This window comes from Oncorhynchus clarkii, chromosome 3 (assembly GCF_045791955.1).
Source record: "Oncorhynchus clarkii lewisi isolate Uvic-CL-2024 chromosome 3, UVic_Ocla_1.0, whole genome shotgun sequence".
NCBI classification, from domain to species: Eukaryota; Metazoa; Chordata; class Actinopteri; order Salmoniformes; family Salmonidae; genus Oncorhynchus; species Oncorhynchus clarkii.
The window spans coordinates 71201240-71273328 of record NC_092149.1 but is presented as its reverse complement, the minus strand read 5'-3'; the positions used below and the strand labels follow the sequence as shown (position 1 = coordinate 71273328).

The following is a 72089-nucleotide window of genomic DNA, read 5'->3' as shown; positions in this document are numbered from 1 at the left end:
GCCCATTCCTCCTGACAGAACTGATGTAACGGAGTCAGGTTTGTAGGCCTCTTTGCTCGCACACACTTTTTCAGTTCAATAGGATTGAGGTCAGGGCTTTGTGATGGCCGCTCAAGCTTTAACTTCTTGACTGATGTCTTGAGATGTTGCTTCAATATATCCACATAATTTTCTTCCCTCATGATGCCATCTATTTTGTGAAGTGCACCAATCCCTCCTGCAGCAGAGCACCCCCACACCATGATGCTGCCACCCCCGTGCTTCATGGTTGGGATGGTGTTCTTCGGCTTTAAGCCTCCCTCTTTTTCCTCCAAACAAAGCAATGGTCATTATGGCCAAACAGTTCTATTTTTGTTTCATCAGAGCAGGGGACATTTCTCCAAAAAGTAAGACCTTTGTCCCCATGTGCAGTTGCAAACCGTAGTCTGGCTTTCTTATGGAGGTTTTGAAGCAGTTGCTTCTTCCTTGCTGAGCGGCCTTTCAGGTTATGTCGATATAGGACTCGTTTTGCTGTGGATATAGATATTTTTGTGCCTGTTTCCTCCAGCACCTTCACAAGGTCCTTTGCTGTTGTTCTGGGATTGATTTGCACTTTTCGAACCAAGTACGTTCATCTCTAGGAAACAGAACACGTCTCCTTCCTGAGCGGTATGACGGCTGCATGGTCCCATGGTGTTTATACTTGCGTACTATTGTTTGTACAGATGAACGTTGTACCTTCAGGCATTTGGAAATTGCTCCCAAGGATGAACCAGACTTGTGGAGGTCTACAATTTTTTTTCTGAGGTCTTGGCTGATTTCCTTTGATTTTCCCATGATGTCAAGCAAAGAGGCACTGAGTTTGAAGGTAGGCCTTGAAATACATCCACAGGTACACCTCCAGTTGACTCAAATGATGTCAATTAGCCTATCAGAAGCTTCTAAAGCCATAATATAATTTTCAGAAATTTTCCAAGCTGTTTAAAGGCACAGTCAACTTAGTGTATGTAAACTTCTGACCCACTGGAATTGTGATACAATTTGTGAAATAATCTGTCTGTAAACAATTTTGGGAAAAATTACTTGTGTCATGCACAAAGTAGATGTCCTTTCCGACTTGCCAAAACTATAGTTTGTTAACAAGAAATTTGTGGAGTGGTTGAAAGATGAGTTTTAATGACTCCAACCTAAGTGTATGTAAACTTCCAACTTCAACTGTAATTTCTAGCTGCAGTCCAGTAATTAGTATGTGAGTCTAGTAATTCATAGTGATAGTCTCAGATTTGTACCCTTTCCAGTCATGTAGCCAATGCTCCACGTGGTTTTCTAGTCTTGGTACTCAAACCTGTGCCACCTCAGCTTACACCGAGATATGCATGGTCTGACGAGAATTTCCTCAGGAGGGGTTTTTATTCGTAACAATAGAAAAGGGTGGTTCCATGATGCCAGATCATGTCTGCGCTCATGGGGGAGTGGCCGCTGACTAGTTAAACTTCACAGGGAATACATTTCTCTCAAAATTAAAGGTTAACATCAAATTACATCATTTCACAAATAATTGAATCTTTACTCATTCATTTTATACAAGAATTAGATGCTTACACCATCATTGAGAAATGTACACATTTAGAGATATAGTTATGTGAGTGTCCTGTCCCTCGTGAGGTCACCAAATGAAACACACTCAACATAACTGTCCCTTAAGTGTCCACGGACCCTTCCCACATTCTCACAAGTGGGCATATAGTTTAATTTTCCCATTTTGGGGATTTAGGAGTTCGGCCACGTGAAATCCTTTGTTCACTCTGTGGTCTCTCGACCACAGAGAGAGGGGGAAGTCACGATCTACACCCAGAAAGCCCAAGTCATGACATGTCTCAAGGGTTAAAAATAATTTTTTAACCTGTCGACCCCTTCTTCATTGACACTGATTGAATTGGATTTAATAAGTGACATCAATAAGGGTTAAAAGCTTTCACCTGGTCAGTCTATGTCATGTAAAGAGCAGGTGTTCTTAATGTTTTATACACTCAGTGACTCAGTGAAAAAACTAAAACATCACTTAGCACCAATCCTATGTAATTCATGTAAAATACTGCAAAACACAAACCCCACCTCCCCTCAAGGAATGTAATTCAATAATTAATTCATCAATTTCATCTTTACAATATAATTGCAGTAGCATTCACTTTTTTACAGTATGATACAATACATTTTTACAGAAATGTACTGTGTGTCATTGGTCTGATGTACAGTAACTTACTAGCAGCCAGTTAATTACAGGAAGAGTATTATTCACAGTAAAATTACTACAGTAGCATTATTGGTATCGTAAATAAATTACAGTCACCATATTGGATAGCAGGAATTATGCTATGGGAACATATTGTAACTGTTTCTAAGGTAACACTACAGGCAAATGGCTGCCAGTAAGTTACAGTACAAACAACAGGACATTCTTACAGGAAATAGCTAGTAACATACAGTAAATAGCTAGTAAGTGAACATCAAGTTTCCACCTAATTAAAAACAAAGACTTTAATTGTCAGTTGAATACATTCAGTTGGACAACTGACTAGGTATCCCCCTTTCCCTTTGAAATGATCAAATATAACAGTTTTCCAAATTATTAAGATCACTGCATCCACTCTGTATTTTGTCTCCTACTGTCATTTTACCTTGTGTCATCCATGTTCAGGTAGGCCTAAACCATGATACAAATTTGACAAAACGTGCTTAGCCTCGGGAAGTAGGGGTGCGGAAGTTGCCGTCTATAACGCGGGCAAATCTCCCTCCCCTCACCTAACATAAGATTCTCAGCACGCCCACTTCCGCGGCTATGAAAATGTATCAAACTTTTCAGATTTCTAATTTCTTGAAGACATTCTGAGCATTCTTCCTCTGTTCAGCATCTTTACACTGTTGCATTTTTCATTTGACAGACACCTCCTTTCCCCCCTGAGAAATGTGTGTTATGTTGCCTCCACTTTTCCCACAGTTCTAATTGAGACATAACTCACTGATGGGATTGTGTGGAATCTGTTGAGGCGTGATTAGTGAGAGCAGGGGAAGAGAGGTGGCTTTTACACAATCAGTCACTCGTCTGAGATGTCTCACAGTGATGACATCCTCTTTGTTCTGAGAGAGAGAGCCGCTGACAAACACGTCAATCAATCTTCACTCTGAAAGAGGGAGTGGAAAGAGGGGAGAAATGGGTGAGGGGAGAAACAGGTAAAGGGGTGAAAAAGGGGGAGATGAGCAAAGGTATAGAAAATGAGGTTAGGTGAAGAAGTTAAAACGATACGTGTGAGAGAGGGTTGACGAAAATAGAAACATGGAGAGGAAGAGAGAGGAGAGAGGTTAGGTAAAGAGGTGGTGAGGTCAAGGTAGGGGTGAGATGAGGGCTCACAGATAGGTACAAGTAGAAGGAGATATGGGTTTAAGCATATTTTAAGAAAATTGTGAGAGTAGGAATAGAAGAGGGAAGATTGATTTATATATAGAAGATTGATTTGATGCTAGGAGGGAAATACATGAGTTGTAGAAGAGACTTGTAAAGTACATCATTTTTTATTTAACCTTTTTTAACTTGGCAAGTCAGTTAAGAACAAATTCTTATTTACAATGACGGCCTAAGAAACAGTGGGTTAACTGCCTTGTTCAGGGACAGAATGACAGATTTGTACCTTGTCAGCTCGGGGATTCGATCTAGCAACCTTTCGGTTACTGGCCCAATGCTCTAACCACTACGCTAATAAAGAAATTTGGTTGCCAATCCGAGAACAGAATAATCCTTTACATCATTGATTGGTCTGTACAATGTAACAAACAACTCTGTTTAGTCGCAATACTGTACTGTACACCCCTGTACATCCCTCACCATCCTGAACTGAGGAATCCTGAGTGCAGATTCCTCTCTCAGTCAAAAGTAAAGGGTTATTAGAGGCAGAACTGTTATAATGATATTGTACTGTAGCTACGTGGAGGCCTTGACACAGATGTACAGGTAGCACAGAACCTTGTGTAACTGAAGAGTTCCATCTGAGTTATGTGTCAAAGGTTATTATAATTATAGCCACCCACCGTCAGGTAATTAGAGGGTGCCCACACTCCTGTGGAGTCTAGACACACTCTCACCTCCATCACATGTCTCACACACACACACACACACACACACACACACACACACACACACACACACACACACACACACACACACACACACACACACATATACACACACACACACACACACCTCTGTTCCATCTCCACCCATCTCCCCCCATCCCTCCCTCGCACAGCCCATTGCCTGCATTTAGCGGTCACAGGGTTCACGGTTCTTGAAGTTGCTTAAGTGTGCACATGCTCATTCACACAAGTTTAGGTCGCAAGGGGGTCAGTGGGTAATTTGAATAACTGTCGATTCTGAGTTGTAAATCACACACACAGGCGATAACAGGATGAGGGTGGAGACAGTGTCAGGAGTTAGGGTCATCTTCTGCTTTTGGAACAGCTAACCGTAAATACATTGTTACATCAGGAGTCAAACAGCACCTAAACCTTGTGGTCAGTGCAGGGGCTTTTTAGTGGAGAAACATGTGTTGGACATTATCTCTATTAGAGACTTCTAATCTAGGAAGAAATTGAGTTTAGGCTTCACCAACATAGATATAAGCGCACATGTATGGAAGCAGGGCAGCACAGACACACACACACATACACTATTAAGTGTGCTGTAGGGACATAGGGGAACATTTTGTTTTCCAAACATTTATAAGAATGACATTTGTAGCGCTGACTCATACTCATACATGTTGTGTAAAAACAGAGGTATTTCTAGATGAAACGTCCCAAGCCAGGGGGATGTTGGGGGGTCAGATTACAGCATGTGAGGTATGCTATGGGGCAGAGAAGTGGTGGTGGTGGGTGGGAATAGGCCATTGGATGAAGGTTAGCCTAATCCTTTTATTTTAATGCCAGCGAAGGTCAGTCCCCTGCCCTCCTCACCCCCTCTGACATGCACATGAAAGGGAGTAGGGACCCATGCACATGGGCCAGGAAAAAGGGCAGCTTTAAAGCCGGGGAATGCATCCGGAGGTTTCCGCACACTGATCCTCAAAGCATCCAGAGAATTCTTGATAAAAGAGAGACTGGTGGCTGATAAGGCAGAGTTGTGTGTGTGTGTGTGTGTGTGTGTGTGTGTGTGTGTGTGTGTGTGTGTGCGTGCGTGCGTGCGTGCGTGCGTGCGTGCTTGCGTGCGTGCGTGCGTGTTAGGACAGTCGGGCAGGGTATGCTGGGGGCGTTCGTTCATGTGAGGACACACGTCTTTGAAGATCAGACAGAGGTTTCCGGGGATCTGTTTAGAACACAGCCGAGGCCAGGTGCTTGGAATACACCCCACTGAGTACAGAGACATCACTGTCATTGAGCATTCAAGCAACGTTGGATCAACATGAATTTCCATCACTGCTTGGCTGCTCTTCTGAGACTTTGGCCAGTCCCTGTCTTCCTCTATCGCATTTTCTTTCCCTTCCTATCCCTATCCCTCTACCTCTCTCTGACAGGTGTCTTCCACTCTCATCAGCCTGCATCCATCTTTCCCTCTCAAAGCCTAGTGTCCACCTCAGAATCAACTCCTCAACCCGACCAGTCTGATGTTATGTCTTATGCAAACTGGGCTTGGGATTTGGTGTCCAGACACATTTTTCCAAGGCCTGTAATTTTGCAGTATTTGGACTACAGTATTTGGAAAGAAAGATCTCAAAACACCTTCAGTAAATTACATGTTTATCCCTTAAAGGAATAGTCCAATCAAGATTGTTGGGGGGTACTTCTTCATTAGTCCAGTGTTTATGAAGTCCCAAAATGTTTTTCATGTCAGCAATCAAGTTTTCAAGTTATGACTTTCAAAAGGCAAATTGTCACTTGCCACATCGTCATTGTGATGCATTTTGCAACATATGATGCATTTTGCATATGATGCATTTTGCATTATGTGCAAGTGACAATTAGCTTTTTGAAAGATAGCTTTTGAGTGGATGTTTTTAATAATATAGTCCTAAACTTTCGTTTTAGGACCTGAAGTGTCCAGGCTTGTAAGAATTGCCTCTGTTGCGTTGAACTTTTCTGAAAACTATGAGAAATATTAGTTGTATCTCCTTATTTTGACAACGGTATGATTGCCAGAAAGATAACTAATCCAGATTGTAATCAACATTTGCAATAATAAATATAATTTGTCTAACATATTTGTAAAGACATAATATGACACATATTGTGATATTATTATCTCTGCCCTAAAGTAACATCATATGCTGGGTCCCACAGCACATTAGGTAGGGGGGACTCACGCCTGCTTCTCATTGTAACAGTGTAACAACACCAGTATGTGTGTTAGACAAGTGATAGCTGAGAGATCAGGATTTCTATGTAGGGAGGTAACATGTTATATCACCCAGGTCAAGAGTGCAAAACGAGAAAAAAATACAGTTAATGGCTGTTTTGACTGGGATTGGTAAGAGAGCCAGATATTATCAACTGTGACCTCATCAGAGAGGGCCTGCCAAACTATCTCATCCAGCACCCCCCACCTCCACCCTCCCCCCTCTCAACTGGTCCCAATCAAAACAAAAGCAAATGCACCATCGCCAAGGAAACCAGAGAGGATCCGGGCATGTTGGCTGCACCTGTGCTATGGGCAACGTGCCCCATTAGAAATAACAATCCCAGAGTGGAAAGAGTGTAGACAGGCAAGAGTGGCTGTCAAAATACAAGCGGACAGATGCTCAGTGTCTCAGTCTATCACTACATGGTCATGAGTTCAACAGGTGATTCTACTGCCTTGGAATTCAACAATGCTGCCAATCAGAGGATGTTCTGAATAAGTGTGTATGTTTGGATGGGGTAACCAATCTCGAATGACGAGAAACATTTCATTTGCTCCCCAGTCCCCAAGCTAATGCCTAGGCTTTAGCTTAGCTGGCAAATACAGTCTTTTGACATGCAAGAGACTGGGGTTTGGGCCCAGGCGGTCACATAAACCTGCACTGGGACCTTGTCAGAAGTCCTGTCATCTCTTGCAAATTCTGTCCTCTCAAATGGCTCAAAGTGTCAGGGACAGCAGATCACTCATGTGTATTGCAGGTTGTTAGAGCCTAGGAATGCTCGCCTCTTCAAAAATGTGACTTCTGAGGCCAGTTTAACTTCACCGACTCCAAGGCATCCACAACATTTTCAAGAGTCAAACTTTCGAGTTTGCGTTTCCAAAAGAACACGCTGTTTTACAAGCAGTTGTAATACCCTGTTAAACCATAAATGTTTTACTACAGCCTCTGCTGTCTAGCCTATGTTGTTTTGCATTGCATAAACTAATTGTGTTGCTTTCATTCAAACTTCTAAGAAACAACATGTCAATCATTTAAGAGGCACTGTTGGTTTGAATTATTTCATGTGCTGTCCACTTAATTATTAATTATTATTATTAATTTGAATTGATGTAAACTAGAATGGCCTGATTTGGTTTAGTCAATTAGAAGTTTTTGCACCAATCACGTCTACTCAGTGGCTTTGCGGTTGCACAGGACTTTTGTGAGCAAAGACGGACACTATTTTATTGAAGTAAAAAATGTGACAGATGAAGAGATTACAAATTGCATTTAGCAAAGAGACTGTTGCTTCATTTTACTTACCTATTGCAAGTCTAGAGAAAGTCTAGTTAAAGTGGCAGTGCAGTTCAAACATGATTTTCTAGTTTTCCAGCAGAAGAGAACCTCCCCCGACAGTTTTTTCTTCTTCTTCAAGACCAGTATGTAGAGATTGTAGTTTCAGGCATTTCTTTTACGCCTGCTACTTTAGGTTATGTGGGATGGAACAATTGGCCCACATATTGACGTCACAATTTGATCTGATTATAACAGACCAATGACTGTTCATCTGGGTAAGGGGGTGGGCTCTAGACCATCCTACAATCAGACTAAGCATTTCAAGGAACAAAGGATGTTCAGGGAAATACATGATTAAAAACATTTGGAGTTATTTTCCTTAATAATTAAATTAACAGACACAGTATTTCTTAGACATACACTACAGTGATGATTTAAAAATATAACTACAAAGACTGCTGCGGGCTTTAAACATCTATCTATCGAATTTTCTTGATTTCGCCTGCTGTTGTTTGGAGAATTTAGCCATTGTAGCCTAGGTTGTCAGATCAGGAGCTGCTTGGTTTCGAGCAAGCTCAGGACTTTTTTTTGTGACACTGGATTTCTCTTATGTTGCATGCAGGGCATTTTCCGCCATGAATTATAGATCGGTATCGGCCTTGGAATTATTGTTTCAGGAAGTTTGCTACATGAGTAACATTGGGTTTCCCATTCATTTGCTGAATAATTCGTCATACCTTCAATGAGCCCCAATGTGCACCAACATTAGCTTGCAAGCTTGCTAGGTCGACCATTGTCATCAACATCGTTTTAAGAGTGCACGCAAATACCCGGGGGTTTTGTTAAATTTCTACAATGACCACAACTATAAATCAATATATAACAATTTCAAGAGTAACAGTTCATATAAGGAAATCAGTCAATTGAAATAAATTCATTAGGCCCTAATCTGTGGATTTCACATGACTGGGAATACAGATATGCATCTGTTGGTCACAGATACCTTTTTAAAAAAGGTAGGAGAATGGATCAGAAAACCAGTCAGTATTTGGTGTGACCACCAATTGTCTCATGCAGCGCAGCACATATTCTTCGCATGGACTTGATCAGGCCGTTTTTTGTGGCCTGTGGAATGTTGTCCTACTCTTCTTCAATGGCTGTGAGAAGTTTCTGGATATCGGCGAGAACTGGAACTCGCTGTCGTAAACACCACCATGGGGCACTCTGTTCACAACATTGACATCAGCAAAAAGCTCGCCCACATGACCCCATAAACACTGTCTGCCATCTTTTTCTTAATCTAATAATACATTCTAGTCAAATCGAATGTACAGTGAAAGTATTCAAACCCTTTGACTTTTCCACATTTTGTTACATTACAGCCTTTTCTAAAACTGAGTAAATAATTGTTTTCCCTTAATCTACACAATACCCTATAATGACAAAGTGAAAACAGGTTTTAGAAATTTTAGCAAATGTATTAAAAATAGAAACAGAAATACCTTATTTACATAAGAATTCAAACCCCGACCGTGGGACAGACAATGTTTGTTCCCACACTAGCGACTCTGACTCTCTATCGGTTACACTGTGTATAAAATATAACATTTTCCAGAATGTTCTCCAATGAAAAAATAATAAATGCAGTATGATTCAATGAAATAACCACTCTTGGCCTCCCATCCTATTCTAACCCCCTCTCGTCGGCTTTCTATTAATGTTACCTGATGAAATTGCTGTACAATATGACCTTGTTGCCATCTGATGCACATTCAAATGTCATAAAAAAACACACTGCAAAGCTCTCCTTGTCCTCTGCAGTTCCCTGATTGTATTACTGGTGATCATACTGTATCTGGAAATGTGAATGTACACCCTGGTCAGTCTACTGTTGCTAGCCCATATTCTGACTTGTGCTCTGATTTCTGCTTCACAAAATCAAATCAAGAGTCGGCTTTCTATTCCGCAACAAAGCCTCCTTCACTCACGCCGCCAAACTTACCCTAGTAAAACTGACTATCCTACCGATCCTTGACTTCGGCGATGTCATCTACAAAATTGCTTCCAACACTCTACTCAGCAAACTGGATGCAGTTTATCACAGTGCCATCCGTTTTGTCACTAAAGCACCTTATACCACCCACCACTGCGACTTGTATGCTCTAGTCGGCTGGCCCTCGCTACATATTCGTCGCCAGACCCACTGGCTCCAGGTCATCTACAAGTCCATGCTAGGTAAAGCTCCGCCTTATCTCAGTTCACTGGTTACGATGGCAACACCCATCCGTAGCACGCGCTCCAGCAGGTGTATCTCACTGATCATCCCTAAAGCCAACACCTCATTTGGCCGCCTTTCGTTCCAGTTCTCTGCTGCCTGTGACTGGAACGAATTGCAAAAATCGCTGAAGTTGGAGACTTTTATCTCCCTCACCAACTTCAAACATCTGCTATCTGAGCAGCTAACCGATCGCTGCAGCTGTACATAGTCTATTGGTAAATAGCCCACCCATTTTCACCTACCTCATCCCCATACTGTTTTTATTTATTTATTTTTCTGCTCTTTTGCACACCAATATCTCTACCTGTACATAACCATCTGATCATTTATCACTCCAGTGTTAATCTGCATAATTGTAATTATTTGCCTACCTTCTCATGCCTTTTGCACACAATGTATATATAGACTCCCCTTTTTTCTACTGTGTTATTGACTTGTTAATTGTTTACTCCATGTGTAACTCTGTGTTGTCTGTTCACACTGCTATGCCTTATCTTGGCCAGGTCGCAGTTGCAAATGAGAACTTGTTCTCAACTAGCCTACCTGGTTAAATAAAGGTGAAATAAAAAAATAAAAAAATAAAAAAACTGATTTCTGCTCTCGTGAAAACCTGTGTTTTCTGAACATTAACACCAGAAGTTTATTACCTAAAGTTTATCAATTAAAAGTGTGGGTTCACAGCTCCATTCCAGATTTGTTAGTCTTTACTGAGATATGGTTAAGAAAGAGTGTTCTACACACTGATGTTAACCTGTCTGGTTTAACCTTTTTCGACAAGACATGTCTTTCAAGTGTGGTGGAGTGGCAATCTTTACCAAGGAACACTTTCAGTTGCTCGGTTGTCTACACCAACTCTGTCCCAAACTATTTGATTTGCTGGTTTTAAGCATTAAGCTTTCAAATAGCTCTTTGTTGACTGTTGCTGGGTGTTATCGTCCATCATCAGCACCGGCCTGTACCCTACCTGCCCTAAACTCTCTCTTGACCCCTTACACTTTACTTACACAATGTAAGTAACCTCATTTATGTCTCTCTAACTGCCCTGAATGCTTCTGCTGATCCCAAAGCTATTGTATCCAGTAATCATGTGCCTATGAAACATAATAATCTCTGAAACTCACTGAGATAATACCTTTGATGATACAGTGGTAGCAATGCATAGTTATAACATCTACAGAAAATACAGAAATGCCAATGGGAGCAGTGTTGCGGTCTATATTAAGAACTACATTCCTGTAAAGCTTAGAGAGGATCTCATGTTAAACACTGTTGAAGTATTATGGCTGCAGGTTCGTCTGCCTCACCAAAAGCCCATTCTTGTGGGAAGCTGCTATAGACCACCAAGTGCTAACAGTCAGTATCTGGATAATATGCGTGAAATGCTTGATAATGTATGTAATATCAACAGAGAGGTATATTTTCTGGGTGATTTCAATATTAACTGGCTTTGCTCAAGCTGCCCACTCAAGAAAAAGCGTCAAACTGTAACCAGTGCCTGCAACTGGGTTCAGGTTATCAGTCAACCTAAAAGGGTAGATACAAACAACACATTAATGAAATCATCAACATGTATTGATCACTTCTTTACTAATGCTGCAGATATTTACTTTAAAGCAATATCCAAATCCAGCGGATGTGGTGATCGCAATATAGTAGCCATATCTAGAAAAAACTAAGTTCCAAAGGCTGGGCCTAATATAGTTCAAACTGGTGCCATTAATACAGGTAACGAGAGGAGGACATAGGAGCCTCTTAAAGAAGAAGTTACAGGTCTGTGAGAGCCAGAAATCGTGCTTGTTTGTAGGTGACCAAATACTTATTTTCCATCATAATTTGCAAATAAATTCATAAAAAACGTACAATGTGATTTTCTGGATTTTTTTTCTCATTTTGTCTGTCATAGTTGAAGTGTAGCTATGATGAAAATTACAGGCCTCTCTCATCTTTTTAAGTGGGAGAACTTGCACAATTGGTGGCTGACTAAATACTTTTTTGCCCCACTGTAGAGAAAGACATTCAACAAGCACAGCACTTACAAAAATGTGATGACTGATGATTGGCTGAGAGAAATGTATGATAAAACGATTGTAGGGGCTGTTTTGTAAGACTTCAGTGTGGCTTTTGACATTATCGATCATAGTTTGCTGCTGGAAAAACATATGTGTTATGGCTTTGCACCCCCTGCTATATTGTAGATAAAGAGTTACCTTTCTAACAGAACACAGAGGGTGTTCCTTAATGGAAGCCTCTCCAACATAATCCAGGTAGAATCAGGAATTCCCCAGGGCAGCTCTCTAGGGCCTTTACTTTTTTCAATCTTTACTAACGACATGCCACTGAGTGAAGACTGTGTGTCTATGTATGCGGATGACTCAACACTATACACGTCAGTTACTACAGAGACTGAAATGACTGCAACACTTAACAAAGAGCTGCAGTTAGTTTCAGAATGGGTGGCAAGTGTCGTGTCTTTGGCTATGCCGGATTAATTGCTAAAACATGCTATTCTATAAAATAATTTCTCAGTAATTAATATCACCTGATTGAGCTAATCATGTAAATGTAATTAACTAAAGAGTCGGGCACCACAAAATAATATTTATAGAGCTGTTATCTTCCGAATAATGTGTTTTAAAACACATATAACTCATGTTTAATATTCCAATAATATCAATAATATTCAAACAATTCCCCGACTCCAAATCTTAATATTATTTTCCCTAACTCACCTTCAGAAAAGCGCCATTAGGATGGATTCACAGATGATCTTTTAACTGTTCGGTCTAAAAACTCTTCTGGGCTGTTGACCCGGGTGTTTGTAGTTGCGCTAAAGCCATGTGAACAGAGTGGAAAGTATCTGTTTCACGAGACTCGTTCCGCGGACGTGTCCCTAACGAGAGATAGTACGGAATGAGTTTACAGATCCTGGGGTGATGTTTTTTCGGGCGATATCCTGTATGTTAGAAATGGGCCTGGAGTACCCCCACAATGTTTTAGATTACAAAGGCAGTGATTTTAACCAGCAGGAGGGGATGTCTATACATTGTGTCTACCGGTATTGCCGGTATTTCCTACTTCCTCAGGGGTAGCAGCTTGGGGAGTGTCCGATGTAAATTTATAGACCGGGGATGGGGGGACCGTTAGTATATGCGCTGATTATAAATAACAATGTTTAACCTCCAGAGGGCTGTCTGGACTTATTGAATTCTTTCTGGGGCTGTTTGACTTTTTAGCCCCCACATCCTCTGGGGTGAGATAAATTCGGATTTGAAAGACGTGTGTTAATTAATCGGAAGTTCCCATTTTAAGAGACGCCAAGACACTTTTTGATGGGGGGTAGGCAGATATCTGTACATACAGTTGGCCTGATAGTGCAAACCATGGTTTCAAACGAACCCTGCAGAGACACACACCCCCACCCCTTTGTTTTTGAAACACACACCCATACACACCCGCACACGCACACCCGCGCACACACACAGCTTTTCAGAAATGATTTTTCTCAGAGACATGCATGATAGAGAGAAAAGACAGAGCTCCTTCGTTAAATGGTGAGATACTGCTTTCAAAAACATTTATTTAATTCAAAATATTTACAACATACAGGTTAAAACATGTTATAATTAATTAACCAATTTTACTGCTCAATATTTAAACATGCCCTAATGTTTTATGTATAAACATTGGTGTACAACAGTTACCAAACACAGTACTACACTTTTAATAATCTATAAAAGATTTAGAACTATCTGTTGTAGGAAGGCTGTATTCGTATAAAATAATACATAGGTTTTTCCCAGAAAAGCCTTTCTCCGCAACAGACCGGGGCGCGACAGAAAATGAGAGCTTCCCGTTCATTAGGGGGTGAGATACAATTTTAATTCTAAATCTTTAGTATATCTAGTTAAAAACACCAAAACCAACGCCAAGACAGTCTCTCTTGCACGCTCCATCAAAGCTCCGTAAGTTTTCACTCCAGGGAAAGATCCTCCGTCGGGCCTGTAGATCCTGGGTATGTCTTAAGGATAGACGCGGCCAGCGCCGTAATTGTTCACGATTTTGGAAAAGACTGTCCAGCTTATTCATAAGGGTTATGAATATGGGATAATCAATCAATTTAAAGCTAAACACTGGCATAAAAAAAGTTGACATCCTTGCATGCTTTGGAAAATACATATGAACTTACAGACTTCGTCGCATTTGCACTGTCAAATTGTTCACATGCTAAAATTGTCACTTTGGAGTCAGGGCTATACGCCATTGAAGCGATTCTTAGGGCCTTCAGATCACTGCGTCCGCAGACCAGTTCTTCCAGTGCATATCCAGGGAGCGTTGTACCGCTCAGGGCCTGTTCAATTTGACAGAGTGCTAGCCTTATCTTAAGCCATCTTCTCATCCGCAGCACAGGAGAAAAACTCCCGGGTTTTGCCTGATAAAGGGGTTTGGGGCATAAGCACATGATAAGTTCTGGCCAGGATGTCCTGACAGGATACCCAAACATGGGCACTCCCTAGAGCACGTGATACTTTCCTGCCAGGATGTCCTGACAGGATGCCCAAACATGGGCATGCACATGTCATCCGGACATAGGGCCATCAATCAATCTTTTGACCGGTGCCGTACTTTATTCTCTCTATTTTATATTTGAAATTCTTCAAAGTAGCCACCCTTTACCTTGATGACAGCTTTGCACACTCTAGGCATTCTCTAAACCAGCTTCATGAGGTAGTCACCTGGAATGCATTTCAATTAACAGGTGTGCCTTGTTAAAAGTTAATTTGTGGATTGTATTTCCTTCTTAATGCGTTTGAGCCAATCAATTGTGTTTGAACAGGTAGGGGTGGTATACAGAAGATATCCATATTTGGTAAAAGACAAAGTCTGTATTATGGCAAGAACAGCTCAAATAAGCAAAGAGAATCGACAGTCCATCATTACTTTAAGACATGGGGATCAATCAGTCAAATTTCAATAACTTTTAAAGTTTCTACTACATGATTCCGTATGTGTTATTTCATAGTTTTGATGTATTTACTATATTTCTACAATGTAGAAAATAGTGAAAACAAAGATAGACCCTTGAATGAGTAGGTGTGTCCAAACTTTTGACTTGTACTTATATATATGTATTCCTTGGGTGGTTATTTCATTCAGTCATGCTGCATTTTTTCTTATTTCATTGGATAACATCCTGAAAAAGGTATTCAAAGCCTGTATACACTTAGTGTACAAAACATTAGGAACAACTTCCTAATATTGGGTTGCTCCCCCTTTTGCCCTCAGAACAGCATCAATTCGCCGGGGTATGGACTTGAAAGCGTTCCACAGTTGTATCAGGTTGGCTGCATGTCCTTTGGGTGGTGGACCATTCTTGATACATACGAGAAACTGTTGAGTGTGAAAAACCCAGTAGTGTTGCAGTTCTTGACATACTCAAACCTACTACCATACCCCATTCAAAGGCACTGAAATATTTAGTCTTACCCATTCGCTCTCTGAATTGTACACATACACAAACCATGTCTCAATTGTCTCAACGCTTAAAAATCCTTCTTTAAATCTGTCTCTTCCCTTTCATCTAGACTGATTGAAGTGGATCTAACAAGTGACATCAATAAGGGATCATAGCTTTCACCTAGATTCACCTGGTCAGTCTATCATGGAAAGGTCTTCCTAATGTCTTTTACATTCATTGTCTATATTTTACTAATATCTCTAGCCTCTTGTTTTTCCCCTCACTTATATCATACAAGTTAATTCACAGAGATGTCATTTTCACCATTATTCCCAAGGTGATTTATCCAAGCCTTGTGGTGAGAGGGTTACACAGTGAATTCTAATGAAGCATGTTCTGTGAGGGCCAGGAGTCTTTCCTGTCCACCCTAGTTATAACTTATAACTACTAATGACTCCATCAAGCTCCCTCGCTAAACCAACCATTCCTACTTGTACTGCTTTCCCACTAAGCTTCCCACCTCTGTAGAGGTGCGACAATTAGACATAAACAGGCAGAATCACTTCAACATCCAGCTAGATCCCTAACCTTCGAACTCCACAGTGCATGTTAACATGACCCATGTGGGCCAGCATATAGTACCTTTTAGACTAGAGACGTAACACTTATTACTGATGGAGTCATGCTCCAGTGATTCAAGTACAAAAGCATCCAGCCCTACACAACTTGTACACACACATTTTGAGCAGATATACTTTGAGGCAGGTCCAGGAAGGCTGGCCAAACCCGTGGGCTTCATGGCTCTGCTTCCATTACATAATTGTCCGTGCTCATGTGTGCTCATGTCTCCCTGTCTGGTGTGTGAGAGAGAGACTCTCTGGCTGAGAGAGACCTGTCTATCCTCTTAGACCCAGACCTACATCACTCCGCCACCAGAGACCATACAGATGAATTATTCATGGGAATATTATGCTTACATCACACTGAGTCTGATGATTCATGCTAAACAGGTGTAAAGAGTTGACATTTTATCACTAATAAAGCACTGTGCTTTTAGTATTGTTACGCACGCCTCTATGAAGAGGGAACGCAACACCCTGCTACAACTAAACTCTCTGTGAAGTGAAAAATGTATGGACTGTAGGTGCGAGTAAGGATGACAACAGGCAGAATGTGGTACCGTTTTACAAGGACTTTATTCCTGTACACGGTAATATGGGGAAAAGGGGCTGGACGGAACCAAAGCAAAGAAAGTAAATCTCAAAGCCCCCCCCCCCCTCTCCTATCTTACCTGCCTACCCACTACTTCCCTAATTTAGCACCACCTGGTGCCCTAACCAAAATACAGGGAGTGGTCCGCCCAGGTCTTACCTAGTGTGCCTAGACAATGAATATACTACGGGTATATGTATGCCCGCGGGCCTCTTGCCTAAGCACTCCCAAGGTGCCTTCCCCTTCCCCCCTGGGAACAAATGAAACAGAATATTAAACAATTTTACAAACAAACTAAGAAACAAAGGACATCAACTAAGCTCTACCTGAGCAACAAACTCACAGAACATACCACTTCCCAGCAATGAACTCCCAGCAAATCAACCTCCAGCAAAACTCTCTCTATCACAATCAATCGCTCTGCAATGACCTCAGCAAAAGCTCTATCACAAACAATCGCTTTGCAATGACCTCCCAGCAAATCTCTCTCAGTAATCCCTACCTCCAAAATCTCTCTCTCCTGAACAGAACACGGGCTTTTATATAGCTTCAGAATGAATGTAACTGGAGACAGCTGTGTCTTGACGAGGGGGCGGGGTCAGCTCTCCAATTAGCCCTGGAGTCGACCAATCAGCTGCTTGAGGGATTTCAGGAAGCCATTTCCTGAAATAAAACATATGCAAATACACAAACTACAACACATAAACTGGGGAACGTAACAGTATAGTACAGCTTGTCCTACTCAGTCCTGCAGAGTCGTAGTCCAGAACCCAAGTCATGGAGACAGACCCATAACGTCAAAAAGAAGGCACAAAATAACAGAAGAACAATTTAAAAAATGTTGCCTTTTTAATAAAGAGAAATGAATACTCCCGTTGATACATAAAGATACTTTCACAAGAGCAACGTTTTGTTATAATCGTTTTAATTAATTTTCATAAGCATTAGACATCAGATATACAAACGGTGTGTTCTGTAGCAAATATACTCTATAGGACAGCAGCAGGATTGGCATCATGTACAAAAATACACATATGATTTCTTTCAGGTCGTATAACACTATAACAAAGCATCATATCAACATAAATATAGAGCTCTACCTGTTGTTGACAGACATGCGGAAACAGAGCTCAAGCACAACCAAACATCTACTATGACTGTACATATATGACAATATAAACACCAACAACAATACCATATAAACAGACACTCTTAAAATCCTCTTGGATGTATTAAACGTAGGACTCTTCAGCAAAGAACATTTGGTCAAAGTCGTCAACACACGGGTCACTACACTTCCTGCTCTGCCACTCCCTCTTCCCCTGGACGAGGGCCAGAGCCACCTCTTGACTCCTACCCAGGCATTCGTCTGCATCCACCCGCCCCTGTGAGGAAAAGTAGTCCCTCACTGCCCGCGTGGTGGAGGGTGATAGGCAGATCCCTGGCTCTGAGTTTGGGCCTGCTCCGTTCCGCTGTGGCTCCACATCAGAGACTCTAAGTCCACTCTCAGGGAGCTGCTGATCTTTGACCCTGTGGGTCCGGGACTTGACCCAGGGCCTCTCCAGGGTAAGGCTAGAGGCTGCATCTGTCAGGCATGAGGGCTCGGAGGCTCTGCGAGGCATGGTGAGGACCTTGCGGCTGGCCTCCATGGCCGGGGTGAGGGAATGACACTTATGCCTCTGGAGGGTAAGTGTTGAGCTACTCTGTCCATAGAACACACCCTGGGGGGGCTGGGTGACCTCACATCCTATTCCAGTAGGCTGCTGGGTGACGTCACTTCCTGTGGGGGGTCTGTGGGTGACTTTGCAGGACTGGTCGTGCAGCAGCCGTAGCTCCCTTATGGTGAGGGGTTTCTCTGTGCCTCTGTAGAAGGGAGACCTACTCCCCTGTAGCTGTAGGATAGCCTGCTGGTAGGATGGAGGGCTACTGGACCTCCTCTTGGTGGTCACCTCTACACCTTTAACCTCTGGGGATTTTGGGAGGCTAACCCCTTCCCCCTCCCCCACTTCCTCCTCCAGGTGTCCGTTGTCAGGTTGCCGAAGCGACAGCCGTCGGTCCCTCTTGAACCAAGTGTTGGGGTGCAGGCCGTGGTGGGTGGACGGGGTCCGGGAGGAGTGGGGGGGGTGGCTTTGGATCCAGTCCACTGTGTCTCTCTTGGGGGGTGAGCCCTGGGGGGAGCGGGGTAAGCGGGGTGAGAGGGGGAAGAGGTGTGAGAGGGGGAAGCGGGGTGAGAGTGGGGAGTGGGGGGAAGGCTCAGCCAAATGGAAGCCGGTGCTGGTGACATAGTCTGTGGAATACTGGGAGAAGGCGGAGTCTAGGGAGCTGAGGGAGGAGCCTGTGGGGGAGGTCGCTGGGGACGGCAGGCTGGAGCAGCTTGCATCCAATCGTAAAGGAGGGGGCGGGGCGTGCTTCAGCGTCCTCCGCTCTAGAGTTCCAACCCCTCCTCTTTCTCCACCTGTGACTACAATGTCTTTCAGCTGCAGAGCCCTGAGCCCCTGCTTCAGAAACACTTCATCTTCCCCTTCCTCCCCCTCTTCTTCCTCTCCCTCCATCGCCGCATCGTAGCTCGCTTTACGTGATGCCAAACTGTGCTTATCTGATTGGACAATCAGAGCTCCGGGGGTGTGTCCAAGGGCGGGCTCCGAGCTGCGTCGTAACCTCCGAGGGCCATGTGATTGGACAAAGGACTGACGTGGCTGTGGTTGGCGTATGGTGGAGGTGAACTTCCTGGGTCTGGGCAGTGGAGGGAGATGTAGGAGGTCAGTCTCAGGGTCAGGGTCAGGGTCTGGGTCACAGTCACTCAGCGTGATGACAGAGTCTCTGCTGTGGCTGTCTGGCATGGCCTTGTCTCTCAGAGGGAGGGACTCCTGGAAGGGCGACTCTGGGTCTTCGTTTAACTCGTTCTCCAGGCTGTCGTAGGATGAGTCATTCATCTGGAAAGATGACACATCTATGGAGGGAGAGAGAGAGGGAAAGAGAGAAGGGGGAGTTTGAGTTTGAACAAACCTCCATTTCGTTAGATAGACACAGGTTTTGAAAACTAAGCATAAAGTGCTGTAATGGTCCCTAGCATAGAGCTGCCATTCAAAGAGGTTGGTTTAGGTGGTTTAGGGGAGAAGGAGGAAATTGGCTGGTGTGTTAATGAGTCACTGAGAGTGTACTAATCACTGAAGTGACTGAGGTCAGCATATTGACCCCTATCAAGAAACCTCACCGAGACACAAGCTTATGGAGAGGCCACACACACACACACACACACACACACACACACACACACACACACACACACACACACACACACACACACACACACACTGCAGCTAGTCAGGTTTAATATGCTTTTTAACGATGATAAGGGCTCCAACACACAGAACCACTGTCTTGCTGTCGACACACATACACACACACTCGTGACTTTTTTGACCCTTGTGAAGAGCTGTGTCAAATTAAACCACCTCTGTGTTGTTTCAGTTCTGCTTGGTTTGTGACCTCTCTCTTCCTCACTCCACCTCTAGGAGGCATCTCTTTTCTCCCTGTCTTTTCTGTTCCTATCCAACTTCATCTTATCAAGTTTTCTGCCACCAAAACGAACAGCATTTGTTAAGAGCACAGTACAACATCATTTGGATTTAGATGTTATTTCTTCAGTAAATAAATGGAGACTTTGTTTACCTGATCCATGGTCGCTGCTGTTGCTCTTCTGAGGGAATGCACCAAACAGAGAGGTGACATCATCTCCCAGGACCTTCCTGCAGTTCTCAATCAGTAACCGTACCAGCTCACAGACCTGGAAACAGATCATAGACGTTGTTACACAGTCACACAAGTTCATGACTGGTCCCAGATCAGGGCTCAGACTGCAATTTATACTGTAGGTTATTTCACAGGTAGTTTCCCGGGTAGACTGTGTCATGGTTTTCACAATATGTCAGCCTGTTTTATACGCCTCTGTTCAGAGGGCTACGGGAGTGAATGGACTGATAGAGCATGGCTTTGAATTTCACAGGCTAGTCTAATACAACAGAACTCCAGCAAGGGAATACGGCTATACTGTCTTCTCTCTCGCTCTCCTTCTGTCCCTCCCTGTATTAAGCCTGGTTATGTCTATCATGGGGTCTGCCAATCAAACTCACTGAGATAAGATCTAGAAACTCAATCATTAATCCAGAACCTGTTGTCATTGGTGAAGAAGTAGGGGGGCTTTTTCTGAGGTAAGGTACGATAGCATGCGTACTTATTGTGCAAACTTTTCTGACAAACATTTACTCAAGCTACTCAGAGACTAACATGTCTGTAGGAGCCACAAACATCTAAATGATAACCGTGGAGTGATGGAGAAGGGAGCGGAAGTGAAGTGGGGGAAAATCTGAGAGCGGAGGGGAGCGGAGGTAAGGGGAGGGGAGCGGAGGAGAGCGGAGGGGAGCGGAGGAGAGCGGAGGGGAGCGGAGGGAAGGGGAGGGGAGCGGAGGGAAGGGGAGGGGAGCGGAGGAGAGCAGAGGGGAACGGAGGGAAGGGGAGGAGAGCGGAGGGGAGCGGAGGGGAGCGGAGGGGAGGGGAGCGGAGCGGAGGGAAGGCGAGTGGAGTGGAGGAGAGCGGAGGGGAGGAGAGCGGAGGGGAGCGGAGGAGAGCAGAGGGGAGCGGAGGAGAGCGGAGGGGAGCGGAGGAGAGTGGAGGGGAGCGGAGGGAAGGGGAGGGGAGCGGAGGAGAGCGGAGGGGAGCGGAGGAGAGCGGAGGGGAGCGGAGGAGAGCGGAGGGGAGCGGAGGGAAGGGGAGGGGAGCGGAGGAGAGCGGAGGAGAGCGGAGGGGAGCGGAGGGAAGGGGAGGGGAGCGGAGGAGAACGGAGGGGAGCGGAGGAGAGCAGAGGGGAGCGGAAGAAAACAGAGGGGAGCGGAGGAGAGCGGAGGGGAGCGGAGGGAAGGGGAGCGGAGGAGAGCGTAGGGGAGCGGAGGGGAGCGGAGGGAAGCGAGGGGAGCGGAGGAGGGCGGAGGGGAGCGGAGGGGAGTGGAGGAGAGCGGAGGGGAGCGGAGGAGAGCAGAGGGGAGCGGAGGAGAGCAGAGGGGAGCGGAGGAGAGCGGAGGGGAGCGGAGGAGAGCGGAGGATTGAGCGGAGGAGAGCGGAGGGGAGCGGAGGGAAGGGGAGGGGAGCGGAGGAGAGCGGAGGGGAGCGGAGGAGAGCGGAGGGGAGCGGAGGGAAGGGGAGGGGAGCGGAGGAGAGCAGAGGGGAGCGGAAGAAAACAGAGGGGAGCGGAGGAGAGCGGAGGGGAGCGGAGGGAAGGGGAGGGGAGCGGAGGAGAGTAGAGGGGAGCGGAAGAAAACAGAGGGGAGCGGAGGAGAGCGGAGGGGAGCGGAGGGAAGGGGAGCGGAGGAGAGCGGAGGAGAGCGGAGGAGAGCGGAGGGAAGGGGAGGGGAGCGGAGGGAAGGGGAGCGGAGGGGAGCGGAGGGGAGCGGAGGGGAGCGGAGGGAAGGGGAGGGGAGCGGAGGAGAGCGGAGGGGAGCGGAGGAGAGCGGAGGGGAGCGGAGGGAAGGGGAGGGGAGCGGAGGGAAGGGGAGCGGAGGGGAGCGGAGGAGAGCGGAGGGGAGCGGAGGGAAGGGGAGCGGAGGGAAGGGGAGGGGAGCGGAGGAGAGTAGAGGGGAGCGGAGGGAAGGGGAGGAGAGCGGAGGGGAGCGGAGGGGAGGGGAGCGGAGGGAAGGCGAGGGGAGCGGAGGAGAGCGGAGGGGAGCGGAGGAGAGCGGAGGAGAGCGGAGGGAGGAGAGCGGAGGGGAGTGGAGGGGAGCGGAGGAGAGCGGAGGGGAGTGGAGTGTTCCAGACTGCCCAGTGCCATTAGAGACCAGACCCACGCCAGCCCACTTTGACTTGGCTCCTTGTGAGACCGCGATCGACCAGGGGAATTTCAAAATCAATTCTCCCTTCAGAGGCCTTGGAGCCAGTGGGCCACACATACAAACAAACAGAAAGAAGAGTGTGTTGTGTGTGAGAGAGAGTGTGTGCTAGAGAGAGCATGAGTGTCTCCGTGTACGTGTGTGTGTGTGTGTGTGTGTGTGTGTGTGTGTGTGTGTGTGTGTGTGTGTGTGTGTGTGAGTGCGTGCGTGCGTGCGTGCGTGCGTGCGTGCGTGCGTGCGTGCGTGCGTGCGCGCGCGCGTGTGTGTGTGTGTGTGTGTGTGTGTGCGTAAGTGTCCGTGCGAGTTTGCGCCTGTGTGTAAAGACAGAGAGGAGTGTTTAAAGTGGTGGGTTTGTCAAAACACACTCGTCCTCAGGAATCTGTAGGAAATGCTTTGGATTTTTTCCCAGTGAACCTCAACAGGCCCAAGCCTCACCAAAAAAAACACACATTTGACACGGATTGAGAAAGATCGGGAAACAACCAGATTGAGTGTGTTCCAACAACAATGTGTCCAAAATAGACCGTAATTCAGAGAGTATTATAGACGTGATGACTTATTCTTCTTTATTATTAACCTTACAATACATCTGGGGCCACTCGTGACATATTGAATAATTTCAGGACTAGCATGTGTTGGACACAGTCTAGTGGTAGGGCTAGTACTGTCATGTGTTGGACACAGTCTAGTGGTAGGGTTAGTACTGTCATGTGTTGGACACAGTCTAGTGGTAAAGGTAGTACTGTCATGTGTTGGACACAGTCTAGTGGTAGGGCTAGTACTGTCATGTGTTGGACACAGTCTAGTGGTAGGGTTAGTACTGTCATGTGTTGGACACAGTCTAGTGGTAGGGTTAGTACTGTCATGTGTTGGACACAGTCTAGTGGTAGGGTTAGTACTGTCATGTGTTGGACACAGTCTAGTGGTAGGGCTAGTACTGTCATGTGTTGGACACAGTCTAGTGGTAAAGGTAGTACTGTCATGTGTTGGACACAGTCTAGTGGTAGGGCTAGTACGGTCATGTGTTGGACACAGTCTAGTGGTAGGGCTAGTACTGTCATGTGTTGGACACAGTCTAGTGGTAGGGTTAGTACTGTCATGTGTTGGACACAGTCTAGTGGTAAAGGTAGTACTGTCATGTGTTGGACACAGTCTAGTGGTAGGGCTAGTACTGTCATGTGTTGGACACAGTCTAGTGGTAGGGCTAGTACTGTCATGTGTTGGACACAGTCTAGTGGTAGGGTTAGTACTGTCATGTGTTGGACACAGTCTAGTGGTAAACGTAGTACTGTCATGTGTTGGACACAGTCTAGTGGTAGGGCTAGTACTGTCATGTGTTGGACACAGTCTAGTGGTAGGGCTAGTACTGTCATGTGTTGGACACAGTCTAGTGGTAGGGCTAGTACTGTCATGTGTTGGACACAGTCTAGTGGTAGGGCTAGTACTGTCATGTGTTGGACACAGTCTAGTGGTAAAGGTAGTACTGTCATGTGTTGGACACAGTCTAGTGGTAGGGTTAGTACTGTCATGTGTTGGACACAGTCTAGTGGTAGGGTTAGTACTGTCATGTGTTGGACACAGTCTAGTGGTAGGGTTAGTACTGTCATGTGTTGGACACAGTCTAGTGGTAGGGTTAGTACTGTCATGTGTTGGACACAGTCTAGTGGTAGGGTTAGTACTGTCATGTGTTGGACACAGTCTAGTGGTAGGGTTAGTACTGTCATGTGTTGGACACAGTCTAGTGGTAGGGTTAGTACTGTCATGTGTTGGACACAGTCTAGTGGTAGGGCTAGTACTGTCATGTGTTGGACACAGTCTAGTGGTAGGGTTAGTACTGTCATGTGTTGGACACAGTCTAGTGGTAGGGTTAGTACTGTCATGTGTTGGACACAGTCTAGTGGTAAAGGTAGTACTGTCATGTGTTGGACACAGTCTAGTGGTAGGGTTAGTACTGTCATGTGTTGGACACAGTCTAGTGGTAGGGCTAGTACTGTCATGTGTTGGACACAGTCTAGTGGTAGGGCTAGTACTGTCATGTGTTGGACACAGTCTAGTGGTAGGGTTAGTACTGTCATGTGTTGGACACAGTCTAGTGGTAAACGTAGTACTGTCATGTGTTGGACACAGTCTAGTGGTAGGGCTAGTACTGTCATGTGTTGGACACAGTCTAGTGGTAGGGTTAGTACTGTCATGTGTTGGACACAGTCTAGTGGTAGGGTTAGTACTGTCATGTGTTGGACACAGTCTAGTGGTATGGCTAGTACTGTCATGTGTTGGACACAGTCTAGTGGTAGGGTTAGTACTGTCATGTGTTGGACACAGTCTAGTGGTAGGGTTAGTACTGTCATGTGTTGGACACAGTCTAGTGGTAAAGGTAGTACTGTCATGTGTTGGACACAGTCTAGTGGTAGGGTTAGTACTGTCATGTGTTGGACACAGTCTAGTGGTAGGGCTAGTACTGTCATGTGTTGGACACAGTCTAGTGGTAGGGCTAGTACTGTCATGTGTTGGACACAGTCTAGTGGTAGGGTTAGTACTGTCATGTGTTGGACACAGTCTAGTGGTAAACGTAGTACTGTCATGTGTTGGACACAGTCTAGTGGTAGGGCTAGTACTGTCATGTGTTGGACACAGTCTAGTGGTAGGGTTAGTACTGTCATGTGTTGGACACAGTCTAGTGGTAGGGTTAGTACTGTCATGTGTTGGACACAGTCTAGTGGTAGGGTTAGTACTGTCATGTGTTGGACACAGTCTAGTGGTAGGGTTAGTACTGTCATGTGTTGGACACAGTCTAGTGGTAAAGGTAGTACTGTCATGTGTGCTCCCTCTCTGGCCTCTAGGTCACCAGGCGCTCGTTATGGCGCACACCTGTTTACCATCGTTAAACGCACCTGGGCGTCATTAGACTCACCTGGACTCCATCACTTCCCTGATTACCTACTCAGAATATGTCAGAATATGTCACTCCCATTGGTTCAATCCCCATGCTTCATTATTGCTGTTTCAGTTTCCTGTCTGTGTGTTGTTCGTGTTTCGTTCATTTGTTTATTCAATTATGCACTCCCTGAACTTGAGCTTCCCACCTCCCAGCGCACTCGTTACAAGTACTGTGAACTGGTGTGTCAATTCTTACTCTGTGTGAGTAACTTAGCGTAAAATGTCAAGCTTTTCTGTCAGTGGATAGATTTCACACTTGTTTTGTGTCACCGTGACTGCAAGGATAGAGATCTCAAACGTATGTGCTTGTGTGTGTCAGTACAGATATTGAAAACCGGTGACTAAATCAATGTAAAATGAGGGTGTAAGTAGGTCAGTCCAGGTTTAAAGAGGAAACATACATATTATAGCCCAGCCTGAGGCTCCTAGCAGGAGGTTGACACACTCTCTAACTCCACACTGCTGTTTGTTCTTCCATTGGACATCCTGCTTGGTCTGACAGCTACAGTAGCAGCAACAGTATAACTTTCCTTTACACCCTGTCCTGGCCCTTAGCCTCAGCCCTCCAAACCTCCAGACCTTTAGGCGTACATTACACTACCGTTCAAAAGTTTGGGGTCACTTAGAAATGTCCTTGTTTTTCATGAAAACGTAAATTAAATGAGTTGCAAAATGAATAGGAAATATAGGGTTATAAATAATGATTTTTCACTGATATAATAATTGTGTCCTTCAAACTTTGCTTCGTCAAAGAATCCTCCATTTGCAGCAATTACAGCCCTGCAGACCTTTGGCATTCTAGTCATCAAGTTGTTGAGGTATTCTGAAGAGATTTCACCCCATGCTTCCTGAAGCACCTCCCACAAGTTGGATTGGCACTTCTTATGTACCATACGGTTAAGCTGCTCCTACAACAACACAATAGGGTTGAGATCTGGTGACTGTGCTGGACACTCCATTAAAAACAGAATACCAGCTGATTGCTTCTTCCTTAAATAGTTTTTGCATAGTTTGAAGCTGTGCTTTGGGTCATTATCCTGTTGTAGGAGGAAATTGGCTCCAATTACGTGCCGTTCACAGGGTATGGCATGGCGTTGCAAAATGGAGTGATAGCCTTCCCTTTTCAAGATCCCTTTCACCCTGTACAAATCTCACACTTTACCATCACCAAAGCACCCCCAGACCATCACATTGCCTCCACAATGCTTGACAGATGGCGTCAAGCACTCCTACAGCATCTTTGAATTTTTTCTGTGTCTCACGAATGTTCTTCTATGTGATCCGAACACCTCAAACTTAGATTTGTCTGTCCATAACACTTTTTTCCAATTTTCCTGTCACGCCCTGACCTTAGAGAGCTTTTTATGTCTCTATTTTGGTTTGGTCAGGGTGTGATTTGGGTGGGCATTCTATGTTCATTTTTCTATGTTTTGTATTTCTTTGTTTTGGCCGGGTATGGTTCTCAATCAGGGACAGCTGTCTATCGTTGTCTCTGATTGGGAACCATACTTAGGCAGCCCTTTTTCCCACCTGTCTTTGTGGGTAGATGTCTTTGTTTGTTGGCACTATTTTGGATTGTTTATTGTTGGCGTCATATAAATAAAGGAATATGTACGCTCACCACGCTGCACCTTGGTCCTCTTCTTTCGACAGCCGTGACACTTCCTCTGTCCAGTGTCTGTTGCCAATCTTAATCTTTTATTTTTATTGGCCAGTCTGAGATATGGCTTTTTCTTTGCAACTCTGCCTAGAAGGCCAGCATCCCAGAGTTGCCTCTTCACTGTTGACGTTGAGACGTTGACGTTGACGTTGGTGTTTTGCGGGTACTATTTAATGAAGCTGCCAGTTGAGGACTTGTGAGGTGTCTGTTTCTCAAACTAGACACTCTAATGTACTTGTCCTCTTGTTCAGTTGTGCACGGGGCCTCCCACTCCTCTTTCTGTTCTGTGAAGGGAGTAGTACACAGCGTTTTACGAACTTTTCAGTTTCTTGGCAATTTCTCGCATGGAATAGCATTCATTTCTCAGATCAAGAATAGACTGTTAGAAGTTTTAGAAGAAAGTTATTTGTTTCTGGCCATTTTGAGCCTGTAATCCAACCCACAAATGCTGATGCTCCAGATACTCAACTAATCTAAAGAAGGTCAGTTTTCTTGATTCTTTAATCAGAATAACAGTTTTCAGCTGTGCTAACATAATTGCAAAAGTTTTCTAATGATCAATTAGCCTTTTAAAACGATAAACTTGGATTAGCTAGCACAAGATGCCATTGGAACACAAGAGTGATGGTTGCTGATAATGGGCCTCTGTACGCCTATGTAGAAATTCCATTAAAAAATCTGCTGTTTCCAGTTACAATAGTCATTTACAACATTAACAATGTCTACACTGTATTTCTGATCAATTTGATGTTATTTTAATGGACAGAAAATGTGTTTTTCTTTCAAAAACAGACATTTCTGTGACCCCAAACTTCTGAACGGTAATTTTTTTTTTCACCTTTATGTAACCAGGTAGGCACGATGAGAACAAGTTCTCATCAACAATTGCGACCTAGCCAAGATAAAGCAAAGCAGTTCGACACATACAACAACACAGAGTTACACATGGAGTAAAACAAACATACAGTCAATAATACAATAGAAAAATAAGTCAATATACAATGTGAGCAAATGAGGTGAGATAAGGGAGGTAAAGGCAAAAAAAAGGCCATGGTGGCGAAGTAAATACAATATAGCAAGTAAAACACTGGAATGGTAGATTTGCAGTGGAAGAATGTGAAAAGTAGAAATATAAATATTGGGGTGCAAAGGAGCAAAATAAATAAATAAATACAGTAGGGGAAGAGGTAGTTGTTTGGGCTAAATTATAGATGGGCTATGTACAGGTGCATTAATCTGTGAGCTGCTCTGACAGCTGGTGCTTAAAGCTAGTGAGGGAGATAAGTGTTTACAGTTTCAGAGATTTTTGTAGTTCATTCCAGTCATTGGCAGCAGAGAACTGGAAGGAGAGGCGGCCAAAGGAGGAATTGGTTTTGGGGGTGACCAGAGAGATATATCTGCTGGAGCGCGTGCTACAGGTGGGTGTTGCTATGGTGACCAGCGAGCTGAGATAAGGGGGGACTTTACCTAGCAGGGTCTTGTAGATGACCTGGAGCCAGTGGGTTTGGCGACGAGTATGAAGCGAGGGCCAGCCAACGAGAGCGTACAGGTCGCAGTGGTGGGTAGTATATGGGGCTTTGGTGACAAAAAGGATGGCACTGTGATAGACTGCATCCAATTTAGTAGGGTATTGGAGGCTATTTTGTAAATGACATCGCCGAAGTCGAGGATCGGTAGGATGGTCAGTTTTACGAGGATATGTTTGGCAGCATGAGTGAAGGATGCTTTGTTGCGAAATAAGAAGCCAATTCTAGATTTAACTTTGGATTGGAGATGTTTGATGTGAGTCTGGAAGGAGACATTTTTTGTTGTTGTTTTTTTCACCTTCATTTAACCAGGTAAGCTAGTTGAGAACAAGTTCTCTTTTGCAACTGTGACGTGGCCAAGATAAAGCATAGCAGTTCGACACATACAACAACACAGAGTTACACATGGAATGAACAAAACATACAGTCAATAATACAGTAGAAAAAAAAGAAAAAAAGATATACAGTGAGTGCAAATAAGGTCAAATAAGGGAGTTAAGGCAATAAATAGGCCATGGTGGCAAAGTAATTACAATATGGCAATTAAACACTGGAATGGTAGATGTGCCAAAGTTGGATGTGCAAGTAGAGATACTGTGGTGCAAAAGGAGCTAAATAAATAAATACAGTATGGGAATGAGGTAGATAGATGGGCTGTATACAGATGGGCTATGAACAAGTGCAGTGATCTGTGAGCTGCTCTGACAGCTGGTTCTTAAAGCTAGTGAGGGAGATGGGAATCTCCAGCTTCAGTGATTTTTGCAGTTCGTTCCAGTCAGTGGCAGCAGAGAACTGGAAGGCAATTGGAGGAATTGGCTTTGGGGGTGACCAGTGAGATATACCTGCTGGAGCATGTGCTACGAGTGGGTGCTGCTATGGTAACCAGTGAGCTGACATAGGGCGGGACTTTACCTAGCAGAGACTTGTAGATAACCTGTAGCCAGTGGGTTTGGCGACGAGTATTAAGCGAGGGCCAGGTAACGAGAGCGTACAGGTCGCAGTGGTGGGTAATATATGGGGCTTTGGTGACAAAATGGATGGCACTGTGATAGACTACATCCAGTTTGCTGAGTAGAGTGTTGGAGGCTATTATATAGATGACATCGCCAAAGTCAAGAATCGGTAGGATGGTCAGTTTTACGAGGATATGTTTGGCAGCATGAGTGAAGGAAGCTTTGTTGCGAAATAGGAAGCCGATTCTAGATTCAATTTTTGATTGGAGATGCTTAATGTGAGTCTAGAAGGAGAGTTTACAGTCTAGTCAAACACCTAGGTATTTGTAGTTATCCACGTATTCTAAGTCAGAGCCGTCCAGAGTAGTGATGCTGGATGGGCGGGCAGGTGCGGGCAATGATCGGTTGAATAGCATGCATTTAGTTTTATTTGGGTTTAAGAGCAGTTGGAGGCCACGGAAGTAGAGTTGTATGGCATTGAAGCTCATCTGGAGGTTAGTTAACACCGTGTATAAAGAAAGGCCAGAAGTATACAGAATGGTGTCGTCTGCGTAGAGGTGGATTAGAGAATCACCAGCAGCAAGAGCGACATCATTGATGTATGCAGAGAAGAGAGTCGGCCCGAGAATTGAACCCTGTAGGCACCCCCATAGAGACTGCCAGAGGTCCGGACAACAGGCCCTTGAATTTGTCACACTGAGCTCTATCAGAGAAGTAGTTGGTGAACCAGGCGAGGCAATCATTTGAGAAACCAAGGCTGTTGAGTCTGCCAATAAGAATGTGGTGATTGACAGAGTCGAAAGCCTTGGCCAGGTCGATGGATACAGCTGCACAGTAATGTCTCTTATCAATGGCGGTTATGATATCGTTAAGGACCTTGAGCGTGGCTGAGGTGCACCCATGACCAGCTTTGAAACCAGATTGCATAGCGGAGAAGGTACGATGTGATTCAAAATGGTCAGTAATCAGTTTGTTAACTTGGCTTTCAAAGACCTTAGAGATGCAGGGTAGGATAGATATAGGTCTGTAGCAGTTTGGGTCTAGAGTGTCCCCCCCTTTGAAGAGGGGGATGACCGCGGCAGCTTTCCAATCTTTGGGAATCTCAGACGATACGAAAGAGAGGTTGAACAGGCTAGTAATAGGGGTTGCAACAATTTCGGCAGATAATTTAAGAAAGAGAGGGTCCAGATTGTCTAGCCTGGCTGATTTGTAGGGGTCCAGATTTTGCAGCTCTTTCAGAACATCAGCTATCTGGATATGGGTGAAGGAGAAATGGTGGGGGCTTGGGCGGGTTGCTGTGGAGGGTGCCGGGCAGTTGACTGGGGTAGGGGTAGCCAGCTGGAAAGCATGGCCAGCCGTAGAGAAATGCTTATTGAAATTCTCAAATATAGTGGATTTGTCGGTTGTAACAGAGTTTCCTAGCCTCAGTGCAGTGGGCAGCTGGGAGGAGGTGCTCTTATTCTCCATGGACATTACAGTGACCCATAACTTTTTTGAGTTTGTGTTGCAGGAAGCAAATTTCTGCTTGAAAAAGCTAACCTTGGATTTTATAACTGCCTGTCTATATTGGTTTCTAACTTCCCTGAAAGTTGCACAACACCCCCCGCTGTTCGATGCTAATGCAGAACACCACATGATGTTTTTGTGTTGTTTAAGGGCAGTCAGGTCTGGAGAGAACCAAGGGCTATATCTGTTCCTGGTTCTAAATTTCTTGAATGGGGCATGCTTATTTAAGATGGTGAGGAAGGCATTTAAAAAAAAAAAACAGGTCAATATCCTTACAGGATACCCGGGGCAGGTCGATTAGAAAGGCCTGCTTGCTGAAGTGTTTCAGGGAGCGTTTGACAGTGATGAGTGCAGGTCGTTTGACCACTGACCCATTACGGATGCAGGCAATGAGGCAGTGATCGCTGAGATCTTGGTTGAAAACAGCAGAGGTGCAATGTATGTATGTATGTATGTATGTATGTATGTATGTATGTATGTATGGACATATGTATGGGGCCCTTGTTCTTAACTGGAAATGTAACTGGAAGTACACGTGAACAACTCACTCTCACCCAAATTTCCCATTGACATTAATACTTAATATAGGCAAGAGTATGATGTAGTAACACACATACACTGTGTGGTAGAATTATGTGATTGATAAGACATGAAAGTAAATAAAATAAATGAAAAGGTTTTTTAGCAGAGAGGGAAATCTACAAAAAAGTTTGAGGTTTGGGTCCATTCTCACCTTCTTGGTGGCCTCCCCCTCTCCCCGTGGGCTACAGGGGGCTGGTGTCCACAGCATGCTGGGAGCGATGCACACAGACAGATTGAAGGCATTCATCTGGTTGTCTTCTGCATTTCCTTGGATACAGTGGAGCACGGCAACCACGTGTCTGAGAAGCAACAGGTTTTCACTGGGCAGAAGATGGACTAACCTGAGGTGGGGGACGACGACAAAAAAATCAGTGATGAAAACACAACATTGACAACATCTGGTAAGACTGGATGTGTCAGACAAAGATTTAAATAGTGGGCAGAGAATGATGAGGGTGATCTTTGTTTTTCCTATGTGTTTGTGAAGGTGCGTTACGGGGAGTGTCAGTACCTATGGATGGCTAGCCATTTCTCCTCTTCCTCCTCTCTCTCCATCACTCCAATCCACTGCTCATACAGATCCACACAAAGCAGACTGCCTGGAACGTTCCGCAGGAAGTCCTGTTGGGGGACACAACCACAGGGACACAATTTAGGTTAGAACACCCCTTAAAAACGTATGTGAATATATTGAAGCAACATCTCAAGACATCAGTTAGGAAGTTAAAGCTTGGTCACAAATGGGTCTTCCAAATGGACAATGACCTCAAGCATACTTCCAAAGTTGTGGCAAAATGGCTTAAGGACAACAAAGTCAAGGCATTGGAGTGGCCATCACAAAGCCCTAACCTCAATCCTATAGAACATTTGTAGGCAGAACTGAAAAAGTGTGTGTGAGCAAGGAGGCCTACAAACCTGTCTCAGTTACACCAGCTCTGTCAGGAGGAATGGGCCAAAATTCACCCAGCTTATTGTGGTAAGCTTGTGGAAGGCTACCCGAAATGTTTGACCCAAGTTAAACAATTTAAAGGCAATGCCAATCAAATATTATTTGAGTGTATGTAAACTTCTGACCCACTGGGAATGTGATGAAAGAAATAAAAGCTGAAATAAATAATTCTCTCTACTATTATTCTGACATTTCACATTCTTAAAATAAAGTGGTGATCCTAACTGACCTAAGACAGGGGATTTTTACTTGGATTAAATGTCAGGATTGTGAAGAACTGAGTTTAAATGTATTGGTCTAAGGTGTATGTAAACTTCTGACTTCAACTGTATGCTTCTTTTCTGTAGAGATTATATGAATCCTGATAATATGGCACATAAAGTAGAACAGAATGCTATGAAAGAATCTGTGCAACTCAACTATTATGCAGTAATATTTTAGAGTAGTTGAGAGACGGCACAGCCACGTGTTTTACTGAAGCAATCTATCCTTTTACACTCAACATTGTTTGTTTGTCAGCTCAGTTGTATTCAGTTTGTTGGCTAGGATTGGGTATAGTAATATAGTAATATGCCTAACTGAACAGCAGCATGTGTTCTGTGTGTGTGTGTGTGTGTGTCATGTTCTGTCTGATTAAATACAGCTACAGGTTTCCAGTAAAGCCTCCCAACATGTGCTTTGAATTGAGTGTGTTTTTCTACGTAAGCTTTGTCTTCCACTCCAATCACTTCACTACTTTCTGTCTGTCTAAGACTTTCTATGATTTCACACACACACACACACACACACACACACACACACTGGATATGGGGGTGAATATGTGTGTCTACAGCTGTGTTAGCTCTGTGCTGTGAATTATTCTAATGTGTTGAAGCAGGATGAAACAGATCCTTCAAACCTCCTCTCTCTCATGTCCCATTTTATCTGATCTGACAAGCCTGGCTAAACCCTTTAAACTCTGATTAATACAAAAGGACCCTGGTGTGTGTGTGTGTGCTTGATTGCATTCTGTCCTACCTTGAAGACTGCGGCGGTGACGAACACAGACTCATGTGTGAGTGTGTGTGTGTCCTCTGTCCCATTGTCCAGTCTGTCTCTCAGCTCTCTGCAGGCTTTGGCCCCTGCAGAGCGACGGAATATACCCCTGGTGTAGGGACCCTCCTGGTACAGAAACACCAGCATGTCCATGACAGGTTTGGGCAGGGTGTGGTCAGGGCGGCAGACAGAACTGAGAGACCGTCCGAACAGGCGTCCCGGGGTGGGGGACAGGGAGGTGGGGGACAGGGGGACACCGTCCAGTTGGCTACTGGACCCCCTCCAGAAGGCCCAGTTTATCAACAACCTCTTCCTCTTAACAGACTTCTGACCTGGCTCTATAGGGAAAGAGAGAGGGAGAGGGGGGGGGGGGGGGGGGGTTAGTCCAACATTAAAGACATTATTATATTATGAAGTAGGGCCTACTGCTCAATAAAACACAACGAGAGGGAGAGAGAGGAGGAGAGAGATGAAGACTTAATGGCGTTTGGAGAGAGCAGAGGAAGGGAAAAAGAGAGAGAATGGTAGTGTGTGTGAGAGAGAGAGAGAGAGAGAGAGAGAGAGAGAGAGAGAGAGAGAGAGAGAGAAAGAGGCATTGATTCAGAAAGAGACGTGACTAGAGAGGGGTCTGAGTCTAATGGGGTGGAGATGGGGCAGTCTGTCTGGAGAGAGAGAGAGAGCTAGAGAGAGACAGAGAAAGAAAAAGTGTTTGTGTGTGCTTAGTGAAACCATATTTCTGATACTTGGTATATCATGTTAAGTAGCTGTGAGTCCTTTGGAATTATTTCCAAAGGAAATAAAACATGTAAAAAAGTATGAAATAAGTATTGTGAACCCTTTGGAATTATTTGGATTTCTGCATAAATTGGTCATCAAACTTGATCTAATCTTCATTTAAGTCACTTCAATAGACAAACATTGTGTGCTTAAACTAATAACACAAAAATTATTGTATTTTTCTTGTCTATATTGAATACATAACTTAAATATTCACGGTGTAGGTCGGACAAAGTATGTGAACCCCTAGGCTAATGAATTGGAGTCAGGATTGGAGTCAGGACTCAGCTAACATGGAGTCCAATCAATGAGACGAGATTGGAAAAATTGGTTACAGCTGCCATGCCCTATAAAAAACACTCACAAAATTTCAGATTGCTATTCACAAGAAGCATTGCCTGATGTGATCCATGCCTCAAACAAAAGAGATCTCAGAAGACCTCAGAAGACTTGCATAAAGCTGGAAAGGGTTACAAAGGTATCTCTAAAAGCCTTGATGTTCATCAGTCCACGGAAAGACAAATAGTCTATAAATTGAGAAAGTTCAGCACTGTTGCTACTATTCCTAGGAGTGACAGTCCTGCAAAGATGACTGCACGAGCACAGCGCAGAATGCCGAATGCTCAATGAGGTTAAGAAGAATCCTAGAGTGTCAGCTAAAGACTTACAGAAATCTCTGGAACATGCTAACATCAGTCTACGATACATAAACACTAAACAAAAATGGTGTTCATGGGAGGACACGACGGAAGAAGCCCCTGTTGTCCAAAAAAAACATTTCTGCACGTCTGAAGTTTGCAAAAGTGCACCTGGATGTTCCACAGTACTACTGGCAAAATATTATGTGGACAGATGAAACTCCAGTTGAGTTGTTTAGAAGGAACAATGTAGAAAAAAGGGCATAGCACACCAACATCAAAACCTCATCCCAACTGTAAAGTACGGTGGACGGAGCATCATGGTTTGGGGCGGCTTTGCTGCCTCTGGGCCTGGACAGCTTTCTATCTTCGACAGAAAAATGAATTCCCAAGTTTATCAAGACATTTTGCAGGAGAATGCAATTTGTCCACGAATTGAAGCTCAACAGAAGTTGGGTGATGCAACAGGACAACGACCCAAAACACAGAAGTAAATCAACAACAGAATGGCTTCAACAGAAGAAAATACACCTTCTGGTGGCCCAGTCAGAGTCCTGACCTCAACCCGATTGAGATGCTGTGACATGACCTCAAGAGAACAGTTTACACCAGACATCCCAAGAATATTGCTGAACTGAAACAGTTTTGTGAAGAGGAATGGTCCAAAATTCCTCTTGACCGTTGTGCAGGTCTGATCCGCAACTACAGAAAACGTTTGGTTGAGGTTATTGTTGCCAAAGAAGGGTCAACCAGTTATTAAATCCAAGGGTTCACATACTTTTCCCACCCTGCACTGTGAATGTTTACACAGTGTGTTCAATAAATACATGAAAATGTATAATTGTTTGTGTGTTACTAGTTTAAGCAGACTGTGTTTGTCTAATGTTGTGACCTAGATGAAGGTCAGATCAAATTTTATGACCAGTTTATGCAGAAATCCATGTATTTCCAAAGGGTTCACATACTTTTTCTTGCCACTGTATGTTACATACCGTGTGTGTCTATGTACAGTACCAGTCAAAAGTTTGGACACACCTACTCATTCAAGGGTTTTTCTTTATAGTTACTATTTTCTACATTGCAGAGTAATATTGAAGTCATCAAAACTATGAAATAACACATACGGAATCATATAGTAACCAAAAAAGTGTTCAACAAATCAAAATAATGTCCATTGCTCGTGTTTCTTGGCCCAAGCAAGTCTCTTATTATTATTTGTGTCCTTCAGTAGTGGTTTCTTTGCAGCAATTCGACCATGAAGGCCTGATTCACGCAGTCTCCTCTGAACAATTGATGTTGAGATGTGTCTGTTACTTGAACTCTGTGAAGCATTTATTTGGGCTGCAATTGCTGAGGCTGGTAACTCTAATGAACTTCTTCTCATGTCTTAAAGTAATGATGGACTATTGTTTCTCTTTGGTTATTTGAGCACTTGTTCATTGAAATGCATTCCAGGTGACTACCTTATGAAGCTGGTTGAGAGAATTCCAAGAGTGTGCAAAGCTGTCATCAAGGCAAAGGGTGGCTGCTTTGAAGAATCTCAAATATAAAATATATTTTGATTTGTTGAACACTTTTTTGGTTACTACATGATTCCATATGTGTTATTTCATAGTTTTGATGTCTTCACTATTATTCTACAATGTAGAAAATAGTAAAAACCCATGAATGAGTAGGTATGTCCAAACTTTTGACTGGTACTGTATGTTTGACAGACTATGAGCTCTCTGTCTGTGTGTTTATTTGAGTTACGTTGCGCGTGTGGGTACCTTTTTGTCTGTCTACTTGGACTTTCTGGATAAAAACATTAAATGTGTGTGAAGCACAGTTTATACTGTGTTTATAAGGGTGGGGTGTGGACAATAAAAGGCCCTTCCACATTAGTGGCACAACACCCCTAGCTGCCCAGGACCCTGAACGTTCAAATCTGACTTTAACACTCCACTCCAGCTTTACACTCAGTTACATTTTGGAATCCAAATCAAAACAACATTGTTATAGAGCCGCTCCAACATTCTTAAACGAGCCCAAGCATCGTTAAATGTTTATAAAGTTGTAAATCACGCATCACTATATACCAGTGTGAGAAATCTTGTAGAGGGGGAATATTTAAAAGAGAGGCAACGAGGGGGAGAGAAAGAGAGAGAGGGCTGGTTGTATGGGCAATGTTTTGATCCTTTTATGGATTTTAATGGATCCATTTGGGTCTGTTGCAAAACAGATGCCATATTTCTCTCCTAGCCAATAAAAACCTTTCATTTTCTGGATGGATGGGTAAAAATATTTGGTGTCATAGCAGAGTTGACACACAAATCCATCAGTGACACCCTTCGCCATGTTTGTAAAACACTTGTTAGATGGAAATAATTAGGCTGGTGTAGCGAATATTGGACGGTGTGGTTAAATGGAGGCTTATGTCAGAACTTGACGGGGATAGAGAGGAATCTGAGGGTCTTGTGATTCAGTGGAGCGTCCTCAATGAGCATCCTGGAACACATTCTCACACACACTCTCTCTATGTTCTCTCTCTCTCTCTCTCTCTCTCTCTCTCTCTCTCTCTCTCTCTCTCTCTCTCTCTCTCTCTCTCTCTGTCTCTCTCTCATTCCGTACTTTCAGAGAGAAAGACGTATGAGGGAAAAGAAGGAGATATGAAGTAAACAAGTGCAAAAAAGGGATGCGACACATTTTTGAAGGAAACATAACCCTTTTTTCTGTTAATCCGTTCACTGTCGGTAAGGGGTCTCATACCTATGAGCGGAGCCTGTCTGAGGTCCACCCGGCTGGGCTTGAGGATGAACTGGCACTGGGTGTCTGGAGGGAGACACTGGTCCAGCAGCATCGTCCCCTGGTCCTCCTCCGGAGGAGGAATCGCATCCTTCCCTCCATCTCCTCCTGCTCCCACATTACGAATGTGACTCATCTTGATACTGAAGGGAAACTCGTGCCCTGAAGGGTTAGAGAGGAGAGGGTCAGGAGGTTAGACGTCAGGGGACGTGAGTCTGTCCTGAGATGTGACCAGACCAGGTTTACAGTATTCAGCTAGTCTTTTATCTTCCTCGTCATTAACGGGAGGAAGAATACCAAAGCAGAGCAACTTTTGACCGCGGAGTAAAGAGTTGGAGTAGGTAGAAGTTGCCCCTGACCACTGATTAAGGTGTATGCTGGGCGTAAAAGGGCTGAGTAGGGTTGGGTAATGGAGGTAAACTCACCAATCAGAGGATAGGGGGAGTCATCCTTATAGGAGCTCAACCACAACTGGTGGTCTTTCACACAGCCCTAGAGAGAGAGAGAGAGAGAGAGCGAAAGAGAGAGAGAGAGAGCGAAAGAGAGAGAGAGAGAGAGCGAAAGAGAGAGAGAGAGAGAGAGAGAGAGAGAGAGAGAGAGAGAGAGAGAGAGAGAGAGAGAGAGAGAGATAGAAAGAATGGCACCAAAATACACACTTACAAAACATACCCACTCACACACACAAGCACACACACTCAGAAACAAGCGCACACACTTACCGAAATGCCAAACAGCTGTAGTGCCATTCGGATTACATCAGTGGTGCTGTCGGAATTACTGACAGCTAGAGTCTTAGCCTGGGGAAAAGCACAAAAACATTAAATAAATTAACACAAGCACACACACAACCAAGAAAGAACCCCCCCCCCACACACACACACAGACCTGCACCACCGCATTCGTAAACTTACATAAGCACAATTCCCAATGTCCTTTGCAAATATTTTCAAAGGAATGGTCTTGGGGTCATCCTTCTCTTTCTCTTCATTTATTCGACTGGAGGAATGAAGGAAGTCAGAATGAGAAAATAACACTTTATTTCACACAAGCCATACTTCTAGTCTACTGAAGTCAAGCCATAGAATATTACTGTCAGAGTAAGTTATGAAAAATATCGTCTCCCGTCAATTTTGGTTACCTTTTGATGAGAGAAAGCCACTTCTCCTTGTGCTCCACAGAACTGCAGACAGAGGAGACCGAAAATAAGAAGGGGAAATGAAGTCGGATAACCATCTTATTTTTCTCATCTTCTCTTACATAAAGTAAAACTGCATAGTTCCTATGAATTCCTGGTGTCAAGGCATATAGTGTGTGTGTGTGATATTTTGCAATCCCTGGCTCTCTGTGGTCAGAGTAAGGGGGGATTACGATTAGGAATATGGCCCAGGTTGTGGTGTGGTGGAGGGTTAAGAATTTACTGTTCTAGTGGTTGTTCCTTGTTCTGAGACACAGTATAACAATTCCTGTACTGTACTGTGCTGTGCATACTCAATTAGGATTTATTAAAGGGACTTTCTCACTATAAGTACAGAGTATACAGTAATAATACACTAACCAGTCTTCTTTCATACATAGGTGTGTGTGTGTGTGTGTGTGTGTGTGTGTGTGTGTGTGTGTGTGTGTGTGTGTGTGTGTGTGTGTGTGTGTGTGTGTGCGTGTGTGCGTGTGTGCGTGTGTGCGTGCGTGCGTGCGTGCGTGCGTGTGTGTGTGTACCTGAATGTGGCGACACAGTTGAAAGTGGGCCAGCCCATGACGAAGCTCCTTTCTGGACTGGTGGTGCCTTCACACACTTCCTCCATACAGCCTGCTGTCCACATCTCACACATACGCACCTGAGCCTTCAGCTTGAAGTGTGTGGACGACCTGCAGAAAACACAAGAGGGTCACAAACAGTTTAATATACTCGCACACACACACACACTGAATCACATATCTCTGGGCACATACAGTACATTAATTAATATCCATGGTCGAATTCTCAACATTCCTGCATTATATATATATTTTCTACATTGTTGAATAATGGTGAAGACATCAAAACTATGAAATAACACTTATGGAATCATGTAGTAACCCAAACATTTGAGATTCTTCAAAGTAACCACCCTTTAACTTGATGACAGCTTTCCACTCTCAAATTGCCAGGGTCGAGAGGAGTTGTAGCCATCAGCGTGCCCCGGAGATGGGACGGGCCATGCAGTAAACCACGTCACATCCTGTTGGGCCAACAGCGAAACCACCAGCACCCATGGTCCCGGGGAAAGTCAACAGACACGACACCCACGCTCTGTTCAATTCCTGAAGTGTGGTAACGCTCGTACAAGTGCGCCTGCTGGCCCATCCTACCAACCATGGTGAGGAGATGTCCGTCTCCTGTGTCCACGGCAACACCAAGCGGTATTCGACCGGGCAGGCCACCATCGTGATGCCACAAGGGAGCTGCCAGATGGTAGTAGGTGCCGTACCTGAATTGTCCAGTACCCCTCCTTGTGGGACGAGATTGTCCTCTGTTCACGGAACTGTGGAGGTACGAGCTTGGAAAAAGAGTACAAGCCGGCGACCGACGAGAGCGCCGTCGGACTGCCACCTGTGCGACCCCGAAGCAAGTGGTTGCCAGCCCCGGGTCTTCGGACCAGGAGTCGGGGATCCGAGGGGGCGCCGGAACCAACCTCACCTGGTGAACAACCGGAGGAGGAACCCATGCCCCCCTCCTCAATTTCGAGGGACCCGCAGAGATACCTGCCCTGAGACCCCTGAGGGTACAGTTTGGGACCACCCAGTGGGAGGATCCAAACTTGAAAGCCGCCGCGGCCCAGGTGATAGTGGTGGATGGCCAGCTGTTGTATCAGGTGTTGCACGAACAGGGGGAACTTCACAAAGTGTTGTTGCTGACCCGCCAGTACGTCGGAACTGTTCTTCAGCTGGTCCACACTTATTTGTTGGGGGCCCACCTGGGAATGGAGAAAACCTGGGAACGGATCGCCGCACGGTTCCACTGGCCAGGATTTTAAATGTATTTATTTAACCTTTATTTAACTAGGCAAGTCAGTTAAGAACAAATTCTTATTTACAATGACGGCTTACCAAAAGGAAAAAAGGCCTCCTGCGGAGACGTGGGCCTGGGATAAAAATAAAAAAATAAATCCAATATGAATATAGGACAAAACACACATCATGACAAGAGAGACAACACAACACTACATAAACAGAGACCTAAGACAACAACATAGCAAGGCAGCAACACATGACAACACAGCATGGTAGCAACACAACATAACATAACAACAACATGGTAGAAACACAACAAGGTAGGAGCACAAAACATGGTACAAATATTATTGGGCACAGACAACAGCACAAAGGGCAAGAAGGTAGAGACAACAATACATCACACAAAGCAACCACAACTGTCAGTAAGAGTGTCCATGATTGAGTCTTTGAATGAAGAGATTGAGATAAAACTGTCCAGTTTGAGTGTTTGTTGCAGCTCGTTCCAGTCGCTAGCTACAGCGAACTGAAAAGAGGAGCGACCCAGGGATGTGTGTGTACTTTGGGGACCTTTAACAGAATGTGACTGGCAGAACGGGTGTTGTATGTGGAGGATGAGGGTTGCAGTAGATATCTCAGATAGGGGAAGTGAGGCCTAAGGGGGATTTATAAATAAGCATCAACCAGTGGATCTTGTGACGGGTATACAGAGATGACCAGTTTACAGAGGAGTATAGAGTGCAGTGATGTGTCCTATAAGGGGCATTGGTGACAAATCTGATGGCCGAATGGTAAAGAACATCTAGCCGCTCGAAAGCACCCTTACCTGCCGATCTATAAATTATGTCTCTGTAATCTAGCATGGGTAGGATGGTCATCTGAATCAGGGTTAGTTTGGCAGCTGGGGTGAAAGAGGAGCGATTAAGATAGAGGAAACCAAGTCTAGATTTAACTTTAGCCTGCAGCTTTGATATGTGCTGAGAGAAGGACAGTGCACCGTCTAGCCATACTCCCAAGTACTTGTATAAGCCTAAACCCTCAGAGGTAGTAATAACACCTGTGGGAAAAGGGGCATTCTTCTTACCAAACCACATGACCTTTGTTTTGGTGATGTTCAGAACAAGGATATGGGTAGAGAAAGTTTGTTGGACACTAAGAAAGCTTTGTTGTAGAGCATTTCACACAAAATCCGGGGAGGGGCCAGCTGAGTATAAGACTGTATCATCAGCATATAAATGGATGAGAGAGCTTCCTACTGCCTGAGCTATGTTGTTGATGTAAATTGAGAAGAGCGTGGGGCCTAGGATTGATCCTTGGGGTACTCCCTTGGTGACAGGCAGTGGCTGAGACAGCAGATTTTCTGACTTTATACACTGAACTCTTTGAGAGAGGTAGTTAGCAAACCAGGCCAAAAACCCCTCAGAGACACCAGTACTCCCACAAGATTGGAATGGTCTAGTGTATCAAAAGCTTTGGCCAAGTATATAAAAATAGCTACACCGTCTTGCTTAGAATCAAGGGCAATGGTGATATCATTGAGGACTTTTAAGGTTGCAGTGACACATCCATAACCTGAGCTGAAACCAGATTGCATACCAGAGCGAATACTATAGACATCAAGAAAGCCAGTGAGTTGATTATTGACAGGTTTTTCCAACACTTTTGATAAACAAGGCAAAATAGAAATAGGCCTAAAACAGTTCAGATCAGTTTGATCTCCCCCTTTAAATAAAGGATGAACTGTGGCTGCCTTCCAAGCAATGGGAACCTCCCCAGACAGGTGAGACAGGTTAAAAAGGTTGGAGATAGGCTTAGCGATGATAGGAGCAGCAACCTTAAAGAAGAAAGGGTCTAGTTTTGGGGTCAAGTTTACGTAGCTCGTTTATTACCTCGGACTCAGTGACTGCCTGCAGGGAGAAACTTTGTAGAGAGGCAGGGGGAAAAGAGGGAGAAGCATCGGGGATAGTCGCATTAGAAGGGGTGAGGGATGAGGAAATGTTGGACGGACAGGGAGGCATGGCTGAGTCAAATAGGAATCCTGACTTTTGATGAGGTGATTACAGAGCTCAGCTATGTGCTTCTTTCAGTAACAACCACATCATCAACATTAAGGAACATGGGCAGCTGTGAGGAGGAGGGTTTATTCTCCAGGTCTTTAACTGTTTTCCAGAACTTCTTGGGGTTAGACCCACAGAGAAGGAACTGCTCCTTAAAGTAACTCATTTTGGCCTTCCAGATATCCTGAGTGCACTTATTTCTCATTTGCCTGAATGATAGCCAGGGATGAGGTGGGCCATGGAAGACTATTGCTGCAGCTGCCTGGAGTGTCAAATCACCACCCCAAAAGCACACTTCCGGAACCCATTGGTTCCCCTACCGATCATCGGAGTGCCATTTGAACGCATCGCCATGGACATAGTGGGCCCCTGGAAAAAATGGCTTGAGGACACCTGTTCATCCTGGTGATAGTAGATTATGCGACCCAATATCCCGAGGCCATTCCCCTAAGGCGGCAGTCTCCAAGGGAATCGCCGGGAGCTGTTCCACCTCTTCAGCCGGGTGGGCATCCCGAACAAGATCCTGACTGACCAAGGTACCGAGTTCATGTCCTGACTAATGAAAGATTTGTGTGCTCTCTTATGGATAAAGCAGATCCGGAACTCTGTCTTTCATCCGGAGACGGATGGGCTCATCAAGCGGTTAAATAAGACGCTCAAACAAATGTTGCGGAAGGTCATTGAGCGGGACAGGAAGAACTGGGACCAGCTACTACCCCACCTAATGTTCTCGATCCGAGAAGTGCCCCAAGCCTCCACTGAGTTTTCCCCTTTGAACTCCTCTATGGGAGGAGACAATGCAGCCTACTATATCTTGGCAAGGAGGTGTGGGAAGCCCAGCCAACCTACTTACGCAGTGTGGTGGAACACGTATAGACGATGAGGGAGTGGATAACAGCCATATGGCCATTGGTAAGGGAACATATGGAGAAGGCCCAGTGCGCCCAAGCCGGGGTACCCAGCCCCGAGAGTTCCATGTGGGTGACAAGGTGCTCATTTTAATCCCCACCACAGAAAGTAAGTTCCGGACAATACGGCACTGGCCATACGAGGTGAAAGAGAAGCTGGGACCCATAAATTACTGCGTACAGCAGCCGGGGAGACGGAAACCCAATCAGATTTACCACGTGAATCAATTGAAGAGGTGGCACGTAAGGACAGCCTTGGCAGTGTTGTGGACAAAACCCGGGATATCAACTGGTCCTGAGCAATGAGGACCTCAAACTGGCCCAGAAGCAAACTCCAGGAGCTCATCTGTCACGCCTTGACCTTAGTTATCTTAGTTTTCTTTATTATTTTGGTTAGGTCAGGGTGTGACGAGGGTGGTATGTGTGTTTTTGTCTTGTCTATGTTTTTTTGTATATCTATGGGGTTTTGGTTTGTCTAGGTAAATGTAGGTCTATGGTGGCCTGAATTGGTTCCCAATCAGAGGCAGCTGTTTATCGTTGTCTCTGATTGGGGATCCTATTTAGGTTGCAATTTTCCATTTTGGTTTTGTGGGTTATTGTCTATGTATAGTTGCCTGTCAGCACTCGTGTCTTATAGCTTCACGGTTGTTTTGTTGTTTAGCTAGTTTGTTTAGTGTTCTTCGTCTAAATAAAGAAGAATGTATTCTTATCACGCTGCGCCTTTTTCTCCTCGTTACGATGAACGTGACATCATCGATCGGAACACCAACGTGTTTTCCGAGAAGCCAGGACGAACGACCCTCATTCAACACCACGTCCTCACCCAGCCTGGATAAACGGTACAAAAGAGGCCATACAGGATCCCAGAGGCACGAAGGAAGGCTGTGAAGCAGGAGGTGGAGGCTATGCTGAGGATGGGAGTCATCGAGGAGTCCCACAGTGCATGGTGCAGCCCCATTGTGTTGGTGCTCAAACCGTAATTACTACCCCATGCCGAGGTTGGACGAGCTCATCAACCGGTTGGGAAAGGCCTTCAGGACCCTGGAGCTGACCAAGGGATATTGGCTGGTACCCTTGGCAACCTCCTACCGGAAGAAGATGGCATTCTTGACACCGGACGTCTTATACCCATACCGGGTCCTCCCGTTCGGTCTCCATGGAGCCCCACCCATGTTCCAGCACCTGATGGACCGAGACAGCCAACCACACCAACAGTATGCAGCAGTCTATTTGGATGACATCATCATCCACAGCCAAGGCTGGGAAGAGCACCTGATGCGCCTCCAGGTGTTACTGGACACGCTCAGACAAGCCAGGTTGACAGCGAATCCCAAGAAATGCAAGCTGGTGTTCGAGGAGGTGGAGTACCTGGGGTATTTGATTGGATGTGGGAACGTCAAGCTCCAGGAGAGGAAGGTCCAGGCGGTTTGTGACTAGCCCGTTCCCCGCACCAAGACACAGGTCAAGTCCAACTTTGCGGCTATAACCTCTACCCTTACCGATCTGACCAGGGCCTGCCTCCCGAAAACAGTGAAGTGGTCAGATGAGGGCAAAGCGGCTTCAGGCGCTTGAAGGAAGCCCTGTACTCCCATTCGGTTCTCGTGAGGCCCAATTTCCAGGTACCGATGCTGGTGCAGACGAGGCCTGGTGACAGATGGAGTTTACATCACGGGGCAGTGGCTCCCTCTGCTGGATGTGTCAGGTCTCGAACTGGTCCTTTACTTTATTGGTTTAAAAAAACACCCTTGAAACTGAGGTATAACATTAGTTCGTGTCTGATTTGTGTAAACGTCTAGATCAAACCCCCTGTTCTGCCACAAGACACATAAACACATAAATAAACCTATATACTGTACACATGTGCACACCTCCGATACACACACGTACTCCTTCCTAACTTCCTAGCCTACTATTTTTCACCCATAATGTAATTATAGCTGTCTCCACTGTATGGGTCAGCTCCACCCAGGGGCAGGTGATGTTGAATATAGGTTGGAGAGAGAGGCCCAGTTCTGCTGACACAACATCTCAGCAACGTTGGTTCAACACCCTGATCGTTGCCTGAAGGTTGTGTTGTGGGTGGGGAGCCCCTCGGTGGTCTTTGATCTGGGATGGATCAGATGGATTTGATTGGCTGAGAGGTAATTATAGGCTGGATAGGAGCGATGGAGGGATGGAGTAGAGGGAAGATGGGATAAGAGAGGGATATGTCTCACAGACCTGGAACGGGTGTTTTTAGACTTGCTGGAGAGAAAAGAGATGGAATGCTGTTTTTAGCGCCCCCCTCTCTCTCTCTCTCACTCTCTCACTCACTCACTCACTCACTCACTCACTCACTCACTCACTCACTCACTCACTCACTCACTCACACACACACACACACACACACACACACACACACACACACACACACACACACACACACACACACACACACACACACACACACACACACACACACAGACACAGAGAGAGACTCACTTGGCCTTGGCGATAAGGAGTGTGTCAGTAAAGAGGAAGAGGTGTCTCTCCTGTGTCTGTAAACCGGTCTGCAGCTGGGTGTGGGCGTGGGCCAGGAACACCCTCCATGGAGAGAGGAACGCCTGCACCAGGGGACACTTCTCTGGGCTGACTGGGGACAGGCAGTTCTCCCTGTCAACACACACACACACATCACACACTGTTAGAATAACCAGGTCATCAGACAGTAGAGGGGTCATTTCACGTTGGCTCCCAATGGGCCAATGGGTCAGGAGGATAACTGTTTGGGGTCAGAATGAGAGGAGGTGTGGGTCCCCTGGGTTGAGTTTATGGATGAACCCTGTGCTCCCAATTTTGGTCATACAATTACACATGCAAAGACACACAGAAGCACACAGATATAACCTCTGTATCAGGTTCTAGGGAAAGATACGTCTTTCTGAATGATGTCAATATCTGCCATGGGCAAGTACAGCAGATGGAACAGGTTGGCCTTTTTCCAGGAACAACGGAAATAGTTGCAGGGCTCTGTCCTTTCCTGTTTACAGCAGGCAGTAAGATCGGATTCTCAGCTCACATTCGAGAGATAATGGCCCTGTACACACACGGGTGCACACACAAATATTCCTAACCACCAACCCCAGAGAACTCCCTTCAAACAGTTTCTTCCTAACACTGGGAAGAACCAAAAGCTTGGCATCAAATATCCCTGCACACTCATTTTACAGATCTCTTTTGTCATTGACTTGTGTAATTAATCAGTTATATATTGTAATTACCTAATGAAAGACAGAGTGACTCCGACGTGCCTTGGTCTTTCTATGTTTTTAAAACGCTTCCTATTCCAAAAAGAGTGAGTGAAAGAGAACCACAGACTAAGGTCTTCAGTTTCCTATTGATTCATTGCTTCTGGATGAGTATTAAAGGCCGAAACCATGATTCAAAACTAGGGTGGAATTTGTAGGAGGGAAAATTGGGAGAGGTTCTTACCCCTGGACCCCTAAAAATTCTGAAATATAACCCTAACTAACACCATAACAGAAGACCACTTAGAACAAGCTTCAACGACTCTCAGGGTGATTATAAAACCATATCACACCTTCCTTCTCTAACCGCTTTTCTTAATACATAATATATCAAGGAAGTGCCTAAGTCATAGAGTCCACACACACACAGAACAGATTCACATAATATCTCTCTCTCCTTCTATACAGACACCAAACTTCCATATTCAACCCACATCCCTTCCCCTGAATGGTTTATTGGCAGCTGAGCTCCTGTTCCATTGAAGCTGATGGATGATTGGCTAACAACACCATTGTGTGTCATATAATGTTGATAAATTGGACAAAGAGGTAATTTGCATACACACCACATACACGGCCATTTTTGTTGGGGAACAGTCCTGTGGAGCGAGATGTTGACTTTTCAGAAAAGGGTTGTTTATTCTCGGGGGGCTCCTGTGGGGTAAGGCCTCTAAGCCCAACCCTGTGAGACAACAGCACAACACAGCATACTAATGTCCCAGCATACCTTTAGGGAGAGAATTGTGAATATTGATGAGCCTGCCATCACTATATTAGACCTAGTAGCCAAACAGAATGCCACCTTCTTATCCTGATTATGGTCACATTGGCTTTCCTTGATGTACCCCGTACCTAGACTCTCTTTCTCTCTCTGTCCCTCTCTCTCTCTCTCTCTCTCTCTCTCTCTACCTATATCTCTATCTCTCCCTCTCTTGCTCTCTCTGACACACACAAACAAGGAGGTGGGGTGTGTCAAGGTTACCGGGGGCTGCAGCCAGGAGATGAGGTCACCTGGTCCAGATGTGTGTGTTGTAACACCCCCCCCCCCCCCGTGTGGATGAGAACATCTGTAAGAAGAGACCCCCCAGAGGACAGCAGCTGTCCCTCAGATGCCACACACACACACACAAACCCTACCTCATCTCCACACTACGTATGTTCTCTAAGCCCTGTGACCCTCCTGCTCTGTATCCCCCAGACAGACACATTACACATCCTTATAGGATCTTAATAATGGCTCAACCCCGCCTATTTCTACAATTGTTCTTCTTAAAATCTGATTTTAAACCTAACCTAGTAATCGTATGCCTAACCCTAACCTTAAATGAAGACCATAAAGCAAATTTTTGTTTTCATACATTTTTATGACAGAGACAATTTTGACTTTGTGGTTGTGGTAACTAGTGACAACACAGCACAACCCAGCATGCCTTTAGGGAGAGAATGGTGAATATTGATGAGCCAGTCAACACTATTTCAGGCTGACTAGCCAATCAGAACGCCTAACGAATAACGCCCTCTTATCCTGATCATGGTCACACTGGCTTTCCTTGATGTACTCTCTATCTCTCTCTCTCTCTCTCTCCCTCCCTCCCTCCCTCCCTCCCTCCCTCTCGCTCTCTCTCTCTCTCTCACTCTCTCTAACACATACACACACACACAAGGAGGTGGGGAGTGTCAAGGTTACCGGGGGCTGCAGCCAGGAGATGAGGTCACCCTGGTCCAGATGTGTGTGTTGTAACCCCCCCCCCAGTGTGGACGAGAACATCTGTAAGAAGAGACCCCCTAGAGGACAGCAGCTGGATGAACAGCTGTCCCTCAGATGCCACACACACACAAACCCTACCTCATCTCCACACTACGTATGTTCTCTAAGCCCTGTGACCCTCCTGCTCTGTATCCCCCAGACAGACACATTACACATCCTTATAGGACACTGTCCTTTTGCTTTGCTCTGGTTGAATTCTGTTAGTGTTTTCTCCAACAATGAATGGCCAACAGCTCTTCTGAGAATTTGAGCTAATTTATTGTCGAGGCTAATTTATCATCAATTTGTCTGCACCTGTCTAGACCTAAGTAGTGCACTTGACTTCTCAGAGGTGCACAAAAGGTTTAGCAGTTTATGATGACAATCCGAGGGAAAAGTAAATAAATTGTGGTTTAACAAGACCCCTTGGTTAGAAACAGGAGGGGAAAACTTTATGTAAATCTCATTGGCTTACTGTATGTAACTTTTGAACTTTGACCGGGTTTGTCAAACAGTGAGTTTGGACCTAGCGGTGTGTGTGTGTTTTGCGTGTTAATCGTGTGTGTGTGTGTGTGTGTGTGTGTGTGTGTGTGTGTGTGTGTCTGTGTGTGTGTGTGTGTGTGTGTGTGTGTGTGTGTGTGTGTGTGAAAAGGGTTAGCATTAGCTTGAGTTCTCCTCCAGACAAACACTGTCCAGACCAACACCACTGACACTCTGTGAAGTGCTGTGATTAACGGTGCAGTGTGTGTGTATACATGCGTGTGTGTGTGTGTTAGCCATCTTGTCAACCATGGTGAGAGACCTAAGCCAAAGTGCACACTGCACCAATACACTGCTGCCAATATACCATGGTTACGTCTTGAATGAAGATGTCACAACTGACAATTGGATTTATAATCCAAACTTTAGCTGATCAAGAGAACTACACTCACTTTATCTCTTTTCCCATCCACCCAAGCTTTCTCAAATATACACACTCACACACCCACCCCTGCACACCTCTTCTATTCACAATCTGTTCCCTTATCTAACATGAGTCATCCAGTGTATCCAGTGAGATGGAGTGGACCCCTGTAGTAGGGGAGATGGAGTGGACCCCTGAAGTATGGGAGATGGAGTGGACCCCTGAAGTATGGGAGATGGAGTGGACCCCTGTAGTAGGGGAGATGGAGTGGACCCCTGAAGTATGGGAGATGGAGTGGACCCCTGAAGTATGGGAGATGGAGTGGACCCCTGAAGTATGGGAGATGGAGTGGACCCCTGAAGTATGGGAGATGGAGTGGACCCCTGTAGTAGGGGAGATGGAGTGGACCCCTGTAGTAGCGGAGATGGAGTGGACCCCTGTAGTAGGGGAGATGGAGTGGACCCCTGAAGTATGGGAGATGGAGTGGACCCCTGTAGTAGGGGAGATGGAGTGGACCCCTGTAGTAGGGGAGATGGAGTGGACCCCTGTAGCTGGCGAGATGCAGTGGACCCCTGTAGCAGATGAGATGGAGTGGACCCCTGTAGCTGGCGAGATGCAGTGGACCCCTGTATCAGACGAGATGGAGTGGACCCCTGTAGCAGGGGAGATGGAGTGGACCCCTGTAGTAGGGGAGATGGAGTGGACCCCTGAAGTATGGGAGATGGAGTGGACCCCTGAAGTATGGGAGATGGAGTGGACCCCTGTAGTAGGGGAGATGGAGTGGACCCCTGAAGTATGGGAGATGGAGTGGACCCCTGAAGTATGGGAGATGGAGTGGACCCCTGTAGTAGGGGAGATGGAGTGGACCCCTGAAGTATGGGAGATGGAGTGGACCCCTGTAGTAGGGGAGATGGAGTGGACCCCTGAAGTATGGGAGATGGAGTGGACCCCTGAAGTATGGGAGATGGAGTGGACCCCTGTAGTAGGGGAGATGGAGTGGACCCCTGTAGTAGGGGAGATGGAGTGGACCCCTGAAGTAGGGGAGATGGAGTGGACCCCTGTAGTATGGGAGATGGAGTGGACCCCTGAAGTATGGGAGATGGAGTGGACCCCTGTAGTAGGGGAGATGGAGTGGACCCCTGAAGCATGGGAGATGGAGTGGACCCCTGAAGTATGGGAGATGGAGTGGACCCCTGTATTAGGGGAGATGGAGTGGACCCCTTTAGTAGGGGAGATGGAGTGGACCCCTGAAGTAGGGGAGATGGAGTGGACCCCTGTAGTATGGGAGATGGAGTGGACCCCTGAAGTATGGGAGATGGAGTGGACCCCTGTAGTAGGGGAGATGGAGTGGACCCCTGAAGCATGGGAGATGGAGTGGACCCCTGAAGTATGGGAGATGGAGTGGACCCCTGAAGTATGGGAGATGGAGTGGACCCCTGTAGTAGGGGAGATGGAGTGGACCCCTGTAGTAGGGGAGATGGAGTGGACCCCTGTAGTAGGGGAGATGGAGTGGACCCCTGAAGTATGGGAGATGGAGTGGACCCCTGAAGTATGGGAGATGGAGTGGACCCCTGTAGTAGGGGAGATGGAGTGGACCCCTGTAGTAGCGGAGATGGAGTGGACCCCTGTAGTAGGGGAGATGGAGTGGACCCCTGAAGTAGGGGAGATGGAGTGGACCCCTGTAGTAGGGGAGATGGAGTGGACTCCTGTAGTAGGGGAGATGGAGTGGACCCCTGTAGTAGGGGAGATGGAGTGGACCCCTGAAGTATGGGAGATGGAGTGGACCCCTGTAGTAGGGGAGATGGAGTGGACCCCTGAAGTATGGGAGATGGAGTGGACCCCTGTAGTAGGGGAGATGGAGTGGACCCCTGAAGTATGGGAGATGGAGTGGACCCCTGTAGTAGGGGAGATGGAGTGGACCCCTGTAGTAGGGGAGATGGAGTGGACCCCTGAAGTATGGGAGATGGAGTGGACCCCTGAAGTATGGGAGATGGAGTGGACCCCTGTAGCAGGGGAGATGGAGTGGACCCCTGAAGTATGGGAGATGGAGTGGACCCCTGTAGCAGGGGAGATGGAGTGGACCCCTGAAGTATGGGAGATGGAGTGGACCAATGTAGCAGGGGAGATGGAGTGGACCCCTGTAGTATGGGAGATGGAGTGGACCGCTGTAGCAGGGGAGATGGAGTGGACCCCTGTAGCTGGCGAGATGCAGTGGACCCCTGTAGCAGATGAGATGGAGTGGACCCCTGTAGCTGGCGAGATGCAGTGGACCCCTGTATCAGACGAGATGGAGTGGACCCCTGTATAGCAGGGGAGATGGAGTGGACCCCTGTAGTTGGGGAGATGGAGTGGACCCCTGAAGTATGGGACATGGAGTGGACCCATGTAGTAGGGGAGATGGAGTGGACCCCTGAAGTATGGGAGATGGAGTGGACCCCTGTAGTAGGGGAGATGGAGTGGACCCCTGAAGTATGGGAGATGGAGTGGACCCCTGAAGTATGGGAGATGGAGTGGACCCCTGTAGCAGGGGAGATGGAGTGGACCCCTGAAGTATGGGAGATGGAGTGGACCCCTGTAGTAGGGGAGATGGAGTGGACCCCTGAAGTATGGGAGATGGAGTGGACCCCTGAAGTATGGGAGATGGAGTGGACCCATGTAGTAGGGGAGGGACATAAGGGCCTAAGCGAAAGGAAAGAGCGAAAGGACACACAGCAACTCTGGGCACACACACACATGCTAACACACACTCATTCACACACTCATTCACACACACACACACACACACACACACACACACACACACACACACACACTCACTCTATGGCAGACACACAGTACCTCCATCCAAGAGGGCAATGACCCATTAAAGCGTCAAAAATGTTCAGCTCAACACTCCTTAGTGGTCCAGTTTCACACTTAATATGCTCCAACTCAGCCTAAAATCACTGGGTAAGCAGTCAGCACTAGAACACACATAAACATGTCAAACAACAGCAGAACAAGGTTTCTCTAGCTTGTCTAACACTGGACAAATGTGTTTGTTTGACGTGTAAACATTTTCCTAGCAGTGCTGTAATTATAATTCAAGTCTCCTGGGGAACTACTGTAAATGATGTGTGGGGTGTTCAGTGTGACACATGCTGTTCTCTATTGATAAATCAAATTTATGAACACAGAGACTCACACGTGTGCACACACACCTCAATCTAAAGATATTAAAAACAAGTGAGCACACACACCTCAATCTAAAGATATTAAAAACACATGAGCACACACACCTCAATCTAAAGACATTAAAAACACGTGAGCACACACACCTCAATCTAAAGACATTAAAAACACGTGAGCACACACACCTCAATCTAAAGACATTAAAAACACATGAGCACACACACCTCAATCTAAAGACATTAAAAACACGTGAGCACACACACCTCAATCTAAAGACATTAAAAACACGTGAGCACACACACCTCAATCTAAAGACATTAAAACACATGAGCACACACACCTCAATCTAAAGACATTAAAAACATGTGAGCACACACACCTCAATCTAAAGACATTAAAAACATGTGAGCACACACACCTCAATCTAAAGACATTAAAAACATGTGAGCACACACACCTCAATCTAAAGACATTAAAAACACGTGAGCACACACACCTCCATCTAAAGATATTAAAAAACCTTTTGATGGCTGTACTTTAGAATCCCCTTGTCAGAACTAACAATGATGGATAGTGAAAAAGAGGCAATTCTCCCTCTGCATTGGCCTGCAGGGAATGTGCTTTCTCATAAGTCAGGCCAGTGCTGAAAGATGGAAATGATATCACTATGCCCTAGAAAGAGAATAAATCCCCTAGAGTGGATACCAGACCTACTTTCCCTTTCTAAGTCAAAAGTTGAGAGCGAACAATTTAGCTGAATCTGGAACAGTGGTTTTGTTCCTGACCATTTGGTCTGACTCCTGACCCTATGTATGGGCACTGTCTATAGAGACTAAATGTAGTGATAGGTAGCAGTTAGTTGAATAGAGGTATCTGACAAGCTGTTACTGTACCTGGACATGCTTCGTGATTTGGTAAGAGCTTTGCTGATGACCAGGGAGGGGGCGGACTGTCGTCGGTGGGCCAGGGTCTTCATCTGCTACGGAGAGAAAAGAGGGAGGGAGAGAATACTGTGTTCACTCCAGAATAGGCTAGAGTTCACATAGTTAGTGAGTCCAGAATAGGCTATATTTCACATAGTTAGTGAGTCATTATTCATATAGTCCACTGTAAGTTCTGCCCTGAAAGTTCTGCCCTGCCCTGAGCAAGGCAGTTAACTCACTGTTCCCTGGGCGCCGAAGACATGGATGTCGATTAAGGCAGCACCTCTATGATTCAGAGGAAGTTGGCTAGATGTCCTTTAGGTGGTGGACCATTCCTGATACACACGGGAAACTGTTGAGTGTGAAAAACCCAGCAGCGTTGCAGTTCTTGACAGAAGGCATCATAGCTTTCATCTTGATTCACCTGGTCAGTATTGTCATGGAAAAAGGTGTTCTTCATGTTTTGTACAATAAGGTTGGCTTAACAACCTCTTTTCAACGTCCCCTTGAAGTCCGCAAATTCTCTGTTTTACCCTATGATTTCTCACCACATCATTTCACATCGTAAACCTAATCACTATGGAACAAGGTTTAACTCTCAAAGTAGCTTGGTCAGGCTGGCAACCATATTATAGCATTGCACAACATGTTACATGATGCTACATGAAGAGCTGCAGTTTAGCGGTTAGTTTTACAATTCTTAGACGATGCCATTGCAATGCAGTGGCTAAGCTCAATGAATCGATATCAATAAAGCCGTCAGCATTCGTGGATCATAATATTTGATTGATTCACCAAGTGAACTCAATCATGAGGACAAGCTGTATGTGTATGTCCTTTTTTCATTGGTTGCACGCATTAGAGGGCATTAGGGATAAACTGAGAACTTCCCTCAAAAAATGTTTGTTATCAGAGAACAGTTTGACTTGATTCTTCCTACTACAGATGTAGGATCTTAATTCGAGTCAGTTTGCTACAGCAGTAAAATAATCCTGCAGCAACAAGAAATGTGAATTATTATGTGGATTATAATTAATGCCGATTTTTGTTGGGATTGACACATTTTTTCCAAGTGGAAATGACCAACTTCCGAAGCCTTTTTAAACCTCAAATATACTACAAATTGAAAATGTCCTGTACTAGAGCAGGGTTCCCCAACTGGTGGCCCGAGTACCAAATGTGGTAATTTATGTTCCAGCCCCCGAACTAGAGATTGATATTTGTATATGACAGAAAATGCATATTGAGTGTGTCAATCATCCCACTGGGCACACACTGTTTGAATCAACATTGTTTCCAAGTAATTTCAATGCAATTATATTGAACCAACGGTGGAATAGACATTGAATTCACTTCTGTGCCCAGTGGGATGTGACTTTCAAAGACCACTTCCAATTAGCTCAACGACTTGCTTCTTTGCACTCCAGTAAAACTATTGTAAAGGCAAGCTTACCACTGACCTCGTACCTTCAAAGTGCAGTTACATATTCCAAACAGGAGTAGAATGGAGGCGCTGTTAACTATAACTTAATTTCATTGAATAATTGTTGTTGGCTCAGAATGTATTATCAGCAATAGTAAGGCAACGCGTTTATTGACATAGCATACTATACTACAAATGTGTTAGGATTGTAGGGAAATAAGTGTACATACAACGCCGCTGAGTAGCTGTGTTGAACATCGTGATATTTGCACTGAAACTGAAGCTATGTTGCAAGTCTAAAGCAATATCTATTTCATGAATTACGTGAATGATTTATGCAAATTAACATTAACAACTAAATGAGATTGTATGCTGAGTGGGGCGACGGATGGGTCAGACAGTAGGTAAATCCATTGACTCTGCTCCCAGTGCGCACGTACTGTAGCCGCTCAAGCACAGCGTGACTGTTGTCTGTCTGGTGACTTGTGATCTGAGAGCAGATTATCAGCATGTTGCATAGTTTATTTGCTTTCATAGTTAATTTGCTTCCATATTTTAAACATTACCAATATGTATCTCATCAAACTTTGAGTAGGAGACTCACTCGAATATATATATTTTTTAAATGGATGTGAAACATTCTGCCGAATATGCTATCTTAATATTTTTTATCTAGGTATATGCAGTAGGTGGCAAGGCGTAATTTTACACATGCATTTCCACAAACTGAATAACATTTAGCCGAATCAATTTTAAATACGCCTGCATTAACTTTTTTTTTCTTAGAACGCATTAGTAACCATAATATAATTATCCAGCAGCTGTCTGATATTATGAAATACACAAAAAAGAAACACTAGTAAGTATGAAATAATATTAAAGGTTAAAGCGCAGGAATCCATCCCTCAAATCAAGTGGCACAAAGAGAAGCCCCAGACTGAACAAGCTGGAAATGTAGATGATAACATACCCTCAGCTTCAAATATGACCAGTAACACTCAATAGCATCTGTGAATAATGCACACAACCTCAATTAGGCTGGAAGCCAAATTATCCTATCAATTCCCATTTAGCCTATACTCTGCCAACAATACAACTGCATGGCATGCTACCTGGCGATAGACGATATAGAGCAAGTAGAAAACCCAATGACAAACCCAAAAGAAGACCAATACTATCCCCCCACTTCATAATGGCACAATAATACGTTATAATGCAAATTTTAAAAATCCACAATTCTCTAGTTACCTTTTTGCTGTCTGGTAGCGCGCAGAACTTGCTTTTCCCTGTCAAAGAGCCAGATCTATTCTGTCCGATAGTTCCCTGCTGGGGAGACATGGTTTCCATCAAGGCTACTACAGTAGATCGACACCGAGTCTGCTGCCTGCTGCCTCAGACCACAGCGCACGTATTCCTATTCCCATTGCATCCAAAATTATCCAGCGACAGGACCAAACGAAGAAGACAAACCGGTGGGAAATCCCCCATTCACGCCAATAGAATGGATAAAAAGGAAACAAAACGCGTTAAATAAACCTGGACTGAGTTCTTTACTGAGGGCTCACAGAACGCACTGATAGACAATCCTCTCTCGTCCCTGTCAACATTCGGTTTGAAGCGCAGTAGTTGTCTCAGCTCAAACCCAGGGGTGCATTCATTTCATCGATTCAGTTGCAAAACGTTTTGCAACAGAAACAGTTTACTTCAAACGGAAAACGTTTTGAAACTAAACGAGAGTTTCAATTGGACAAATTCAGATACGTCCCTTTGGCTCTTTCGTTTGGTTCTTAAACGGTAAACGACTTCCATTGCAAGACGTAATGAATACACCCCATGTGTAAATGTGCCTCTACAGCCTGAGCTGAAGGAGGTCCTAGCTCCGCTGGGTTCCTAACCTGAAAATTAGCACTAATTGAGGTGGAAACAGCTCTAGCTCAGGAATCACATGAAAACAGTTTGCAGACCAGGTGAATGAATGTACTCTGCATGCCAAAAATAACATGAATAATGTTTAAAAAATCCAACGCATGATTTTTCTCCATAGCCATGAAACAGTCCACCCCACTGTATGCACACCCAACAAATCCAACGCATGATTTTTCTCCATAGCCATGAAATATAGCATATTCGGCAGAATTCATTACGTCTTGCAATTGAAATCGTTTACCGTTTAAGAACCAAACGAAAAAGCCAAAGGGACGTATCTGAATTTGTCCAATAGAAACTCTCGTTTTAGTTTCAAAACGTTTTCCGTTTGAAGTAAACTGTTTCTGTTGCAAAACGTTTTGCAACTGAATCAACGAAATGAATGCAACCCTGAGTTTGAGCCGAGACAACTACTGCGCTTCAAACCGAATGTTGACAGGGACGAGAGAGGATTGTCTATCAGTGTGAATGTGTGAATATACACTACTGTTCAAAAGTTTGGGGTCACTTAGAAATGTCAGTGTTTTTTTATAGAAAAACACATTTTTTTATCCATTAAAATAACATCAAATTGATCAGAAATACAGTGTAGACATGTTGTAAATGACTATTGTAGACCTCTTCACCCACCTCCTTACTATCAAGTTGATGGTACAGAATTGGGTCATAACTTTGACACACACACACACACACACACACACACACACACACACACACACACACACACACACACACACACACACACACACACACACACACACACACACACACACACACACACACACACACACACACACACACACACACTTCTCAGAGAGGGGAGAAAGGAAAGGAAAGGAGAGGAGCGGTGAGGTTGGCCTTGCTGATAGACTGGAGGTGACTAAAGGTTTAGAGGTGGTGGTTGAGGGTTTGGGCAGAGAGGAGACGCTGGGGTCCGACAGACAGACAGCATCCACTTTGGGAATGGGAATCCTCCACTCTGGGAAGCTCTTAATGCCTGTCTCAGTCCCAAAAATTAGGAAATGTTTCCCTTAATCATTCCTAGTCTGAATCCCCAGTGACAAACACCGGGAAGAAAATGAAAGGCGGAAATTTCAACATTACTCTGCCACAGTCGCTACGCCTCTCTTGGTCTCTTTAGGTTTCTCAAAACATTAGTCATGGGAGATTTGGAAGAGAGAGTTGTAGAGACAGACAGAGAGTGAAATTGAGAATTGAAAGACAGGGTTTGTGATTGAAGTGACCATAGAGGTGGCAGAGATACACAAAGAGACAACTATGGGCTACCATGGGTTAGCCTCTTATCGACAGAATCTATAGAGAGACCTACAGAGAGACGGACAGATAGAGGGACACGGGCAGGCAGTCTAACCGACAGTATTGGACAGAGGGATAGAGGGACAGACAGTAAGAAACCCAGGGACAGTCAGACGGTCTTAGCCTGTCTGCCTTTCACATCTGCTCTCCTGTGGACACACACACACGCCCCTCCCCCAGCTAATCTGATTAACTAAACTACCCAGAGAGCTGACTACCCTAATAGCTGACTTGTTAGTAGAGAGCATCGATGTATGTGTGTGTGTGTACATGAGTGACCAGAGAGGACCGGTTTAAGTTGTCCCCTAGGGGTGGAATGGTTTTGGTTTAACAGAGGGCTCAAACTGGTGTTAGAGAGGAGATGGATGAGCTGAACATGTTCATAAGACCCAGGACCCATTGTGCATGTGATGATTTAGTTGACTAAATGTGAGCCAGAGGGTCCTATGTTTACTGTAAGAGAGTAGCCTTTGAGCCACAGAGTGGAATTAACCAATTCATGAGGTAATGGAATAATTGGTTTTGGGACATTTTTAGGCTTGAGCAGGGTAGGAAGTAAATGGGTTGGGATGCACTGGAAAGTTCAGGAAATGCTCTCTAAATTGCTATTGCTACATAAAACAAAGCTGTCGCCCTACATATCTGTCCTGGCATGTCACTGACAGCAGAGCAACTGCAAAGGTTTTCCTCCAGCCAGTTATGCATGACCACACTTGCTCTCTGTCAGGACAGTCCAGCAAGTAGCCAACAAAGGCAGGCTAATGTTGACCGTTTAAAAGAAGGAGGATAGTGGAGGAAAGTGTTTATGTGTGGCAGGCTGGTTTATCACTGGCAATGGCTTTGTTAGTCAGCGCTAATGTTTACACTGTGAGAGCCGCGCTGTGTATGTGTGTGTTTGAGCTGCTATCAGCGCCAGGGACCTCTTATCGTCCTCTCAGGGGTTAAGGGTCAAGGGTCAAGCCCTGCATTCCAGAAGGGGTCAGAATCATTAGATGAAGGTCACCACTGACTTCATCCAGAGGACAGATGGTGGAAGGTTTGGTGAGGTGGTCATTAGGATGAGTGGTTGGCTGAATGCATCCATAATTTTTGGTAAACGTATGCCAGGGTTAGTTAACTAACAAACTTTATTCTAACTGAATGAGTGAAGACCATGACTAGTTAATTAGTTGAATCAGTTGTGTTATAGCTGGGCTGGAACAAAAGCCTGCACATACTATGGATACAGTATATCTAAGTGAACGTTACATATAGCTACATATCACACTGCCTTGGTTGCCCCACAGTGATTGCCAAGTCCACAACCTCCTCCATAGGTTGAAAGGTCACCAGAGGTCAGATTAGCATCCGGCAAGTACAGGGTTGCGTTCAGTACAACAGAACTTGGTGCAACGTTGAATTGAATGGAAATGGTAGTGTACTGAACGACCAGTTGAAAAACATGATTTTGGTGGCCCAAAACGCAGTTACCATATGGTGGGCAGCATGACTTTTTCCAATTATTTCCAATGGTCATACCCATCTTGATCAGGCTACATACACCACACCCACCAAACGGGATTAAACACACCTCAAAGGCTGTTAAAGAACAGTGCGCACCATTCGTTCAGTACAAACCGTCACCCGACATAGCAAACGTTGAAGCGAACTGAACGCACCCCAGGATACAGAAGTCATGTGACCTGTTAGAGGAAGGTTCAGAGGGGTCAAAAATCCTGTTGCAAATGGTTGAGGTTGTGTTACAAAATTACCTCATCTGTGAGAGTTATGTGAACGGAACTGACTTACAGTGGGGAGAACAAGTATTTGATACCTTGCCGATTTTGCAGGTTTTCCTACTTACAAAGCATGTAGAGGTCTGTAATCCAGAAAATCACACTGTATGATTTTTAAGTAATTAATTTGCATTTTATTGCATGACATACGTATTTGATACATCAGAAAAGCAGAACTTAATATTTGGTACAGAAACCTTTGTTTGCAATTACAGAGATCATATGTTTCCTGTAGTTCTTGACCAGGTTTGCACACACTGCAGCAGGGATTTTGGCCCACTCCTCCATACAGACCTTCTCCAGATCCTTCAGGTTTCAGGGCTGTCGCTGGGCAATACCAACTTTCAGCTCCCTCCAAAGATTTTCTATTGGGTTCAGGTCTGGAGATTGGCTAGGCCACTCCAGGACCTTGAGATGCTTCTTACGGAGCCACTCCTTAGTTGCCCTGGCTGTGTGTTTCGGGTCGTTGTCATGCTGGAAGACCCAGCCAGGACCCATCTTCAATGCTCTTACTGAGGGAATGAGGTTGTTGGCCAAGATCTCGCGATACATGGCCCCATCCATCCTCCCCTCAATACGGTGCAGTCGTCCTGTCCCCTTTGCAGAAAAGCATCCCCAAAGAATGATGTTTCCACCTGCATGCTTCACGGTTGGGATGGTGTTCTTGGGGTTGTACTCATCCTTCTTCTTCCTCCAAACACGGCGAGTGGAGTTTAGACCAGAAAGCTCTATTTTTGTCTCATCAGACGACATGACCTTCTCCCATTCCTCCTCTGGATCATCCAGATGGTCATTGGCAAACTTCAGACGGGCCTGGACATGCGCTGGCTTGAGCAGGGGGACCTTGCGTGCGCTGCAGGATTTTAATCCATGACGGCGTAGTGTGTTACTAATGGTTTTCTTTGAGACTGTGGTCCCAGCTCTCTTCAGGTCATTGTCGTTGTTCTGGGCTGATCCCTCACCTTCCTCATGATCATTGGTGCAGCAGGGTAGCCTAGTGGTTAGAGCATTGGACTAGTAACCGGAAGGTTGAAAGTTCAAATCCCCGAGCTGACAAAGTACAAATCTGTCGTTCTGCCCCTGAACAGGCAGTTAACCCACTGTTCCTAGGCCGTCATTGAAAATAAGATTTTGTTCTTAACTGACTTGCCTAGTTAAATAAATATTTAAAAAATTGATGCCCCACGAGGTGAGATGTAGCATGGAACCCCAGACCGAGGGTGATTGACCGTCATCTTGAACTTCTTCCATTTTCTAATAATTGCGCCAACAGTTGTTGCCTTCTCACCAAGCTGCTTGCCTATTGTCCTGTAGCCCATCCCAGCCTTGTGCAGGTCTACAATTTTATCCCTGATGTCCTTAAACAGCTCTCTGCTCTTGGCCATTTTGGAGAGGTTGGAGTCTGTTTGATTGAGTGTGTGGACAGGTGTCAAACAGGTAGAGTTAATACAGGTAATGAGTGGAGAACAGGAGGGATTCTTAAAGAAAAACAAACAGGTCTGTGGGAGCCGGAATTCTTACTGATTACTAGGTGATCAAATACTTATGTCATGCAATAAAATGCAAATTAATTACTTAAAAATCATACAATGTGATTTTCTGGATTTTTGTTTTAGAATCCGTCTCTCACAGTTGAAGTGTACCTATAATAAAAATTACAGACCTCTACATGCTTTGTAAGTAGGAAAACCTGCGAAATCGGCAGTGTATCAAATACTTGTTCTCCCCACTGTATATGTACAGAACGAACATCCCTCAAAAACATATATTTAGGACATGTTTTGGCACGGTGCATAACTCTGCTGTGAAATCACTGGTAGAGGAATACATACAGCAGGCGACATGGTGCTATGTACAGGACAGGAGCAGAAAGAATCATGTTCAATTGTGAGGGAGCAGCTCTGAAGATTTGTAATTTTACGGGATTCCGTTCCGTTGTGGGTTTGTTAACCAGCAAGAGGAGAGGGAAGGCGTGGTTTGGTTGATATTAAAAGGCATGGTGTGTGTGTGTTTTAATGAGAGTGCAAAGCTAGCCTTGCCCATTGACTGTGCAGGGACAGAAATAAACTTGGATGCAGAATTACAGTGTTGAAGTTTTTCCATTTTCAATCCCAGAACCAACCCTCTCCAATGTAATTACGCATGCACGTATAAAACAAACGCACACACAAACACATGCACACACACACGCACACATACAGTACATACACACACACTTGGACAGAGGATCCTCTCAGTTCCTCAGCAATATTTGTAGACTGTTTATAACTTACAGAACTGAATATGTCTAAACATGCTTATCCTCTAATTATAGAGACACCACCCAATTAGCCCTTCACTAAGCCCTGCCCCCCTTGGTTACTGTTGCAACATTGTACAACATTTTCCCAGGGGGACCAATTCCCCATTCAACCACTGGCGAAATGCCCTCACAATGATCTCAAACTGTGTTTATAATACAAAATGAAATTAAACACAGATGACCCCTTGCTAATCAGGAAACTATTGGGTATGTTGTGGAGGACTATCATTACAATTGCACCCCTGGAACCTGGTAAACCGATGTCTGTAGTGTAGCTAAACACCGAATGTCTCTGAATTCACTGTCAGCATGCAGTCTATGCTATAACCACTTTTGGAGCTAACTAGTATCCTGATGTTGACAGCAGATGGGAGTTGTATTCATAACATTTCTAAATTAGCTAGCTAACATTCATTTTGAGAAAACAATTTATATTAAGTGGCTAGCTAGCTAGCCTTAGCAATGATTGGTGGTCAAATGAGACGGAGCTAGCTAACCAGCTGAGCTAGCAAACATATAACAAAAGTATAATTTTGGATTAGAAACTTACTCCATGAATTTAGGAATCGCAGAAGCAAGTACTCAAGTACTTAAAAAAAAGAAAACTCTGTTTGTATGCCACCTGTAAATAACAATACAACTGTTAAATAATGAGCCTAGTTGGTTTAGCCACATTAAAGACAGGAACCTTCCCACTATCCATGATTGGCTGAGATAATGGATGGGCTGGACATCCCGAGAGATGAGTTCGGATTGGTCTGCCATGTACCACGCTTCTGTCTATAACATTAGCTGCTCAGTATGGAAAGGTAATCCTTTCTAACTTGGCTATTTTGAAAGATATCACAAAGAACTACACAAGGTTTGTTAATGCTCTCCACTTTCTGGAGGACTGAGTTTTGATATCAGTGGAATGCCCGGTGCAAGCAGAGTATGATAGCAAAGGAGATGGAGAAAATTCTAGCATTTGTTGCAAATCATTCAGAGGGAGTCAAAAAGAGAACACATAGAAGAAGGCTGTTGTATAAAACACCTGTCTCAGTAAGGACAGACACCGGGTACGCCGGGGACAAGAAGCAGGTACAGGGAGTGAACATTTAATGAATAACGAAACAGAACAGCAACAGAATACGGGCAGCGTCTGGACAGGGGAAATGGAAACGACAACAATGCTGATACAGGGAACACACAGGGAAGCAGACAGAAATAGGGAAGGCAATCAACAAATTAAAGGAGTCCAGGTGAGTCCAATGATGTGCTGCTGCGTGTGATGGAGACCGGTGATGAAGCGCGGGTGAGCGTAACAATGGTGACAGGTGTGCGTAATGAAGGCAGTCTGGTGCCCTCGAGTACACCCCCTCTAGGGGCACCACCTGGCGTCCCCCCTGTGCGAGCCTGACGGACCGGCCGAGGCATGGGTGCTGGACAAACCAGCTGGGGCATAGAAGCCAGACGAATCGACAGAGGCGTGGGAGCCTGGCAAGCCGGCTCAAGCGTGGGAGCCTGACGATATGACTGAGGCATGGGAGCCTGATGGCCTGCTGAAGCATGACGTGGGGTGGGCGCCTGCCGAGCCCACCGAGGCAAGAAGACCCCACGAGCCAGCTAAGGTGTGGAAGTCCGACGAGCTGGCTGAGGCATCCCGGTTCCCTCGGCGATGGAAGCTTAAAGAGTGTGCGGGCCGTCTTGTTCATTACTAGCTATATGATATGGTCATTATTTGAACTGGCTAGCAAGCTAACAATATAGAAAATAACAAAAACATTGCTTAGAAAGTTGCTTTTAGTTGCCTGGTTTGCTAGATTGACATATACTAAATCAATTTTTAAACGGTTGGGTTTATTGGTGTTAAAATACACCAGTTGCACTATTTTAGACCACCAGGCTGCTGATGTCATGCGTTTTTGTGTTTATACTGTTTCATAACGACAATAACAAGTTTGATGTCGGACGACAATAGAATGTTCATGATGCCACTGCGACAACGGTCTACAGACATGTCGATAGACGTAGTATAAACCAACCTTTAGTCTTAAAATCTTTGTTTAGTACACTACCGTACTCACTCTGTATAGCAAATGGCCTCACATGTGAATCCTTAAAGAGATGGGTGGGGCTAAGGCTTAAGAGGGTGTGAACGATTCTGAATGAGTATAGCCAAAGAAGAGGTCTCCAGTAGGTGTACCAAAACATTCAAGGAACATTTTCTTAAAAGTGGGGTTACAAGTGAATCAACTTTCAAAGCAGAATTACTTTCCCATTGTTCCTCAATTGTAGGGTATGATATCCAATGTAAAAACATGATGTCACATTTTGCTACATAAGACCGAATCAAGCCAATCGGACACAAATTAACAGTAGGCTGAGAATAGTATGTGGGTCAATGCATTTACAAAGTCCATGAGTTTACAAAGAGAGGACAGAGGTTCAAAAACGTGATGTACTTGAGTGTTTGAAACAGACAAGAGTGTGTTGAGGGAGAAGAGTGGGTGACCGGCTTATGTGAGTCAGGATTTTCAGGAAGTGAAGATGACTCATGGTTTTCTTTCTCAAGTACTGTGGTGGCACGCTGCATGGTGACAGTCGAAACATGACATCTTTGTGATTTGCACTTCAACAGTGTTTTGATTTAGAAAAAAATCTAAAGACTTGCGTTTGCCATGGTAGACGTTATTTTCCAAACTTCTCAACTCACCCTAGCACTGTGCCCAACCGGCAAGCACTGTAATCAGTGAGTATCAGTAGGGTCAAAGGTTAGTAAATGCTCTTGAATGATGGATTGAAGGTTTGGCTCCAGAAAAGGAGCTTCTGCTACATCTACTGGGCAGACAGTGTGTCCACTCACTTGGAATGGAGAGGAGAATAACTCATGAGGTGGTGGTATCCTTTGTTTATCAGTTTAAAAAATATAGAGTGGGAATTTGAGATGAATTCACTCAGAGCAGCTTTGGAATGTGAATACAATATGTACATGTCTCTTTCTTTATGTTTACAATGTGTGAGTGTGTGCCCTTTGGTGCTGCAGATTCATTTTAGGGAGGTGTGAGCAGAGGGACTCTGATGATGGTCACACAAGGGACTAATGGACAGTTATATTTCTTAGTTATTATTGAACTGCACTCCCTTTCGCCCTCAGAGCAGCCTCAATTCAACTCTACAAGGTGTCGAAAAGTGTTCCACAAGAATGCTGGCCCATGTTGACTCCAATGCTTCTCACAGTTGTGTCAAGTTGGCTGGATGTCCTTTGGGTGGTAGACGATTCTTGATACACACAGGAAACTGTTCAGCGTGAAAAACCCAGCAGCGTTGCAGTTCTTGACACACTCAAACCGGTGCGCCTGGCACCTACCCTGTTCAAAGGCACTTAAATCTTTTGTCCTGCCCATTCACCCTCTGAATGGTACACATTCACAATCCATGTCTCAACTGTCTCAAGGCTTAAAAATCCTTCTTTAACCTGTCTCCTCCTCTTCATCTACACTGATTGAAGTGGATTTAAGAAATTACATCAATAAGGGATCATAGTTTTCACCTGTATTCACCTGGTCAGTCTATGTCATGGAAAGAGCAGGTATTCCTAATGTTTTGTACACTCAGTGTATTTCTTAGTGGGCCTCATGCCAAAAACACACCAACGCTTGCGCTTGCACGCACACACACACGCACGCACGCACACACACACGCACGCACGCACGCACGCACGCACGCACGCGCGCACACACACACACACACACACACACACACACACACACACACACACACCTAGGGAGAAGTTCTAAACATCAGTATTTTGTTGCCATAGAGGGAAACTGGTCCTGAGGAGAAATAATGGAATCCCATAACTAACCTTCACCTGCTAAAAATCTCTCTAATAATCAGGAGAATGCCCCTCTGTTTCTCTTTATATTCTCTTCCCTCCCTCCCTCATTCGTCTCTCTCTGCCTCCCTATCAACAGATGAGCCAGACTTGTGGAAAGCCGCTATCTTGCTCTCTGTTCTCATGTATTGATGATAAAGTGCAGCCGGTAGATAAACTTCACTGTGCTCAAATTCCTATCAGATCAAAGTGAACATATAGGAGACAAGAGACACAAATCTCATTGCAGAGGAGGGAGTTGATTAAGTTATTTATACCACCTACCTCTCACAACATTCAGTAGACATTAAAAGGCAGAAGAGAGAGGGAGATGAGAGAGGAGAAATGAACCAAATAAATGCCATTCTCTCTCTCTTTGGTGTGTGTTATCTTGTGTCTGACGGATGAAGGACAAGGGTTTGCTTTTTGCCCTAGTTCTCCCCAGAGACAGATATTGACTGTGCTTCTGCCCTGACAATATATGATATCTGTACATTTTCAACCTGCCTGTCAGTGCAAGAATTGGCCACAGGATTTATCAACAGTGTCAATCAGACGAGTAACAAGAAATCGAAAACCAAAATATATTAAACCATAGCACGGTACAGGTGTTATCTGTCAAATCAAAACACTGTGTTCTGTAACTGATGTAGGATCTTAATTTGATCACCCCTTTGCAAGGGAAACATTGTAGTGTATTTGAGCTTTAAAAAGGCTTCAGAAATGTGTAACTTCCACCATGAAATTTCAGACTTGATTTTCCCTTACAAAAATGTGCATTAATTATAATGCACATAATAATGAACATTTCTTGTAGCTGCAGGATTATTTTCCGGCTGTAGAAACATTTGCTAAAATTAAGATCCTATATCTGTTAGTTTTCAGAGATTAAACTGACACCATGACACAACACATGTTGATACAACGCAACGCACACTGCATGTACATATTCATTACTGTACAGTAATTCATTTTAGCATGCAAGCAAGCAAACATAAAACTATCAGCAGTATGGTTCAAATTCATTCATCATTAAACCGTTGAAGGAATTTGAAACCACTAGTGTTGTTGTCTTCTCTCTGGCTGGCTGCAGACTCTGAAACAAGATTTTCCCTCCCTCCCGGAAAATGTCCCTGTGTTCAATACAATCTCTCTCTATTTTCTCCTTCCAGCTGTCCTGTCGGTCATCCATCATCTGCCACATCGCAGAATAGAACAGTATAGCCAAATGGATGAATCAGATGCTCCATTGCTTTGTTGGGTGCTTGAAGGAAAACTTGATTTCTCTATTCTCTGCTCTATCGCTCTGAATTCTGCAAAAGTCCACATGAAAGCCAATTATCCTGTTTATATTTTTTTCAGGCACTGTGAATGGACAGCCTTCTATGCCTCCATGGTGGTTTCACACAGTGAGATTGGGTGAGGGCTTCAAACAGAATAATAAGAAAAAATAAAACATTGTGTTTTTACTACATTATTCCCAGCCAGGATTCCCTGGTGCAGAAACCACCGTGGCCCAACCAACCTAATGACCTAATTGCTTCACGGATGGCTTGGGAGGCGGAACAACCCAGAGAGCCCAACTCAAACCAGCCAATCTAATTGGCCATCTTGAAGCAGCTTGGCTCACAACATTCCAACTATGATGTGGAAATAATCCCACCAACATCGGCCGCAGAATAGTACTTCCAGAGAAACAGACATAGTAGACAGAACTGTGCGAGTTCTGGAAATCAAACCACAGGGACAAACATCCTACCTCTTTTCCTCATACTTCAGTGTCTAATTGTTCAATCTGATCTCTAGATCATGAATTTACTACTCTAGTTCTTTCTCCATTTCTCTAGTGGCTTGTATGTTAAAAGGTAGCCATGTTGACTCATGTTGTCTTTGACCAAAACAAACCCTGTTAACCCCTACCTACCCCCTTTACCCCCTACAAACCCCCCACGCTCTTTAATCCTCTCTGACCCAGGCGCTCATTCTGGGGGGTCGGCTAATTCTCCTTCATCTAATTGGGGGGGAGGGGGCTGTTTGCACCAAAGGTGAACAGTAGAGGGAGCTCCTCCCCTTTCTCGCCCTTCTCTCCCTCTCCGGCTTCTTGCCCTTCTCTCCCTCTACTCCCTCTCCTCAGAGTCCTCAAAGCTGTTGTCCAAAAGGGCGCCTAGGGCTGTTAGAGCCCATCTCATTATAAACTCTATTATCCCTCCATTCCTCCATCCCTCCTCCCTAAACTGAAAACATGGGGTCATTGAGACATAATCTTTCTTATTTGGTCTAATACCTTGCACTGGCACCCCGACGTCTAAGATCCGACCGCCTCAGCTTTCAGAGACAGATCAATTTGAGGGTTGTTATTAGCATCTACAGAACTGTACTTCCGTAAGTACATTTCTGGGAATAGGTGTGATTCTGAGAAAAGGTGTGCTGCGTAAAGATACAAAATGGCCATACATGAACAAATATTTGTTACAGTAGACTTATCAGTGTTAGCCACCTGTTGATTAGGCAACAAATTGACCCCCCTCTCCATACACTCTGCTTGCAGTATGTGCGCGCACATGTGTGTGTGTGTGAGATAATAGGGATGTGATGGGGACACAAACCTGATCATATCACTCCCTCTATGTACACAACAACTAACCACATTCCCCCTCACCAACCTAACTAGCTCACGCTATAGAGTCAAGGCACATGCATTAACACATGCAATCCACACGTACATTTACTCTATAGTAAATATTTACTCTAAATGTAAAACGCTTGGAAGACCTATAGCCAGAGGTTGGAACTGGTTCAGTGAACAGATCCAAAAATTGTAAAAGAACAAACATTTTCAAGGAAGAGAAATGAAACCTGAAACGAAAGTGATCCATACTGTTCTGGAACAGAAACATTATATTAAACGCATGGGAACCGCTTAATAATGTTATTTTATGTTCCAGGCATTTTTTATACCCTCACAATAAAACGCAACAAGGCGCCTATGCAAAGCCCTCACTCTGTCACTAAGAAACATATTCCAGTGTCTGCCTGCAAGATTATAATATTTGCCTGTGCGTGTGAGTGTTTAGGCTACCTGGCCCTTCCCCCTCTGGAGCATAGGCTACTGTACTGACGTTACAAGCGCGATTCAGAAAATAGGAAGAAAGATTTTTAATTAGCTAGAGAAGAATGGATATTGCTAGTTAAGGATACAATAGGCCTAGATATCCCATTTCACGTTGGATTTGTTAACTACAAGAAGGTAAGAAGTGTTTTTATTTCTGATGCTGCTATGCACACACAAGCTTGCTAGCCAGCTAGCTCAAAAGGACATTCAAAGTTCTTCCATAGAAGCTGCTCCTCCAAGGTATAACTCTGTGGACCTCAGATAATGTATGTAATATTAAGATGCCCAGCGCTTCAAGCCTCCTCCTCAACTCTCTCTCGCTTTCTCCCCACCCGTAAAATTTCAGCTGCATCTTGCAACAGTGGAACATAACAAAAAAAGAGTACTTCTGTTCAGAACAAAATGATTGGAAAATAATTTTGGTTCATACCCCTGCCTATAGCACATTCCTGCTTCACGCCCCCAAACTCTCCTGATCATTACTATACTGTAATAACTCATATGGAGTCAATATATAGTAATCCAAACAAAGACCTGGGCAGCAATTTTTTAAATCACAGACCTTATAGGTCTCTCATGTTTCATTACCAGCATTCCACCGCATTCTGCTCACTGCTATACCAAGCACATGTGATGGACACACACACACACACACGCACACACACACACACACACACACACACACACACACACACACACACACACACACACACACACACACACACACACACACACACACACACACACGCATGCATGCATGCACACACTCCTAACTTGCTGCTAACATGCTCACACGAAGGCACCTGATGCTCTACTGTAACCCTGTGAACTACCTTCAGAAAGACAGTCACAGTCATGGGACTCTGTACTGGTGCCAGATCGGTCACACAGGTCAAATAAATATAGTCATATACACTGAGTGTAAAAAACATTAAGAAACACCTGCTCTTTCCATGACATTGACCAGGTGAAAGCTATGACTCCTTATTGATATCACCCATTAAATCTACTTCAATCAGTGTAGATGAAAGGGAGGAGGCAGGTTAAAGAAGAGTTTTTGAGCCTTGAGACAGTTGAGACATAGACATGGATTGTGTATGTGTGCCATTCAGAGGGTGGTGAATGGGCAAGACAATTATATTTAAGTGTCTTTGAATGGGGTATGGTTTGAGTGTGTCAATAATTTATACACTGCTGGGTTTTCATGCTTAACAGTTTCCTGTATCAAGAATGGTCCACCACCCAAAGGACATCTAGCCAACTTGACAACTGTGGGAAGCATTGGCGTCAACATGGGCCAGCATCCCTTGTAGAGTCCATGCCCCAACGAATTGAGGCTCTTCTGATGACAAAGGGGGGTGCATCTCAATATTAAGGTGTTCCTAATGTTTTGTACACTCAGTGTATATGACAAGGTCACATATTATCACAAGGAACACTAACCCACATATTAGAGCATATGGCAAAGTGATATTTCTGAATATTCATCGAGACTAACATGATGTCATGAATGATCAAGTCTCTATATTGAATTTTATTTGTTTGGATTATTTGACCACTTTAGAGATTTCAGTTGAGAATCATTAGAGGTAGAAGATAGCCATAGCTGTCTATCCGAAATGTACAATGTACTTCACACGATAACTATATTAACCCAAAAGGAAAACTACAAATTCCACAGCTAGTGAGCAAGACTTGATCAACAGGTGTCGCTCACTCACTCACAGGGGCAGACTGGGACCAGAAATCGCGTCTGGCATTTCTAACACGCAGACAATTTTTTTCCTTGAGGCCTCCATTATTAACCTGATAATGCTAATTTAGTGCACATATTTTTTGTTAGACAGGCCCACTAAGCTAAAAATGGACCAGCCCAGTCTGCCCCTGCCCCTGCTCAAGCTTCATCGAAAAACAAACACATGCCTGAGCCCACATTGCCAAGGCCCAGTGTAGAATTATATCCTAGTACAAAACATGAATAAGTGTGCCATGTGGGTAGAAAAGACAAAACATTAATAAGGTAAGATAAGGTAGTGTGATTTTTCACTCACTTTCACCTGGTAGAACTCTACACAGCTCCCAGACCTGTCCCTCTTGTGGTCTTCAAGATTGCCGTCTCCAAGTAAGAGCTCCATGTCTAACTTCTTCTGTACATCTCCTCTCGACTTATCTCTGAGTGTCTGTGTGTGTAGACACAGGTTCAGTCACAGGTAAGTTGAGATTCAGCAAGTTTGAGATTTAGTTGGTCTAACTTGATTTCTGTATTCCTTCCTTCTCTCTTCTTCCTCTTCTTCTCTTTTTCACCTATCACCTCTCTCCCTCCCTCTCTCTGTCTCTCTCTCAGGCGTGGACTACCCACACATTCACATCAACAACTGTCTGGGTGTGTGTGCTGCCTCAGGTCCTGGTAGCAAGCAGATAGAGAGGATATCTGAAGCTGAGCCCTATTACTTAGAGTCCTTCATTAGTAGATGGAGAGAGCATGGCTACTCTAACCAATGCTCCACTCTTTGGCCTGCTTGGCTGTCTCCAGGCTGCTCCATGCACGTTATCCCGTCCAGAGTAGCCCCACCGTGGGAGGG

At 44.8% G+C, this 72089-nt stretch overlaps 1 protein-coding gene across 2 annotated transcripts; it reads right to left on the bottom strand.

The window, feature by feature from the left end:
- Nucleotides 1–17493: 17493 nt before the first annotated feature.
- On the bottom strand, nt 17494–71681 carry LOC139406116 (rho GTPase-activating protein 20-like). Of its 2 annotated transcripts, none has more exons than XM_071148591.1 (14): nt 56468–56644; nt 53767–53852; nt 46246–46416; nt 39525–39674; nt 38950–38991; nt 38723–38807; nt 38531–38608; nt 38237–38303; nt 37776–37973; nt 33595–33950; nt 32140–32249; nt 31780–31969; nt 20258–20372; nt 17494–19535 (listed from the first exon to the last, which is right to left on the bottom strand). In XM_071148591.1, exons 1-14 carry the CDS (start codon nt 56564–56566, stop codon nt 17818–17820), a joined length of 3465 nt encoding a protein of 1154 aa, XP_071004692.1. In that variant the 5' UTR covers nt 56567–56644; the 3' UTR covers nt 17494–17817. The 2 variants fall into 2 exon arrangements, with proteins under 2 accessions (XP_071004692.1, XP_071004693.1); XM_071148592.1 differs by lacking the exon at nt 56468–56644 and adding an exon at nt 71559–71681 and having other exon boundaries at nt 17683–19535; nt 53767–53849.
- Between the last annotated feature and the right edge of the window lie 408 nt (nt 71682–72089).

What these genes read in the sequence shown, in the direction of transcription:
- LOC139406116 (XM_071148591.1), bottom strand. Translation starts at nt 56,566, where the DNA reads ATGGAAACCATGTCTCCCCAGCAGGGAACTATCGGACAGAATAGATCT. An exon ending in CGCTACCAGACAGCAAAAAG is followed by an intron (nt 53,853 to 56,467) that starts GTAACTAGAGAA and finishes TTCTCTCCGTAG; the next exon opens with CAGATGAAGACCCTGGCCCA. An exon ending in CAGCAGCGACCATGGATCAG is followed by an intron (nt 19,536 to 20,257) that starts GTAAACAAAGTC and finishes CTCCCTCCATAG; the next exon opens with ATGTGTCATCTTTCCAGATG.